This window comes from Nelumbo lutea, chromosome 7 (assembly GCF_056320005.1).
Source record: "Nelumbo lutea isolate HS-2025 chromosome 7, American lotus-T2T, whole genome shotgun sequence".
NCBI lineage: Eukaryota > Viridiplantae > Streptophyta > Magnoliopsida > Proteales > Nelumbonaceae > Nelumbo > Nelumbo lutea.
Genome location: NC_142690.1, coordinates 14,751,361 through 14,823,449, shown reverse-complemented (window position 1 = coordinate 14,823,449; position 72,089 = coordinate 14,751,361). Strand labels below are relative to the sequence as shown.

The 72,089-nt window shown below is 35.8% G+C and overlaps 4 protein-coding genes, 1 long non-coding RNA gene and 1 pseudogene across 8 annotated transcripts in view; 4 read left to right on the top strand and 2 right to left on the bottom strand.

Annotated features, from left to right (window-relative positions):
• LOC148845250 (zinc finger CCCH domain-containing protein 12-like) overlaps nt 1-1,463 on the top strand; it is an 8,221-nt gene extending 6,758 nt beyond the window's left edge. Inside the window, exon 3 of the mRNA XM_088954053.1 lies at nt 568-1,463. Coding sequence (XP_088810179.1) covers nt 568-1,069 — 502 coding nt within the window. The 3' untranslated portion in view covers nt 1,070-1,463. The remainder of the gene's footprint in view (nt 1-567) is intronic.
• Nucleotides 1,464-2,496: 1,033 nt separating this feature from the next.
• LOC148845249 (uncharacterized) lies at nt 2,497-6,417 on the top strand. The gene is made up of 2 exons (XR_016102100.1): nt 2,497-2,842; nt 6,040-6,417. It is a non-coding gene; the product is annotated as an uncharacterized LOC148845249 (long non-coding RNA).
• LOC148845248 (calcium-dependent protein kinase 17-like) lies at nt 3,478-9,321 on the bottom strand. The gene is made up of 8 exons (XM_088954052.1): nt 8,439-9,321; nt 6,517-6,660; nt 6,212-6,364; nt 5,425-5,540; nt 4,556-4,723; nt 4,309-4,436; nt 4,084-4,183; nt 3,478-3,894 (listed from the first exon to the last, which is right to left on the bottom strand). Exons 1-8 carry the CDS (start codon nt 9,100-9,102, stop codon nt 3,802-3,804), a joined length of 1,566 nt encoding a protein of 521 aa, XP_088810178.1. The 5' UTR covers nt 9,103-9,321; the 3' UTR covers nt 3,478-3,801.
• A 3,577-nt stretch (nt 9,322-12,898) lies between these two features.
• LOC148845247 (rhodanese-like domain-containing protein / PPIC-type PPIASE domain-containing protein) lies at nt 12,899-21,208 on the bottom strand. 4 transcript variants are annotated; one of them, XM_088952948.1, is made up of 9 exons: nt 21,030-21,208; nt 19,925-20,038; nt 19,325-19,416; nt 18,349-18,449; nt 18,129-18,239; nt 16,289-16,397; nt 15,597-15,647; nt 13,419-13,547; nt 12,899-13,343 (listed from the first exon to the last, which is right to left on the bottom strand). In XM_088952948.1, exons 1-8 carry the CDS (start codon nt 21,058-21,060, stop codon nt 13,467-13,469), a joined length of 690 nt encoding a protein of 229 aa, XP_088809074.1. In that variant the 5' UTR covers nt 21,061-21,208; the 3' UTR covers nt 12,899-13,343; nt 13,419-13,466. The 4 variants fall into 4 exon arrangements, with proteins under 4 accessions (XP_088809074.1, XP_088809073.1, XP_088809076.1 ...); XM_088952947.1 differs by having other exon boundaries at nt 12,899-13,316; XM_088952950.1 differs by having other exon boundaries at nt 19,925-20,011; nt 21,030-21,207.
• A 23,832-nt stretch (nt 21,209-45,040) lies between these two features.
• On the top strand, nt 45,041-45,881 carry LOC148845246 (sigma factor binding protein 1, chloroplastic-like). The gene has a single exon (XM_088955315.1). It carries the CDS (start codon nt 45,252-45,254, stop codon nt 45,678-45,680), a length of 429 nt encoding a protein of 142 aa, XP_088811441.1. The 5' UTR covers nt 45,041-45,251; the 3' UTR covers nt 45,681-45,881.
• An 8,554-nt stretch (nt 45,882-54,435) lies between these two features.
• Nucleotides 54,436-69,765, top strand: LOC148845245 (cytochrome b561 and DOMON domain-containing protein At5g47530 pseudogene; annotated as a pseudogene).
• Nucleotides 69,766-72,089: the final 2,324 nt, after the last annotated feature.

Genomic DNA, 72,089 nt, shown 5'->3' with positions numbered 1-72,089 from the left:
GCAGCAGTTTCACTCTCACATCAGCTTTCGATGGGTTGGAAGTGAAAAATTGCTGCAGCCAAGTCCTCAGGTACATCTTAAAGAGGAGGAACATGAATAGATGTTTCATCTGACCAGGATAGTTAATTTCTATGGATTTAAAGGGTTTATCTCTACTTCAGAAGAAATTAGTTTAAGATCAACCATATAAACCACAAAGCAATATATAGAAATCTCTATTACAATTGTCCTTTTCTTCTTTTCTTTCTTTTTTTTTTTTTTCTGATTGATAAATTTTCTTTTCCTTGTTTGGGCAGGGTTTATATTTCCATAGATAATACAAAGGTTACCCATCTGATAGATATCGAAGGTTGCCTTCCAAAGTAATGGACACATTGCACATGCATGTGTGGGGCCCCACCTTAGAATTCTCTATGCCCAAAAGGTTTACCACGTTGCATGATGGTGACCTAATAAGTTGCATTATTTTGCACTATAAGAAAATGCCACAATTGGTTGATTAAAGAGTTGTGACTTTCTTGCATGTTGGGTTTATTATATTTATTACTTCTTTCATCTCCTGGACAGTACTTCTGGTTGCCCATTTGGAGAATCATGCCACTTTCTGCACTATGTACCTGGAGGCCTCAGTTCCTTGGGTCTAGCTCCCGTGATGTCCCTTTCAGCTGCTTCGGCTGCTGTCTCTCAGAGGAAATCTGGTGGACCAGTGGGGGATCCAAGTGTCACTGTAAGTGGCTACAAGACAAAGCTTTGCAACAAGTTCAACACCCCAGAAGGTTGCCGTTTTGGTGATAAGTGCCATTTTGCTCATGGAGAGAGTGACCTGCGGCTACCAAACAATCAATCTCGGGGGAATGTCCGAAGAGCTCCAGTAGAAGGACCGCGGGGTTTGGGCCCTTCTGGATTTAGTAACAGTGGAACTGACTTCTCAAACCTAGCAGCATACGGAAATGCCTCGAACTTTAATTCTCAAGGATATGGTGAACCAAATCCACCTGGTGTTCCGGCTAATGATGGTTCTGCTACTTATGAAACTGGATCCATTGGTGAAAATGTACAAGTATATTAATAAAGGGATAGGATAAGGTGGTACTCTGAGTTGTTGGCAAATCTTGCATAGTAGTGATTCGAGCAGATGATGATTGGCCATACCAACATCTGGTGAAGCTCAAATGTCAAAGTTTGCTAAAATTTTCTCCTGATATGATTAAAATATGTCTACTTTAGCTACCCCAAGAGAAATTTGGAACAATATTACTTCGGCGGATGTAAGAACTTGGTCCTAGTCATTCCTGAACTAGGCCTAAGTCTGTATGTCCATTGATGATTTTTCTTAGTTCTGGTGATGAAATACATGTAGCAGAGATTAATTTCTATTTTTTCTTTATTAGTTCTGATACGTTTACTTTTAACTTTCAGATAATTGGAACTTAAGTTATCAAGATCAGCATTATTGGGTTTAATTGTTTATTTCGGAAGTTTAACTCGGACTGTCAGACTGTAAATCTGTAATGGCTCGGTTTCCTACAAAACTGTGTATGCAATCTGTGCTTGTTTCTTAATTGCTATCCTCTTTCCTGATTCAATTGTTATTGTCAATATAGATCGAGAATATGATTGGTGGCAAGGTTCAGGAGGGCCGGTTTAGGTCTCCTCTACCCCCTGAACCGGTCTGACTTGTAGGGGCATATCGGAGGGGTCCTGAAATGATACGTATCGGCCGATACGGGCTGATACTTTGAACTTGATTGGTGGTGTTGCTCAGTTTGATCTTACCATAAGTAATCATATTATATAATGCTGTGATTGATCAAGAATAAAAGATGGTTTATTCTTTTTTTTTTTCTAAAAAAAAAAAGAACAAAAAAATGGTTTAGAAATTTCATCTCTTTAGCTATGTTCTCTTGAGAGATCTATAGCCGGAAAATTCTGCGATGCTTCCAGTGAGCAGCATTACTAGCTGTCAATGGGTCAGGCCTACCCTATAGACCCGAACCGTCCAAACCTTATTTATCGGTTCTGGTTCTATGATTCATTCCTATGGGTTGGTTTTGGTTTTATTTTATATGTCATGATTAATATTGGTTTAGGACTGGTTTTGACCGTTCTGAACTGATTAGAGCTGAACTGATTATATATACCAAGGTTCAAAGTATCGACATAGGTTGATATGCCGGTGGGGTGTATTGGCTTGTATCTGTACTTTTTTTTAGGTTTTATTTATTTATTTTTTGAAACCGGTTCAGAAGGGTCGGTTTAAGGCCCGACTACCCTCTGAACCATGGCCTGACCCGATACAACTCCTGGAGGGATGTATCATGAAGCCATCAGCACGATACGTATTGACTAGTATCAGTCGATATGTATCGATACTTTGAAGTTTGGACCTTGATATATACATTTTTTAGAGTTATATGTATGCCTAAAATTGTAATTTTACTTTTAACACCTAAATCACTCGAGCTCAAAACCTTTTGGCCTTTACCCTTTTGCTTTGCTTTTGCCACTTGAGGCTTTAGCTTCTAAAGTTCTACTCGTCACTTTCTCTTTCTCTAAGAAAGTTTCTCATCACCGTCTCTGTGTCTCACCATTCTCAGACCTCACCTCACCAATTCTCAGTCATCACCATCTCTTACACACCAAGCTCTACCATGGACAAAGAAAAAGAGAAGATGGGTGAAAGAAAAAAAGATTATCACAGTTTAAATGTCACCCATGTGAACCTGGGACTGGGAGTACCAGATAAATGGACGGCTAGAAAATGGGCTCTAGCTTAATTTCTGGATATTTCAATTCTTGAATAAGGAGGCAGTCTGATTTCAAGATCATTCGATATATGCAGGTTTGCCTAATTTTTTCCCATTAGCTTCAATTTAATTGCTATTATTTCGTTTTTAGTAAGGTTAAATTGAAATTATATAGGATTGTAGGCTGTTTACAGATTGATTTTTAGCAAGATTATGCAAGTATAACAGGATTTTTTTGGACAAATATCCTACTGATACAGGTCTTACCATCTCAAGTATGGGTTTTTATTTAATTGGGTCCAATCGGGTTAGACCCGATTGTTTCAATTGGCCTGTCGATTTGGTACCGGTTGTGAAATAAAAGAACCGATCGGGTCTGGTTCAGTACCGGTACTGTCGGTTTTAGCAATCGGTTCAGAATAGTTCTACCCTGTCCCAAACCAGGCCCGGACCGTTGACAGCCCTAAGCATTACCAAGGCTTTGCCCAAAAGATTGGCTACAGAAGACACTCCTAAGCCGTCTTAATGGCAAGGAGTGTTGATCAGATGCTGTTGATTGATTTTTGAGCTAAATCCCTTGGGATCCATTAAATGTTTAACCTACTACTGTTTTATGGTTGCATCTCATGCTTGGATGCTAGCAAAAGAAGCTCATTATAGGAAGATTTTATTGAAGGATGCAGTTTCTTGTGTGCAAGTAAATGGAAGGACTGCATGTGAGGTTTACATCTGTTGTTAATAAGCAAGGTTTCCTAACCATTAGACAATATATTCTTTGGACTGGTTACAAAATACAATGTTAATAAAGGGATAGAATCCAACCCCACAACCCTACAAATAGTTCTTGTTAAATCATCTCTCTACACCTATCCCCTCCCATCATCTCACCTCAACAGATATTGTACATGTATATCCATGAAAATCTCATGGATACATCTTAATAAAGCATACCCTTCAGCTTCTCCACCATGACAAACACCAGGAGTATATATGAGAAATGTTACACTTTCAGAACACAGTTGGATTTTCCTTCTTGGCATTGGTCAATTACCAATCAAACAAATACATCACGTCGCTTCTTTGGGTTGGCTTCTGGGTTCCCTTTCCTCATCATTGTTACAAACTCGTCGTAGTTGATTCTTCCATCCTGTAATATTTGGATATGGTCATAAGCATTAGCAAATTCTGTGTGTTGTCATGGCCCTTGCTTTGTTTACAAACAAGTGAGCTTTATTTGTCTTTGATGCTTACGTCTAAATCTAATTAGCTTTTTTTTTTCCAATTTCTCAAAAAAACATATGTGCAGTATTTCATTTTCTTCTCTTTTTATACTTACATTATCACTGTCGACTTCTGAAAGTATTTCCTTTATGTCCCTTCCATCATGCATTCCGAACTCTCTTAGAGCCTGCTCTAGCTCTTCTGTTGTAATGTACCTGGTAGAAGTAAAAGAAATGCAATGGAATGGAAGTAAATGACATGGCAATGACACCAAAAGCCAGTTAATATTTCTTCCTGCTGATTTATAGATTTTGAGTATTGCCTCACTGTAGTTACATACCCGCTATTATCTTTATCAAAGTACTGGAATGCAGTATAAAGATGCTCTTCTCGGTCCATTCTGTTCATGTGCATTGTTGCAGTGATGAACTCATCATAGTCTATGGTTCCATTGCCATCTGCATCAGCCTATTTTGGAAATAAAAAAATAAGGCAGCAAGAAGAACCAATTTAATAATTTAGATGGTTTTGAATCAACCAATGTTGTGAGATTATGCAGTACATTTTTTATAAGTTTGGGAACTTACAGCTTCCATTAACTGTTTAACTTCGTACTCTGATAACTTTGTTCCTTGCTTGGAGAGTCCTTGTTTCAGCTCTTCAAGAGTTATGGTGCCACTGTTGTCAGTATCCATGCTCTTGAACATTTGCTTTAGTCCCATGATTTCTTCTTCTGATAGACAGCCTGCAATTATCTATCCACATGAAGGGAAAGAAAACAAGTCAGACAGCATTCAAGATTTAGGAATTTAACTTAAGAGTGACATATCAAAATAGTCAACGCTTTTAAGCTGCTAAATTTATTATAACATTCATTCCGGGGTGAATAGTGAGACAATGCCATGTTTCTCATTCTCAAGACACCATAGCATATTAATGCCTGTCTTAAAATACTAGGTGGCCTTGACAATCCAGTTGAGACTGGAGAGGGATAATTGTAGTTCTACCATTGCTTGGTGCAATGGTAAAACCTTTGGCAAGTGTGAGAAGACAGGTTCAAGTCTGTGAGCAGCCACTTCGTGCAAAGAATGTTGGAGGTTAGGTGTATCCTAACCACCTCTCCCAAGACTCCAGATAGTCGGGACCGACATTGCATAATCACCCTTTGACATCAGACAAGTATATATCATTCACTAGACTATTGCCTTAAATTTGATTGTCAAAATTGCATATTCATTAGGCACTTGGTTTATTTGATTGGCTAGTTTATTCAGAAAGATCTCATAGGTTAAACTCATATGGGGTTGTCCAATATATACATCCTACTTGCAAGGGCAGTTATAATTGAGTCCTGTCTTAAATCACAAAGATGTTATATGATTATGAAAATAATGAGAAAAGAATTCATTTTCCAGTCAGTTTTTGAAAGGTTACAGATTAGGGGCATAAAGAATACCCGAAGAGCAACTTTCTTAAACTTGTTCATTGCCCTGAATTGTTTGAGCCTGTTGAAGACAACATTGTCAAGAGGTACATCGGGTGCTTCTCCGTCTTCTTTGATCCACGGATGATCTGAAAACCAAAAAAATACTGTTAGCAAAGTTTAATTTCATATCCAATACATAATGTCCAAAGGCTCAGATTTTACTTATAATGCATCATGGGGCTTCGTCATTGGCACCATTAAGGCAATGAGAAGCCAACAGTGCAGATTATTTCAGAAAAGGGAGGAGCTTGACCTTTTTAAGATGGTGAAAAGTTGTAGCTTCCATGCCATTTGATAACAGCTGAAGTGGCTAAGCTAAATGACTTGCTGCTATTTCTGTTTGTGAGTGCCATTAAGTAGGTTGTGAGCTCCTTAATGGCTGACATGTTGAGTTGATTACTATTACCTCTAAATATTTTGTTATATGACAAGATAAAGAGACAAGGCATTCAGTTGAGCCACTTCAGCTGTTGTCAAATGGCTTCTGAGTATTTTGAAACTTGCAGTGTTTCTCCCAGCTTTGGTATAAAGTAGGGTCAAAGAGTAAAGTCAGGAAGTTTCTGAATGATAACCATTGTATTGAAGGCAACATATTAATCATAGTTCACAGGGTGTTTAAGCTTCAATGCCAGAATATGGAGTCAAGGTTACATGAAGTCTATTTATGGAAAGGATCAAGTGTAATTGGTCAAGTACACTTATAGAGAGAGGAATGCCAATCTGAGGCAAGAAGTATCGAAGAAAAAATCGTACTTACTGAGAACTTCAAATGCTGTCAACCTTTGCTTGGGGTCTGAATTGAGCATCTTTCTAACAAGATCCTTTGCTCCAGGCGAAATTGAGGGCCATGGGTCACTTGAGAAATCGATATGTCCGCGTAAGATGGAATTGAAAATTCCATGCTCTGATTCTGTAAGACCATTTTTTTGTTATATCTTGATCAGTTTGGACATTTATTTTCAATTTCATCTGTGTGTTCTTTTGAAGTGATGAATGTGGTTGTTACAATATGAGATGCAGAAGAGAAAATGAGCCAATAGTGTAAGCAAGAACAGGAAGTACCGGCCCAAAAAGGAGGAACTCCACAGAGAAGAATATACAACATGACTCCTATACTCCATATATCCACTTCTGGTCCATATCTTCTCTTCAAGACTTCAGGTGCAATATAATATGCGCTGCCAACTATATCCCTGAATATCTCACCTGTTACAGCAATTAGACATTGAAGTGCTTAGCTGAGCTGAGCAAGGCATAAGCAAAATCTTGATAGAAATGCTCCTGAACTAAACAAAGGAAAAATCATCCAAGACTAAATATAATTATAACTACTATTGATGACATGTCAATGGGATGAAGAATAAAAGCAGTGATTTTGCTGATATATATATATTTTTTTGGGGTTTAAGCTCAAGTTACAGGGCTAAGAACATCTGAAGCTATTAGAAACGCCTTTGGTTAAACAGGCTAGAACAATGATGAAAGCTTCTGTGGTTTAACAGCAAATTCTGAAGAGAAAAGTAGAGATCTATTTAGTAGTACTTTCTTACATTAAAAATAGAGGTTTCCTGCATCATCCTAGCCTTATCCCAAGTCCCAACCATATGGGGTCTGCTACATGAATCCTGTTTCGCCAGTCTGCCCTGTTTAATGCCTTCATATGGCTTACACCTCACTAACTCATCCATTTTGGATCTTCTTGTCTATTTCAATGTGGATTATGTTGACTAACCCAAAAACCACAAATCCACCTCTGGTTTTGCTATTTACCCGGGTCCAACACTAATCTCATGGTGCTCTAAGAAACAAAAGATGATAATGAGATCATCTACCGAATTAAAATGAGTAACGTTGGGCTGGCCAACATACTGCGGAGATCACCTGGTTGCAATCCTTTAGCTACCTAAGGTGATGTTTGGCATTGATGATGATTTTGATGATTTTCCAGAAATAGGTGCCACAGGATTCACATCAGAATTTAACGAATCAGTGATTTTTTTTTTCTTGTTTGGTTGGCCGATTATGCCGATTTATGGGAAATCAGCTAAAAATCGATTAATGAAATCAGCCATTTTCAGGGATCACCTTTTCTGGTGATTTCCTGATTTTTAACTGATTTTGATTTTTTGAGGATGGCATGACATCCGACGTGGCATTGAATAATAACTCTAATGCAGAATTAATGGGTCCTTGAAAATCAGTACCAAATAGACTCAAAGCCGATTTCTCAAAAATCAGCTTACATGGCATAAATGATATCAAACAGCAATTTTTTAATGATTTTTCAAAAATCAATGATTCCATAAATCAATGATTTCTGAATAATTGGCAAGGAGAAATCATCATGGATGCCAAACATCACCTAAGAGTCTTGTAACTTTGACTGATCAAATTTATTATTCTTGCATGAGGCATATAGAGATTGATTTCCATTTTGTGCATAAAAAGATTGCACAAGAGAATCTGCTTGTTGGAAGAAAACTCCTATATGAAGAATGGCTAGTAGTCTCATGTGTACAACTATTTGGAAGAAGAAATTAGGTAACACAAACCCAGTTCGACTATGTATGTATATATATGCATATATGTAGATACATATTGCATGTATACATGCGTATATACATCTATTTTTGGTAAATCATACTACATACATATAAATAATTTATATCAAATTTTAGCGTGGGATGATTGACTAAATCGAGCCCAGCCCAGGCCTGATCCCAACCCGAGTGTGTTGAATTTCAGTGTGGGCTGGGCCAAGATTGGACAATTTGGGCTTGACCTCAGAGTCGGGCCTTGCCCAATTCTTAGGATTGGGCCTAGGTTGAGTTTAAACCCGGCCCGGCCCACCTGATTTGCACCCCTAAATACAAGTGTACAGAATTCGATTCTATCTCTTATTCTCCAATGCAATTATTATTGGTTAGCTCTATACACAAATGAAGAACAATAGAAAATATAGATAATAAGGTGTAGTTTCTAACCTTGCTTGAAGAAGACAGAGAGACCAAAATCTGTAGCCTTCAGAGGAGCATTCTCATCCTTGTTTAATAGGAGGAAATTTTCTGGCTTTAAATCCCTGTGGACAACTCCCATAGAATGACAGGTATGAACAATCTGAACAATTGTCCTGAGCAATGAAGCAGCTGCACGTTCAGAGTAATGGCCCTTGGCTATGATCCTGTCAAAGAGCTCTCCTCCAGCGCACAGTTCCATGACCAAATGTACAGAGTGCTTATCCTCGTATGCTCCTTTCAATTCAACAATGTTGGGTTGGCCAGCCAAGTGATGCATGATCTGAACCTCCCTCCGAACATCCTCAATGTCCTCTTTGTTAACCAGCTTCCTCTTTGCTATTGTCTTACAAGCAAATTGCTCACCTGTAACTTTGTGGGTACATAGATGTGTGACTCCAAATTGTCCTCGGCCGAGCTCCTTTCCAATTGTGTACACCGTTTTAATATCTTCCATGGGCCGACCCAAGACGGTTCCAATCTGAGACCTGGAACACTTGGAAGCCGTGGTCACAGATGAAGCTCTGGGTGCATTATCTGTTGGGTTTTCTCCATTGGCATCCTGGTTGTCGGCGGGGCTTTCGCCTTTCGCGTCTTTCGCATTTTTGTTTCCATGGGAGAAGCAATTACCCATGGCAAGAGGGAAGGAATGAGGGGACGGTAGCCAGGGAGGGTTTGGGGGGTTGGAGAAGAGATTGTTTGGAGAAGGATAAGCATGTATAGAGAGAGAAAGAAAAGCTCAGGGAGAGAAGGATATGTGGAAAAGGAAAGAAAATAGGTTGGACAATTGAACAATATAGAAAGGGGATAGAATGGATGGTGAGGGATTGTAGGGGAGGGTAAGTTTGAATTGGGTTTGAAAGAGTCATTTGGGTTGGAGGTAAAGGGGCTTAGGTAGGGAGAAAGGTTGGGAGGAATTGGCGGGAACTAACCGTTTTTCTTTCCTTTTTGTCTTGTTGGGGCTGACATTAACGGTCATGGAATAAGGGTGTGTTTGAGTCAGGGACCTATTTTTGAGATGGGCTTTCTCTATATTTGTGGAGTGACTTAATTGCCCTTGACAATGTTGGAAAATTCCAACCAAACAAGTTGTTTGCAGAGTCGGTAGAGTTCAATGGTCATGGTGATCACAAATTCAACCCCCAATAAGAAAAATTTACAGGTTAAATGAGTTTCAATATGTGGGGTTCTGAGCATCTACCAGGTTGGTGGGTGACTCAGACTCACCCATCCAATAAGGCAATAACCATTGTATAAGATTTTAGTTGATTTAACGGTCTATACCTACTATGATTCCTCTTCTTGCTAATACGTCTTTAACCAGTAATTTGTTATTTAGTGTCAAGGACATGACTTGGGGGGTGTTTGTTAATGTGAATGATTTTACTTTCTAAAATAAAAATAACTGTCATGTCAGCAAAACAATACATTTTTGATTAATGATGTTTCACCATTTCCAACACATCCCAATATCCCATATCATCCATTTTTTGATCACTTTTAGCTGTGAGTAATACCTTCTCCAGGCCCATGAATCATATCTCTTACCAAGTAATATACTTTTGTTGCTAACATAGTTTTATTTCCTAACAACCTTTGTCCAGATATTATTCTTTTTCTTGGATGACTCTCCATCCCAGCTTAACTAATTAGCTGAAATTATCCATTCCATTTTTTTAGACCCACCAACACTAGGTCTCATTTTGCCAACTTCAAGGGTTTTTCTTTTGATATATTTTTTCCAAAGGAAGTCTTTTTTATTAATATTCTGTTTTTTTTTTTACCCCCAAAATTTATTCCAGGTGGAGGAGCAGCCACCTTAAAATAATCCATAAAAACAGGAGAGGACTTAGCCCACCTGTCAGACACAAGAGGTTATTCCCTTGTTCTCTTTGACCCCTCCCAACACAAATATATATATTAAAATAAGGTAGTGAAGAAATTTTCTCATTTTTTCTCATTTTTTTATTTTTTATTTCATGTCATTTTAGAAACAACTAATGAGATGCGCTTTCTCAGAACCTAAATAATCTCTTCTCCTAAAATATCTCCTAAACTACCTCCCCCACTAGCCCCCACTTTCTCTAAAATTATCTCTAATTCCTATTTATCTTCTAAATTATCTCTAATTCCTATTTATCTCCAAAATTATCTATAATTTAGTAGAGAGTTTTCTCTCCTAAACTATCTTTAATTCATATTTATCATCTCCCCTACTTTTTATGTATATCTATCTAAAGAAAGTTTGGATTAAAAAAATTAAGAATTATTTAAATATCCTAACAAAATTATATAATAACTTTAAAATATTTATTAAAAACACAAAAAATAATTTTATATTTTTACAAAATATATCACAAAATTATGTACTAACAATTTAAATTATGTTTTTCCGGATTATCAATTTCAATGTTTTTCAAATATTTAATAATATGTAATAGCTTAAATAAATAAACTTCAAATAACAAAAAAATTTTAAATATTTTATAGATTATTTAAATATTTATCATAACTAGATTTTAAATAGTTAAAATAATGGAATTATGTAATAAATTTAAAAAAATTCTTCAAAGTAGAAAAATTAATAATGAAATTATGTAATAATAGTATAAATTATGATTTTATGGATAATTAAATTCAATAAATACTTAATATTTTAAAATTTAAATATTTTACATATTATTTAAGTATTTAAATAACTAATTATTAAAAAAACAAAATATTTAACATAACTAGATTTTAAATAGTTAAAATAAAGAAATTATATAATAAAATTTAAAAAATTCTGAAAAGTAGAAAAATAATTATAACATGATATTGAAATTAATAATAATTTAATATTTTTACATAATATTGTAAATAACTAATTTCACTTATATCAAGTAATAATTCAAGAAAATAACTTTCAAAAAAATTAATATTTATTAATAATAAATTTAAACCCTTAATCTTTATTTATTATATAATTATATATACTAAAATTAATATTTATTGTATTTTAGTAATTATTTATTGTTTTTGTGATAAATGTATTTTCAATGATTATGTATAAATTTATTTATTTTTGTTATTTAACAAAAAATAACCCACTCAAGTTGTATTAGTTTGGGTTGATTTTCACAAAATGTCTATTGGTTCAAAAGATTTAAACTTAAAATTAAATTTAATTTTAAAAATTGCTGTGAAATTATTAAAAAAATTAGAAAATTAGATTTATGAAATAAAACATTTTAGACTAAGAAACATAGAAAATTTTTCACTTTTTCATATTAAAAATTATTTAAAATATTAAATATTAAATATATATCCACGGTTAGTTTGTTTGGTTTTGGTTAGTTTACATATGGTTAAAGTGACTCTGATCCAAATTGATCGAATTGGGAATTTTTTGAACCAAAGCCGACATAAAATACTAAAAAACCGACCAACTCAAGTCGAGTTAATTGGGTTGGTTGGTATGATAAGTTTGATGAATAAACTTAACTGAAATTAATTATTGTTATTTTGTATAATAAAAAATCTATTAAAAGTAGTACATAAAATATGAATAATTATTAATTATTTAAAAAGTTAAGAACATACAACAATTATATACTCTTATGTGTTTCTATTAGAGTCATTTACTAGAACACACCTTATAGTTTTATATATTTATTTAAACCTACCTTATATTTTTTATTTTTCTAAAACATCCCATATATTTTAATAACTTATTTACTTAATCAACATTTCATTAAAGAGTATTTGTTTTGCCATTAGGCCCATAATTTTTATTCCAAAAGTACCCTTAACACTTTTTCTTTGTACATAAAACAAAATTGATCAAATATAGCCAATAAAGTGGTTGCCCATGTCTTATTAAGGGCAAAAATGATATTTTATTTATTTTTAGTTAAATTTATTTAAATAAACATTAAGGTCAACGCTATCATTTTCCACCGTCATCTAATGAAAGATTGATTAAATCCATTGCAAATTATAAGTAGTGATTTAGTAAATTACTAACTATAGGATAGATTTTAATAAATGACCCTTTCTATTATTAAGCTTTCGCTTAATAAATCCTGTGTATCACACGGGTCCTCACTAGTTAATTAATTAATACGAAGTGTGGGAAGATTAAAATAGTCATGCATAAGAGTCGACAGACCCACAGAGAAAATGGATACAAACTTGAAAACCATGAAAGGGCCCTCGTTAGTTGCCTTTGTTTGCCGAGAAGTCAGCACAACGATTCCCTTCCCGCAAAGTGTGAGAGAGAAATATCCAGAGTTAAGGAAAATGTGTATTTTTTTCATCGTGTAAGACGCTGACCAGGGGAAAGGAGTCAAATCTTTTATAACATTGATGAGAAATGTGTAGTCAATCTGCACCTCTATGCTAAGAAAGCCATAGTCAAAACAGATTTGAAAGGGACAAGACTTCAACTTGAATTGAAGTAGCAAAATCATAGATGTAAAAGGAACCCATGGCGTTGAACCCATAGTTGAAGTCTTTTTTATAGGTATTCTATTGTTTTCAATAGGGATTCTAAGGTTACCAGTTAGGTGTTTCTAGAGTCTCAGTAAATTTTTGGTCACCAGAGTAAAATCAAGTTGGCAGCTCACTCAGTTCTGTCACCGCACGGCTGCTTTAGAAAGTGTATTCAAGTTGGCAGCCATAACACACTCTCTCTCTCTCTCTCTCTCAATGATGTAGCCAAACGAAGATCCCCAGGTTGGCTACACTACAGATAGAAAAAATTTACAAATGGCGGGGGTCCCAGCTAACTCAACCTTTTGACAGTCCTTACTGGAGTATAGCCTTTTGATCTGGTACAATTTGACATGAAACGACTGGTTCACCATCCTGGCCAAGATAAATAAATAACAGACCCTGAACATAGAAGCTCAACACAGAAAGAAAAACTAAAAGGTGAAGGCATTAACTCAAAAACAACTTGATACATACAATGTAATTCTCTTGTGGTCGGTTGTTGGACGGGGCAATTAATCCATCTTAGTAAGTAGGAATGGAGGCATCTGCCTTAACTGCATATGCATGAATTCCGCCAGACACATTGAATACCCTCTTGAAGCCCTGAACAAATGAAACAATATCAGTCAAAAGAGATTACACTTTATGCAAAGCCAGTGTAGATAACTTATATTTCGTTATCAAGTGCATGTGTACAACCTTGTAACCAAATAAAACTTTTTAACGTTATTCATTATCATAGGCAAAAATCAAAAAGCATCACAATTTCTTAGGTTGACAAGGAACTCCACCAAGTCTGTTATATAATGATTTTGAGAAGCTTAATAGCAATATATGTTGCACTGAAAAGAAGACGATACCAAATAAGATGGTAAAATTACATTGTTAAAAAATACTCATGAATGTTTCAGTTGCACCACTCTGCTACCATTTTTCAGTAACTGAAAAAATTTATTAATGATGCCATATGTACGGTGTATATTTATACATAATATGCATATACTCTGTGATGTACAACTCCATATGGAAGATGCCATATAGCTTCCCCTTTGCTCCTAGTAGAGCCCCTCAAGAACACCACCACCAGAAGTTTTTATTGCAAAAGGCATTCCAAGTACTGCCTGTCTGTTGACATAATCATGGGCTAGTGAGTAAGCAAGGGTTGCTAGCAGATTGAGGTACCTAGGGAAAGATGCATCCAGACCAACTGTCAAATGTCTTATTTCCCTAATTTGGTGTCTCAGGTTTCATGGGCCACCATGTCACCCTTCAGCCATGATAATAAGTCTTTGAGTCCCTCTCTATCACCACTTTGAAAACCATAAGTGGTTATAAATCCTTGAAGTGCAGCTTGTTGTTCTGCTTGTGTGGAGTTGCCCTGTCCTATATTATTGGTCCTGAAAAGGTCAATTGAAATTTCCTATTGGTGTCTCTAAAAGCACCCCTATGCCTGATTCTCCAAGATTTCCTAAGATTAAAACCATCAAAATCAACCTAGAGGGGTGCAACTTGGGCGGGCTTGGGTTGAGCATTTCTTAAAATTTGAATGGGCTCAGCTTGAGGGCCCATGCCTGATGTAGTGTAAATTCTTCAAATCAGTTACCTGACTTGCACCACTAATATTAGGTCTAGTGCTTTCAGTAGAAGTAGATGCCACTCCTATGATCATCTCATTAGTTTTGAGTTGACTAGTCTTCCTAGATGTACTAGTGCAGCATGGTTATCCAAGATTTCTTCAATACATTGTTTTTAAAATGTTTCAAAACAGTGCACCTGCTTAAAGGTCCAGCTACTTTGAATAGATGGGTAAAATAAAAAAATTACGCCCTCCTTTCTTGACTCTTTCAGCCACAAACACTACACCTAGACAGGGCATGTCAAAGCAACCAAAAGAAGGTCTAGGGCCATTATGGACCAGAAAATAATAAATACTCAACAAATAGGAATATATTTAGGAGATTTCTTTTCTTATTTTCATTTTTCAAAAAATTAGGGGGTTTCTTTTGTTTTTGTAGAAAATTTTGATATATACCCTCTATGTTTATCTATGTAAAGGCATATAGCTACTGTACAGTCAGAAACAAGCTGAGAATACACCTAAGCATAAAAGGAGTTACAAGCTCTATCTATGCAGCTACACTTTCATTGTTTGCCAGTTTGTTTTGTTTACGTGATGTGCTGCCATTTTGGCAGTTTTTGGATTTGATGGGCAATAATGCATGGCCCAAAATTTCCACTTTGTCTAGGTTCACATTTTCTGTAAAGCCATAAGTCCTCGCCCTCAAGCTTTTATTAAGTAATCAAATTGTTTCCAGCTTACCCTTTCCATTGAAAGATTTTTATGCTACACATGAGAGCACATGTAGAAAACATGAAAGCAGTAGGTGTCTCTATCAACACCAGCAGCCTGGTCTGACTTTAAAGCCATGATTGACTAGGCTAGGCCAGGCTATTTATTAAATCACAGTTTTTTCCAGACCCATTCTTTTTGTTGTATCAAATACTTAGAAAATTGCCTGACCCAGCTGATTGCTGCTTGAAGTGAACCATTATCTGTGTCAAAATAACAGATTCTAAGAAGAACAAATGGCCTTAGACATGCAATGAACACACTAAAAAAACAACATATACTGTTAAAGGATAGCAGTTTACCTGTGTCTGCAACCAATTAGCAACCTGTAATGACCGCACTCCATGGTGGCACTACAAATAAAACAAATAACAAGAGTCATGCTTAAGACAGTGATAATAAAGAACCATCTCCAAATCAGGGGTATATGTTATCTATCAGAAACCCAGATACAAAACTTGATAGGTTCCACTTTGGCTACCTATGCCAGAAAAAGAACCTTTACAGATGATCAGAAGTCATCTGCCAACTGACTTTGTTCAAAGCCTGATAAAATATTTTGCCATCTGATCAGATTGATTTTGGTGCATGGTACCTCTCATTAGGTGTCCATAGAATGGTGTCATAAGTTGCAAAATTCCCAATAGTTGACCAATCAATCCAGTAGTTCCCATCTAAAATATCAGATTACATATTACACATCTTAAATTCTTATTTTTTGCATTAGGAAGTACAATTTAATGTATGTAAGAAACAAACTTAACACTGAAAGGCCAATGGACACATCAAAACAATGGGTCCAATGTTTAAATGGAAATTAATAATTTAATGCACATGAATTCCTTAAATTTTGTATTAACTATAACATAAATCTAAATTCAGGAATATATCAATAAAAAAATCTAAAATCAGGAATAAAATCTCTTTCCACACATAAAAAGAAAAAAAAAAAAGAAACAGACCATTCTCTTTCTCTTGGGAAATGTTTACTTACTAAAACATATGTATCCTTGCTGGGATCAAACTTAGTTGTTATTTCTGGACTCCAACTTCCAAACTGCTGAAGGGGAAGAACCTGAAAACCTGGCAAGGAGGCTTGGGCACTGTTCTCACCAAACAACTAAAGAAGTAAATACACAGAAACAGAAAGCAGTAGCATGTGAAAAAAAAAACGGATAAATGCTCATAATTGGCCCAAATAATGAATTACCATTGTTGTTAAATCCCAGAAATTTCCAATTTATGAAGTGTGAAAATCTCTAGATTCTTTTCTTTTTGCTTTTGCCTTGAGTGGTGGTATCGAAAAATATTGGTTGCTATCTTATAATTCCCAATTTATTAAGATAATCAGTTTCAATCAAGTTAATAAGTTTAACAGTAATTGGAAGAGATCATTGACGCTCTTTTTTTTTTTTTAATTTTGAAAAGCATTTTTTTTGCATTAATTTGCCTGAGAATTGTCAGCAGTATATAGTACAATTTCAAGACCCATGTACAGTGAGCAACTATACAAGGGGTAGCTGAATCCCACCCCTAAGCCTTTACTAAAGCATTACAAGTCGTCTTTTCCCAAAAGGTGACCAATATGCAAATTGTTCCAAGCATCCTTCTATAAAGAATAGAGAAGGTAATGTCTAGAAGAAGGAAAGTGGATCTAGAAGAAGAAACTAATTTTGGAAAGATATGGATAGAAGTGCAAGAGAGTGGCAAAAGTTCTTGTGGGAGAGGAGACAGGAAAAAGTTAGCTATGTAGAGAACTTGGTAGTTGAATGCTGGAATTTAAAAGGCTATTAGAGAGATAGCTAGGCTGGAGGGTTGATCATACAGTGGTCCCCTGGTGTTTGAACCAATTCATTAGGGAGGAAAGAATCTGCATATCCATAATAAATATCTCATCCAGATAGATAGTGATGTTTGCCAACTTAATGTTTGACAGCAGACAGTCTTTCCAAGGGAGAGATTGGGAGGAGTGAGTTGTACTGGACAACTTCCTTATCAGGTTAATGCTATTATTCAGAGTGCTATTGTAATTTGTTTTGTCTGCCTTTGAGGCCTCCAGGCTCCAAATTCTTCTTGGTGTTATAGAGTAATTTATTTTTTGTGCCACCATTCTTTTCTTACTAGATTGTATGTTACTGGAAAAAAGTAAGTAGTGAAAAGAAACGTCTGAAAAACTATCAGGGAGTTACAAAATAAGAAATTTTTGACTGATATAAAAGTGACAAGAACATAAAAAAGAAAGCTGTAATCAAGGCCAAGGAAAACAATTTACAGATTTGTTTCGTTTCATAGGATAAATGGTTCTACATAGGGTTTTTTTGACCTGTGAGGAGACCACTGTTCCATGACTGACAGAATAAAGAAAACTATAAAAATTGCAGCATACATTTTCTTCTTAGAGTCAGAGTAGGAAGGTCTTATGTAACTTCTTGAAAGCTAGATTTATGCAGGGATGTCATATATTCTTAATGTTTCAAAATAAGTTGGAATCAAACAAGTCATATTGAGTGTACTATAAAGGGTATAAATGGGAACTAGTTAAATGACCAAGAACACTGAAAGACATCCACCCTGAATTCCTTAGATACCGACAACACGCAAGTTCCATTGATAATTACATCCTTCCCAAGTTCCACCAATATCATAAATTGCTACTTCTTCTATAAACCCTCTCCCCCCCCAAAAAAGACAGACGCAAAGAAATAAAAACTAAAAAGGATAAACATTTGGGAAATTCACTTTCACTTTTTTTAACTTAAAGACCAATTATCCCATATTGAAGATGTTCAGTACTCTTGCAATTTTTAGCAGAAAAGTAAAATTTGCATGCTTACACTTCTTCATGTTCTCGAACATCTATCAATTGAGCCTCTTTAAAGAAAATTGGATCTTGCATTTTCACATAAAGATCATTTGGATCAATGTCTTGAAGCAAAAGTTCCTCTCTAGAAGCAGTAATTGCCCCATGCAAACACACAGAGGATAAAAAGAATTAGCACTTGCATATTTATGAATATCAAGTAGAATATTACATTGATGGCTTCTCAGACATACTTCTCAGACAATACTTGAAACAAGTGATATCCAAATTTAGTCTTGCACTGTACAACTTTGTTTAAAGGTGCACTAAATGCAGCCTCTTCAAACTCAGGTACCTGGTTACAATTCACCAAGAAAAATCCATCATACAAGCATTGGTTATAATATGTTAAAGCGAGAAACCTGTGGAGACAAAAATGAAATATTGTACTGGGGTCCTTCCATATAATTTGCTTTTAGAAGATTGAGAAATTAAGGGATCAGGTGTGATGCTCCTTCCAGTTTTGTACTGGGTCTTCAGAGTGGAAGTGAGTAGGTCCTTCCATTCAAAGGACTTGTGCAAAAAATCACTGAATTATATGGTTACAGATATTGATCCATTGTCCAGGCATGGTGAATGGTCCGGGTGCAAAAGGTTAAGAGGTTATGTTAGATATCAACAGAGTTGTGTTGCCTCTCATAATGGTTGGCAAAATACCTCTTTTCTGCTATGCAGAAGCAGTTGGAATGGTAATTAAACAGTGTATTATAGGGTAGAATAGTTTTGGAAAGTTCCTGATAGTCTGAAGAGTGGTAAAGCAGCTTGAAGATACATCCTGCATTACCAAACAGGGTTCAATAGTCTTTCCTTATGACACCATCACATGTCTACATGCCAAATCTATATCAGATGAGAATTGATGCAGGAAGGTGTGGGTCTGAATAGACACATAAAAGCTAGTTGAGTCCACAATGATAATGCCCAACCAATCATGATCTCCACAGTCACACCGTCCACTACTGATTTACCTTCTTTCTTGAGTTTGGGAACTTTGCCCATATGATTTTGTACTGGACTTCTATACATTAATACAAAAGTAAAAGAATAAAAAAGAGAGAAAAGAAAAGAAAAAAAAAAAAAAGAAAAGCACAGAGAAATCTTGAAGGTTTCTGAGGTGCAGCATGACATTTTAATATAAAGAATTTTTAGAACTTCTAAATTTGAGCATACCATTTGTCCTTTCCGCACCCAACCAAGGATCCCTCCATTTTCTTTGGATGGACAAATTGAGTGTTCTACAGCCAACTCACTCAAATCCGTTCCTAAATGGAAAAATACAATAACATTTTACTCAGCAGCATCAAGGCAACTGGAGTTCTGTAAACTTCAATCTTATCATCGTGGAACTTCATCCATTAAGGCGCTTATAAATGTAGAGCAAATTTAATCTAAATATATCTCTATTTTCATCTCTTATGTATATACCATTAATAACTTTCTTTGTACAATAGCATACTCTTGCATACATCCTTTCTATATCGCAAACATACAAAAATCAACTATGTTAAAATGCTAGTTCATGATAATATGTAAAAGATAACTCTATTAACATGCACGTGTTAAAGGCTTCCAGAATTGCCATGCCAGAAGCCTCTTGCCAGCTTATCAACCCAAAATCATTTTGTTACCTTCTTAGAAAGGAAATAAGAAACATTTATTTCTAAAATCAATCAATCTGAGCATCTAACAATATTAATCTATAATTATCAGATAACAAAAAGGAAAAACAAAAAACCAGATGTATGATTATAGAGATTTTTAAGAGCTAACCTCCTGATATTCTTTCCTGAAACTCTGGAAGAAGCTTCTGGTTGTCTTCACTAACAAGCAAGTGCTGGACCAGTATTTCCCTAGCACCTAAATTGTTCACAGAACCGAATGTAGCTGAGCAAGACAGATAAAAAAGAGATAACAGACTATCAAATGAAAATAAGAAGAAAGAACAAGAATGAAAAAAAAAAAAAAAACTATACTTGCACAATTCACTCAGGAACATAAAAAGAAAATTTCTTCAATTTAAATACACGAAAATCTCCAAATTAAAAAAGATTGCAATACACAAAAACAGGTTACTAAGGTTAGCATCTGGTGAAGTTCTGAAAAATCCAAAATACTAGTCACTCTAAACCCTACCACTATAACTGAGCAATTCAGTAAAGTCGAAAGAAAGCTCATCAATGAAAGTAGGCAAAAATGGCTGCAGTTAGTGAAGAAAAAAAGGCGAAAATCCTCAATATTCCGTCCATGTTAATGGGAGGAAAATATATCCAAAAAGATAGAAAAAGCAGTAAGGTTCTCCTTTAAGAGACAGAGCTTCAACGCAAAATAACAATTGAGCAGCAAAATAAAGTTAAAAAAACCTGGACATGGTGGGCTTTACTCAAATAGCTAACCATTTATTGCAAAACGAGAGAAACCCATCTGAAAATTCTCACACAAAATTAACGTGAGAAGGACAGAATATTAATCATTAAAAATAAAGGGAAAATCGATAAAACGAAACTGCTTCATACTCAAGTAGTCCATGGAAGAGAAAACAATAAAACAAATGGACTTCACTTTTAAACCGTCACCATTCTTTAAAAAGTTAGAATTTTCTCTTGGAATATTACAATTTAAAAGAAAAAAAAAAAAAAAGAACACAAGGTCTCAAACTTCCAACTGAAATACAACAGAAGAATGGGAACGATAATCAGAACATATTCAACACAAAACAACTGAATGAGAAAACAAATATAGTAGAAAAGAGTATTTCAAACCAGAACACTAAACCATTCAATTGCAAAGGAAAAACATCAATTAAGACCGACTTCATCTCACCAAGTAACCAACCAATGTACAAGAAAAGGATTGTGTTTGAACAGACTTTACCGACCTCTTCGTTCTAATCTTGAACTGGGCACCATTGGAAAGAGAAAGTGATGTGGGTAATAAAAACTCTGGGAGGAAATGCCAGCAATGAAGCAAATGAGAGAAGCCTGTGAAGGTTCAAACTTCAAAGCCGATGAAACAAAGGTTGAGAGAGGAAATTAAAGAGAGTCACGATTGCAGATAACCGGAGGCGTTGGGAAATAAGAAGCTCTTAACGTCTTGATGACGGCGGATTTGACCGTCTAGTGATATTGTTACACATGTCACCTTAGGACAAGTAGATGACACCCGGAATTATTTATGCAACAATTTGCCTTAGCCAAGTTGATGGTGTCTCATCTGGCGGTCTGGCCTAGGTGCCAACCTGGCAGCCTGACACAGGCGTCAACCTGGCGGCCTACAATACGCGTTTGTCGACAAATTCAGCATGCATATCCAAACACTCCCATGATCCTTGGAAGTTGGCCCACGTGCCGAATGATCCGGAGGGTGGTCAACGTGCATGGCGGTTACCTTAGGGAATCTTGGACCATTTAACCGACTTCTCGGAAATCTCGAATGTGGTGCGTGAAACCCACGCCAAACTATGCCTATATAAAGGCACCAACTCCAATGGCATAGGAGGGGGGGGGGCAACTAAGCATATTCTAGCTCTCATACTTTGTGATTTTTAGCTCGCAGTGTACTATGAGAGTATTGACTTAAGCATCGGAGCGACCTCGCCGGGTTAGCCACCCCAGGTCCTCTGACATTGATTCTTTGCAGGTCTCTAAAGAACAACGAAGCTCAACAATCAATCCAGCTCGCCACTAGGTAGCTCGACAGCTAATAGGCAGCTAGGACCGACCGGATCGTGCATCATCACGTCTCATTAAGCCCGACGATCCGTACTTCTGGCCCGACGTGTGCTACTACTGAATGCTGAGGGGTCTCCTGCCTCCATGAGTAAAGACTCCGTCCTGGCTCATGAAAGCTTAGTAGTTAGCAACTTAACACCTTTCACGCCATTATTTGGCAACGGATGAGCTGCAAGCCTACAAGGCTACAACCAACCGGTATGAAAATTTTCTGTCCCCTCCAATTGAAAATCACCACCCCACCTTTTATACCTAAAAGGCTAAAACTTAAATTAAACAGAGTTTCATATTTACAAGGGGTATGTCTGGAATCATGGTCGTTTTTAGAAAAAAATGGTGCCACATCGGATCCACATAGGCATTTCAACAAATGGAAAAATCTATGATGGAAAAGATAAGGTAAAGAAAGAGTTTGATCAATCAAAGCCCATCCATGAATTTTGATAAATAACACCTAGTTCACTACCACGTTTATAATTCCAATTGATTGGTCAAATGCTTTTTAGGATATCATATCTTTTCCATATCATAGTCCAACTCTTCAACAAACGCCCATGTATCTCATTGTTTGGTTCAACCAACTAATTTGGTGTTTCATGCATCAGTGGGGTCCCAATTTTCGAGACATGCCCGATTTTTTAATAATCGGTTGAACCAAACAATGAGATACATGGGTGTTTGTTGAAACGCCTATGTGAATCCGACGTGGCTCCATTTAAAAAAAAAAAACGGCCACGGTTCTAAACATCCCCTTGACGACTGTCTGGACTCCAAATATCATTTTAATTTTAGGCTCCGTTTGGTTTATGGGGTGGGGATGAAAAAATGAAATATTTTAAAAATATTCCTCTTTCTCTCATTTGTTTTAAGGGAAAGAGAGGGATGAGATGAGAAAATTTTGGGATGTTAGATCCCAAAATCGTGGACTTGGGGTCGCACTAAAATTGTGCGACCCGTGGAAAAAATTGAGAAAGAGGAGGGAGTAAGGAACGACTTGTATGGAGAATACAGAAGCAGGAGCTAGTTTGGTGATAGAGACATTCAAACCCAGAAGCAGGAGTTGGAGGGGTCGCAACCAAAACCATCAGCAATCTGCTACCTCCGCTCCCCTGTTCGAACCCAGAAGCAAGAGCTGGTTTAGTGAGATTTCACCAACGGCTCTGGTACTCTGGTGTACTTCTTCCCTCATTGACGATAGAGACATTCGACAAAGGACTAACGAACAAAGAAGAGGATGGAGGTAGGGGATGGGGGTTCGGTCTGCTGCTACCTGTTAGTCCGAAGGTAGGGGATGATGAACAATCACTCCACTTCCTCCTTTTTCTTCTTCTTCCGAATAGGCAAATTAGGTTTCTCTTTAGTCCAAATAGTTTGCCGCTACCTGTTAGTCTGAACTACTATTTCTGGCGGCATTGTCCGAAGGTAGGAGATGATGAACAATGCTTTTTCCATTATTTTCCCAAATATAAAACCAAACAATGGAAGCGTAAATTTTTACACTTTCCCATTCCACCCAAATCTTCCCACAAACCAAACAGAACCTTATGAACCCGCCCAACCCCCCTCTCTCTTACCCACTTACTTCTTTCTCCTCCTCCTCCCCTCTCTCCCTTTCTCTCTCTCTCCCAGTCTACCATTTTACACTCCCACTTCTCTACAGGTGAACCCGCCCAACCCCTCTCTCTCTAATCCATAAAAAAATAATGAAAAGTTAACATAAATTAAAAAATAGATAAAAATTGAAAAGATGTTAACATTTTGCTTTATATGAATTTTGATGTATAAAATTGTTTATATATGCAATAATAAAATGAAATAATATAATAAAATTATATATTATTTAATTATTATATATAATATACAGCCTAAGCATGTGCGGGCCCGTGCTGTGTTGCGGGCAAAGTCTTAGGACACGCTAGGTCACAAACCAAAGCCATGTTTTTTTAAAAATTTTGAAAAAAATAATGAAAATTTTAACATAAATTAAAATAAATAGAACAAAAAATAAAAAAAAAAAGATCTTAAAATTTTAGTTTATATGAATTTTGATGTATACAATTGAAAATGAAATTATATATATTATATAAATATTATCAGGTCACGAATCAGGCGAAGCCATGTTTTTATAAATTAAAAAATAGATAAAAATTTAAAAAAGATCTAAAAATTTTATTGTATATGAATTTTGATGTGTACAATTGTTTATATATGCAATAATAAAATGAAATAATATAATAAAATTGAAAATAAAATTATATATATTAATATATTATATAATTATTGTATATAATATATAACCCAAGCCTGTATGGGCCTGTGTTGTGCACGGGCCGGGCTGGATCACTGACCAAGTCTTAGGCTTGCCTGGGCCATGAACCAAGCTAAGCCATGTTTTTTTAAAAGTTTTGAAGATCTTAAAATTAAACAAAAAAAGATAAAAAAATTAAAGATCTTAAAATTTTATTTTAGCCCGAGCCCACATGGGCCTGGCTAGTCCACAAGCCAAGTCTTTGGCCAAGTTGGGACACAAACTAGGCTATGCTCTTCATGGGCTCGATAGCCTAGTAGTTCAGCCCGAACCATTAACAATGCTAAATTAATTAATTAAATAATTTGAGATAGCCTTTACCAATATTGTGTTGATAATACACAAAGTTTTATTTATTTATTTACTTATTTTACTAAATTATTTAATTAGTTAATAATTTAATAATTTATTAAATTATTATTGCTAGCAAACTAACACATAGAGTCGTTTATATATTTATGTATATTTACTCTCTCACTTGATTGTCTATTTATCTCATTTATTTTATAAATTTATTTATTTATTAAATTAAACTATTTATTATTTAACTATTTACAATTATTCCACTATATAAAACAAAAATACAATGACAAAAGTCATCTCTCCCTCTTTCACTCTATTGCCCGATGGCTGTGATTTTTTATTTATTGTTTTATTTTATTAAATCAAATATATATTTATCCATAAATTTTTATTTATTTTAAATATATATTTTTTCCAATAAACTTTTAACTACAAAATTTACCTTTCGTAATTTTTTGATATGATAATTTACCTTTGAGAAGCCACTTACCATCATGTTGCATTGTAGCCCTCCTAATTGACATATTTAATAAAAGAAAAACCAAAATCATATGTTCTAATAAAAATCATGAGTGGTTTTTGATTGATCAAAACTCTTTCCATACTATATCTTTCCTGCATCATAGATTTTCTCTAAATTAAATACTTATTCTTACCTTTAAAAAAAAATAACACAAAATAGTTAACATAGGGCTAGTATTAAAAGTACAACATCATGTCTTGTCGCTAGCATCAGCAATCTGTTATTTCAGTAGGGTAGTAAATGGAAGTTTTGTCATTGGGGGTGCAAGTGAAAAACCAAATTAGAAGAATTGACACATCATTGGACCTAGGTTTCCGAACAAGGCCCTTTGAAATTTTAACAATTTCCCGATCTAAGGCGGCCCAAGGGTGAAGCCTTAAAAGTTAAAATTCTAAGATTTTGCCATTGGCAGCATCCAGCCGGTTGGACTGCTTCCTCCATTATAATTTGACATTTAAGAGATTTTGAGAGAATTTTTAAATGTATATATTTGGGTTTTCTTTTATACCCTTATGCCCTTTTTTACTTTTAAATTAGTTGTCATTTTCAAATTGGATGGGACGATATCTCTCCATTGTTCCTAGTCAATAATTACTATTAGCTAATTGGTTAATGATGACATCAAAATAATTCTAAAATTGACAACTAGAAATTTATATATATATATATATATATTCAATATCACTTGGACCTCACCATGCCATAAAAGAAAAAACGAAAACATTTTATAAATAAAGAATGAAAAGGATATTACCTCTGTAAATGGGGCCATTGCTTTAGTATAATAGTTAAATCTCGACTTGATACGTGGGTTTGAGTTTGACAACAGTCACTTTGTGCAATAAATAAATGAATAAGAGTTGAGTTTGCATCCAATCTGTCTTTTGAAAGATCATATGGTTGAGACGTTTTTTTTTCTTTGCCTCTAAGGGGCATCCCCCTGACCCACCTACACCCAGGTAGGCATCCCCCTAACTCATTTTAGAGTAGAATCGTTTTTTGGCCAAAAACTGTTGATTTGGTCAATGAATCATTGATATGGGCGGTTGAATTATTGACCTATTGATTTGGACAGTGGTTTTTGGCATTTTTTATTTTTTATTATTATTTATGTCAAAATAGGTTGTTCGTTCGATTCAAGCAATCAGACTATTCAACTCGAGAACTGGATTCATAAAGGTTCCCTGTCTGATTTGGTTTTAAAAATCTTGTATGATGTAGCCCACCTTGCCCCAAAACCAGAAATAACCAACCCAACCCGGCCAAAGATATACGTGCATTGATTATTGATGATTAAAGACACATTTTTCAAAATTGATACTACAAAATGCACCTCAAGTTGCTAAAAAAATGTGTAAATATTTCAACATGAACTCTATAATATATATGTGTTTGCAAAACCAACGCTGTAATGTTTGTGTTGGATTTTAATCTCATAAGAGATTAAATTCAATGGGTTTGATTGGTCAATTACATTAGAAATTGCACTTGCACACTTGATTGGAAAATCAGTTTTTCTCTTACAAAACCCAGTTTTGAACTTGTTCCACATTGGAAAATTATAAGGTTTTTTTTTTTTTTTTTCAGTATTTCAATAGGATTTGATTTACAATCCTTAGAATTAGTAGAGGAGAGTATGGGGATTTGATACCGCGCAACGTGTGCGCACGCGTATGTGCGGCGCAATGAGGCGCACTTTGCTCGCACTCGCGATGGGTGACTTTGGTTTTGGTGCGTTGCTGACCGTTGATCATCATTGATGAGATCAACGGTCATGATTTGATCGGGTGTGATCAAGAGGCACAATTCAAAGTTAATGACTGTTAACTACTTTTTAAATAGTCACAATGTTTGAAATTGTGATTGTTCAAGGTGCATTCTCTAAACCAGCACCTATCTTTTCTTCAGAAGGTTTCTTTGGAGACCCTTTAACTTTGCTGGTTGCAGATTCTCGCCCAAGGCTCTGTTGTATCCTGGGAACGAATTTGCTTGTAACCCAACAGCAAACTCAGTAAAGCTGAGTGGGGGCAAATAACATTCTAAAGACAGTATTTTCAGACGCGCCTCAGAGCTTCTCCTCCAAAGTTACAGTAACCCCATTTTCTCCAACAGTTTGCACTTATGATTTACACTCTTGATGCACAATTTGCACAACCTTTTATCTTCTTTAAGGCTGCATTTAGAATTAGTGTAAATAAAAAACGATGTAAAAATTTACATCGGTTCGGTTTTGTTAGCGTTTGGAAGGAGTGTAAATGAAGATCGATGTAAAACTCCACTGCGATTTAGATTTGTTGATGTTTGGATGGAGTGGAGTTTTACATCACGAATCGATGTAAAACCTCATCGAGCATAAAGTTTTACATCGATTATCGATGTAAATACTACATCGATTTTATCGATATAAAACTTTCAACTTTTTTTATCATGGTTTTCAAATTGTAACGGTCACCTATTATATGGTTCAGTGTAAAACATATTCAGTGTACTTTTACACTGATAACGTTTTACACCGGATCCAAACGAAGCCTAATTCTCTCATATAAAGCAGAAACCACATCATTTTGCTTCATACCTTCTTCCCTCCCAAACAAATAACACCATTCATTCTCTTTCATTGAAAGTGGGGGCTACATCATTTTACTTATCGGCAAACAAAACAAAGATAAATCTGAAGCAAAAATAAACCAGGATTAATTACACTAAGCCTATTTACGGAACTCCTATTACATTAGTACAAATGAAATTCACATAGCAAACAAAAGAAGCCTTATAATGCTTTCACGATACCAGTACCAACGGCAAACCAATCACTCAGGTTTTTGGACATCGATCTCCATGGAAGAAGTTATTTCACAGCACTCCAGATTATAACTTCCTGAAGGTGTTTTCCATATTTGAGGCCCTATAACTCCCCTTAACATCACACCACAACCTTCTCCCCTTCACCCTATATCTGATCCATTGCCTCCAATTCTGAATCGACTTTAGAATTGGCTGATCACCACACCAATGCCAATATCCCAACCTCCCCTCCCTCCACCTCTACTACTGTCCCTCTTAACTCTACCCATGTTGATCCCCCCCCAACCAATACTCACCCTATGACCACTCAGTCAAAGAGTAGTATTTTCAAAACCAAAATCTACCTTGCACCCAAATACCCTACTATTGAACCCTCTACTGTTAAGCAAGCTCTCTTGAACAAGAATTGGTACAATGCCATAAAAGATGAATTTGTTGCACTCACTCGTAACAATATTTGGGTCCTTGTACCTCGCCCAATTGATCAAAATGCCATTAGCTCTAAGTGGGTTTTCCGCCTTAAGTGTGGTCCAAATGGTTGCATTTTATTCAACAAGGGGGTGTGGACTATCACGAGACATTTAGCTCAATTGTTAAACCTGTGACCATCAGGTTATTACTTTCTATTGCCGTCTCTAAAAGTTGGCCCATTCATCTGATGTTCAAAATGCATTTCTTCATGTGGATTTGGAAGAAATAAATTTTTTTTTTTGAACAACCGCTGGGTTTCAAAGATGCTACTCATCCTAACCATGTTTGTTTGCTAAATCACTCTCTCTACGGCGTGAAACAAGCTCTACGTGCTTGGTAGAACAAACTTGCCATGTTCTTACAAAATCATGGCTTCACCTACTCCAAAGAGGATCATTCTCTCTTTTATAAACATGATCATCATGGCTTCACCTACTCCACTTTGTTAGAGATTTCGTCGCCAAGAAGAAGCTTCATGTTCAGCATGTCAACTTTGTAGAACAGTTGGCCGATGGTTTCACTATAGGGCTCCCCTTCAACAAATTTGCATCTGCCCACGTACAACTTGAGGGGGGATAATAGAACACGCCTCTGATTTCAGATCTTAGTTGAGCTCTCTATTTCCATATCGTAGCTGGCTCTTATCCCTTTTGTTTTATCCATTAATTATAGTTATCTTTATTATTTATTAGAGTTCTACTTGGACTCCACTTTATTGTATCTAAATACCTATGAATCGAATAAGGCCAGAATTTATAATGTGTCAGGTTTGGTCTTTGGGCCTGGCCCATTTAAATTTTGACCAAAGTCAAGCCTGAACCCAACTCATGAATAGGTTTAGATGTAGCAGTTATGAAGCAGAAGCCATGGCGTCCTATGAAGTTCTCTAGCTATCAAAATGCAGCTCTAAGATGTAAGGTCTTTCATTTTTTTTTATACAATGGAAATTTAAAATCCATGAAGAAGAGCCTAGCCCACCACATTGAGAAAAACTAAGGTTTCGTTTGGTTCACAGGAATAGGAGTCCAGAATTAGAATCGAAATAGGCTATTCCAATTTCAACTGTTTGGTAGGGCAGAATTGGAATCCTATTCCAATTTCTGCTAGAATGGTATTCCCTCCTTTGAGGGAATGGCCATTCCCTGCCCCTCCCTTGAAAATGAAATCTCATTCCCGAACAGACTATGGGAATAGACCTTTTATTCCAATTCCAATTACAAACCAAACGTGGCCTAAGAATTTTAAATCCCACAGGCCAGATTGAGAAAAGGATTCCTCCCCCCTCAAGGCCTTTGCTACCCAACCAGTCAGTCGTACTATTGTGTCCATTTTAGCTTTTAGCATTTCCGTTCTATGGTTCCTAATTATACAACCACAAGTGCAGCCCCTATTTTATTTGGCTGTCGCATCAAAATTGATTTTAATAAAATTTGGGTCAGGGCCGGGAATCCAATGCATCCCTTTCAATAAATTAGGAATATCCTTTTGCTCCTTATTAACTGGTTGATAGACCTTGAGGTATTCTTTTGCAAAATTGGGATATATTCCTTATAGAGCGCTCCTCACAGCCCATCCCACCATGTATCGGGAACATCTCCCCATAAATATTAAATACATATATGAGAGATGTTCTCAATGTACGGTCAAGACATATTATGAAGTCAGTGTGAGGAGCGCTCTGTGAGAGCCATTGTTTTAAAAGGCTATTGAGGCGAGGCTAAGAAAAACAGGCTTGACCTCAATAGCCTCATACCCCACTAACAAGGCTTAGGCCTTGAGTTGTTTGAAGTGTATGCCTTTGGGCCTTCGGCCTCAAAATGTTCAAGGCTTGGGCCTCAATTGTTTGTCGTGCTAATGCTAAATATGAAGGTTTATATGGGGGTAAAATAGAAATTTAAGAAAAAAAAAGAATGCTTTATTTTGTATAAATTGTTGTATTAAACAAATAAATAAACATACAAACAACAAATAAATACATATAAAAGTGTAAAAAAAATAGCTTGCTTTATTGTTCATGCTTTTATTCTTACACACTTGCCCACTTACCCTGTACTCAATGATCTATTTTGCATCACATAGGTGGGCATTCTTCACTAATGCATACAGGTGCAAGAAATGAAACGTGAATGCTTTACTCTTAAAACAGTTCTAATTGGTTCATATCCCTAAACTGAAAGATTTGACTATATTGTTTTATTCTAGTGTTTAGATTTTAGGGAAAAAACTACTATATTAGGATTCTAACTATGCAAGGTTCAAAGTATCGATACGATATGCCATTATAACTTGGGGTACCAATGCCCATTTTTAAGGTATTTAAAAAATTCTTTTTTAATAATTAAATAGCATAAAACTAACTATGCTATTGATGCAAAATTTTGAAAAAAAAAAAAAAACAAAATGTACATGGTTCAAAGTGTCCATATTTGATACACCCCTTTCAGCATATTGGGGTACATTAATACTAATTTTGTGTTTAATGAATCAAATCTTAAGTTTATGTTTTTCATATTTCTATTGTTTATGAATTATATCCTTTCTTTTTTACACGAGGCTTACGCCTCAAAATGCCTTGAGGCTTAACACCTTATCTCCGTCCTTTTTAAAACCTTGTGAATAACATCTGGACTCTCTACTGCATAGTTTTTAACTTCACGCACCATTTCCTGGGGGACCTAATTGTCATCCATCTTTTCATCTAGAAAACTTATCCACCAGGTCTCTACATCCCAATTTGGAACTGTCATTTGGTGGTGAAATTCTTGATCCATCAGGCGCCAACTTTGAACAGCAATCGGGCAGTTCGCTATAAGGTTTTTCTTAGTTGGCAATTTATTTAAAAGCATTAGGCAGAGGAAGAGTTTAATTTTTTTCTAAACAACTCTTAGAGTATTTTATTAATTTCAGCTTCTCTTGGCGCAGGCTCTAATTTATGTCTGGGCCCCATACTAATTCATCTTCTTTGTCATTCAGAGGAATGTGGATTGCCGTAATTTTTGGAATGAATTCAAGAGGAACATTTTCTTCTGGTTTCCTTTGGTCCCACCTGACTATTACTTAGATCATTGACTTTGAGATTAATATTTATTTGGTTATTAGGGTTTGAGCACACTACCTCTTTTTAGAGGTTCTTTATTTGGTTATTTGGTTACTTACCTTAAGGCTTAAGCATAACATTAATTACTTGGACGGTTGGACCACTGTTCCTAATGCTGAGTTTGGTTACAGTGCAATCTTATTTGCACTAGTACGAGTGCATGAGAGTGTAAATGAAAAAAAGAATGTAAATTCTAATTTAATTTTGTTTTGGATTTCTCCTTTTAGGTTTTATTTTATTTAATTTGTATTACAATTAAACAAAATAAGATAAATTTTAAAATAAAAATAAATCATAATTTGCACAAAAAACATTTATGCTATCATAGTTTTGCATCAGTGTAAATAAGTTTGCGTTCCAATCAAACACAGCCTAAGCTTTTGTATTTGATACAACCGATCCTAGTTGGATGGAATCGTTTGTGGACTTCTTTCAAAATAAAGAATAAATTATAAAGACCCGCTGTACAATGGGGTTAGTGACAAATAACGCCCTTTACTTTCATTTGCCACAAATTAAGAACACATGAACTTTTACATTGCAATAAAGACACCCCCCTCCTCCCCTTCCATTAGTGTTCAATCTAGGATGGGAATTTTTACCCTACCCAGTAGATACCCACCCTGACAGGGTGGATTTTTTTTGCTTGAAGGATGGATTTTGGAGCAGGCATGGGTTTTGGGATTCTAACACCCTATGGGTATGGGTGGGGTAAGGTATTAGGCTGAACTCAACCCTTCCCGACCTGCATATTGTTGGAAATCATATGAATTTTATGTATAGAGATTGAATTTAATAATATTTTGAATTTTGTGTGAAAGATAATTGATAGTTTATGTGTTTTTTAGATGTCTTAATTAAATAATTTTAAATCTTGTTGTTTGTTCATGTTAATTTACTTATTTATTACTTATATATAACAAGAAATAATAGGAAATTAGATGCAGGTTCTAAACCTATCCACCCTACCCTTGCATGCGAAGAGGGTAGGGTCGAGGAAGGTTTTGCATTCCATGTATGGGGAGGGTTTGTATATGTAGAGTGCAAAATCTTGTATTTACACTATACATATTTGTATTTGTACTCTTTTTAAATTTAGCCTTAATTTTGAAAAAGATGAGGCTATGCTTCAAGTGCATATTTTAAAAATTCAAATTATTATTAAGGACATTGTTGTCCTTCAATTTTTTTTTTTCCATTAACCTTTAATGGTTAAATATTTTAAGAATGTATATTTAAGTAGTTTTGAAAATTACTAGATATATTAAATAATTAACATTTTTTAATATATACATTTAGGCTATGTTTGGTTTGAAGGAAAATGTAAAGAAATGAAGGGAAAGATAGAGAAACCTTTACAAACTTGTATAGGTTCCCCTGTCTTTTCCTACCTTTTCCTTCAAACCAAACATAACCATAGGGAAAATCTATGCTCCCAGAAGGATATGATACCAAAAGTGCTTTTATCAATCAAAACTACTCATGTGAATTTTGATAAATACCACCTGATCGGTTATTACTTTTATGATATATACAAGTTTTTCCGATATCATAGTCGAATCCATACTAAATTATTAATCTTTGAAACTCTAGAAGAACAAAGTGGAGTTCAAGATCTTAAAACAATTGATATTCCCATAATCAGCACATAAAAAAATAAAAAAACTCAACGACTGAATAATTAAATCATCTACATGCATGCTTCATGCTGACTAGTGTCTACATCAGCCAAGGGGGGACCAAATTAAAGAAAGAGATAAAACCCAATCGGGTTCAATACGCATTTATTCACCACCAAACTTCTAGGTCGTTGCTTTGGTTCATAAAGCCCTATCTAAGTGATGCATGAACAAATTAAAATATTGTCAAGTCATTGTACCTTAACTTTCTTTTTTATGTAGAAAGGTGAAGGCAGTTTTTCAAAATAAAGGGGTCCCAATTAATATTTTACATTATTTTAGGTTCGAACTTTCGGGTTAAGTCCATTCAAATTTTGATAAAAGCCTAATTCAAACCTGCTCAAGTTGTACCCCTAAAAGCTATGAAACAATCAATCCAAAACACATAAATATGGGCTTGGCCCATGGTGTCCTTAGGTACTAGGAAGTCCCTTTCCCTGTGGTCCATAGAAGGGATTGGGTCTTCATGTCATTTGTCAATCCATTCAATAGTTGAGTTGGTCTTAAGGCATGCCTTGTAAAAACCGGGTTAATATGCTTTTCATGTCATTTGTCAATCCATTCGTAGATTTTAGTAAAGAAAAATCTATGATACCAGAAAGATATGATAATAGAAAGGCTTTGACCAATCACAACCCCCATAAATTTTAGGTTAATACTTTTATGATGACAATTGATTGGTTTGTAAGTTTTACTTATATTATGTCTTCTCGACATCATAGTCGAATCCTTTTTAGCCTAATAGATGCATTCATTCATTTGCAAATTAAATGCTCAGATTAGAGTTACGCAATAGGAATTGATAATTCCTAATCTAATTCAATTATCCGCCTTGATCAAATGAAACCTAATTTTCCTCTTCCCATCCTTTTGTTTATGTGATAGATTTCATCCCAAACAAGTTGGTGCATATATGAAATGATAGCTTAAGCTGCATTTGGCATTCTTTATTTTAATGACTTATTTCTTTTTTGCTGTTAAAAGGTCAATGTGCATAAGGGCATTTTAACTGCAAAAGAAGATAAATTTTTAAAATAAAGAATGCCAAATGCAGCCTTAATATATAATTGAAATTTTATTAAAAACCTTGATTGCTTTCCGTGGATATTTCCCTTTAAAGGGGCTCTACCTTCCTATAGACATCATTAATGGAGATGAATTCTTCCACAGGGTAGAAATAGGTTTGATTGCCTAAGGAGGTGATGTAGCTAAGTCAGACTGTGCATCGGATATAGAATCTCTTGGTGGTCAAGTCTTCACCACCCAGCCTTTGCCAGCCATGGGGGCCATTTGGTAATGGCTGACGTGTTAAATTGAATGGTTTATTGTTTTTTCTCTTTTTAACAAATAAAATGGTGATACATAAAATATGTAGGGTTTTTACATAAACATACCATTCAGCCATTAATGAGTTAACTTATGCACTAGCTAACATACAAAGTGACGAACCATTCACTTCAGCCTTAAAAAATAGTATATGAAACAGATAGCTTGATCAGGCCAAATAAGCTGCTTCTCTTGACCACCCCACCTATTTATTATCACCATGGTAAGTCATATCGCCAATCAAGAACTATATTTAATAATTGAGGGGTGGTCCACTTTGTATGTTAGCTGATTTAGGCCATGCTTGAGAGTGCTTATGTTAAAGATAAATCGATAAGCACTTATTTGTATTTGGTACTGAACTTTTTCAAGTGCTTATTTAAAAAAAAAAAAGGCATTTAATTTATATTGGGTGTTTGATGGTTTTTTTCTCTAATAAATACTTAAATAAGCAATTGTGACTCTTTTGTCCTTCATTTTCTTTCAAGATTTCAAAACATCCAACTCAAAGTAAATGAATAATTTATTTTAAAAAATAAGTACTTATTTTATATTGGGTGTTTGGTGGTCTTTTTCTCCAATAAGCACTTAAATAAGCAATTATGACTCTTTTGTCCTTCATTTTCTTTCAAATTTTCAAAACATCCAATCCAAAGTAAATGAATAAAAGTACTTTGATAAAGTGTTTTTATGGAAGTGCTTTTTACAAAAGTGCTTTTTATAAAAGTACTTTGATAAAAGCACTTCCGTAAAATACTGTTATAAAAGTGTTTGTAAAACGTGCTTTTATAAAATCACTTCCATAAAAGTGCTTTCATAAAAGTGCTTTTGTAAAAGTACTTTCATAAAAGTACTAAAGTACTTTGATCAAAATGTTTTCATAAAAGTGCTTTTATAAAAGTACTTTCATAAAGTTCGTAAAAATACTTTTATAAAAGTAAATTCATATAAAAGTATTTTTACAAAAGTGCTTTCATAAAAATACTTTTATAAAAGTACTTTCATAAAAATACTTTACTTTCGTAAAGTAATTTTCTACAAACGTACCTTTGTAAAATTGTTTTTGTAAAAGGGTTATAATGGGTTTTCTAAAAATTCAGTGGGGACAATTATGGGAGAAAAAAAATTGAATAAGTGCTGGAAATTTGAGATTAAAAAATAAGCCCTTATTTTTAAAATAAGCACTTAGTTAAGGCTTATTTCCCAAACACTTTAAAAGTGCTTAATTATGTAGTCCCTGCTTTTTAAGCACTCCCAAACATGGCCAGAAGAGACACGAATTCAATTTCTGCAACCACTGACTTTGAGGAGGGGGTTATTAGTGTGATGCTGCACTATTCAAATGGCTCTTATGGGAGATTTGGACATATCACCGGCCAAAAACTAAATGTGAAAAACTATATTTGACGGCTGCATCAGCCTCTGAGAACTCCATACCCCACCCTCTAGTGAGACTCTCCAAATGATATATTCTTCTTCTTATTTATGCTGAAAATATCTCTGAACAAATATGGTGAAAAAAAAATGGACGGTTCATAATAATTGTCTAATTACTATATATTTCAAGGAGCAGACCCAATATTAAAATGGGTAAAAGATATGCATAACAGGTAACTTTTTATCATCTGGTCTGACTCAGAGGCATCAGCCTCTGAGAACTCCATACCCCACCCTCTAGTGAGACTCTCCAAATGATATATTCTTCTTCTTATTTATGCTGAAAATATCTCTGAACAAATATGGTGAAAAAAAAATGGACGGTTCATAATAATTGTCTAATTACTATATATTTCAAGGAGCAGACCCAATATTAAAATGGGTAAAAGATATGCATAACAGGTAACTTTTTATCATCTGGTCTGACTCATCCCAGATCCATTTATCAAAACCCTATAGGATTTGGGGTTTTAGATTAAAATCTTATAGGGTTTGGGATGAGATTGGGTTTTGACGTTAGGGTATTTAATACCCGATACGTGGGATGCATAAATATGAACCTATTATATTATATATTATGCACAAATTTATAAATTTTAAGTAGTAAGATAAATATTATGTTATTAATATTTTATTTGTGTAAATATTTTGGGATTAAAATCATCATTTGATGTAAATTTGGATTTGATAGATTATTTATTTTATTTAGTTATAAAATGATAATTTTAAATATTATTTCTTTTATTTTTTAGTTGAAATTGTTAATCATATATATATATATATATATATATATATATATATATATATATATATATATATATATATATTATATGTATGTATGTATGTATGTATTGATTGTTTTGATGAACACAAAAATTAATAAAATCTATTTTATTTCATTAAATAACACAAAAGGTGAGGTGACTTGGTGGCTTAAAGTAGGGCTAAGAGATTTGGCTCTATCATTAATTGATCTAACTTCAAGTCACATTATAAGCATTAAGAAACTTTTTTTAGCAGAAAACATTTTTATAATATAATTGATGAGAGGTAAATTGGTCTTTCAGTGATATCACGTCACGTGGTACTTTTGAACCGTTGCATAACATCTTGGCGCCACGTATGCAATGACTTGCCTTTGCCAAGATGATAGACAAGCTACCTTGGATGCACCTCGAGAACACCTCGTACACATCAGCACCACCTCAGCAGGGCCGACCTGTGGGCACCTCGATAGGATCAGGCCAGCAATCTCATCTAGACCAGAGACCTCGACATAAGGGGCGATCTTCAGCGAGATCGCACTGACTTGATTGAGGTCCAGTTGGCAACTTGTGATTTGGCTCTATCATTAATTGATCTAACTTCAAGTCACATTATAAGCATTAAGAAACTTTTTTTAGCAGAAAACATTTTTATAATATAATTGATGAGAGGTAAATTGGTCTTTCAGTGATATCACGTCACGTGGTACTTTTGAACCGTTGCATAACATCTTGGCGCCACGTATGCAATGACTTGCCTTTGCCAAGATGATAGACAAGCTACCTTGGATGCACCTCGAGAACACCTCGTACACATCAGCACCACCTCAGCAGGGCCGACCTGTGGGCACCTCGATAGGATCAGGCCAGCAATCTCATCTAGACCAGAGACCTCGACATAAGGGGCGATCTTCAGCGAGATCGCACTGACTTGATTGAGGTCCAGTTGGCAACTTGTGTGACATGGTGACCGAACTCCTCTATGTGCGACTTATCGTCTTCGAATCCTCTGGGACATTGCCTCACCAATGGAGCTAGCTCTCGAGCCACCCACTTTAGAGGTAATTGGATAAGCTCTATCACTTTACATGGAAACCATCTCCGAGCGTGAAACCACCTCCAAGCGCAGTAGGCCGAGAAGCCACGTCCCCCCGGCAATCTCGCATGAAGCCCATGACTACTTGTGCCTATATAAAGGCATCTCTTCAACCAGAAGAGGTATGCACGATTTAGTTCTCAAAACTCTCTTGCTCTCTTGCTTTCTACATCTCTTAATCACTTTTAGCTCTTAGAATCATGACTACTCTGATTGTCTTCTTGCTGTTTGGCTAGTCGATCTTGTTCGACAAACGTCTGAATTGTCCTCTAGCAGGGAACACCAAATCGCACAACATCAATAATCTTTATAAAAATGATAACAAAATAGTAAGTTGTTTATATGCTAATAAAGTAAGTGTTTTTAAAAAGTGTTTATATGAAATTTACCCTTTTAATTTACACATAAAAAGAATAAAAATTTTCTCATGGGCTATATTCAATAGTTGGTAGTTGAGAAATCACGTGCAAGAGACTGAGAGAGATAAAAGAGAAATGAATGGGACTCAGAATCAATGTTGTAAGATTCGAACCAGCTGACTTAAATACTTTAATGCTTCTCAAGTCCTGGTTTTGCCGGTTATTGGGTGGTTAACCCGTTCTGCCCATAAAAACCATCATTTAACTGAAACCGAAAAAGACACCCGTTCTTGGTTTTCACGGTCCGACCGTATGGCCCAAGCCAAATCTTAGAGATAAGAGTTAGTTTGTCCTTTTTTTCCTTCTTTCTCTTCTCTTTAAATGAAATTTTCTTTATTGAAAAAAAAAACAAAATACAAAGCAAGGTTTTTAAAACCAACCCAGACAATGAATTGATCAGAGGTCTGGTTCCGACCATTTGAATTGAACAGAGCCCGTTCTGACAAAAAAATAAAAAATAAAAATAAATAAAAAAAATGATCAAAACCATTAAATGGTTCGAATGGTTAAACCGCCTAAATCAGTGGTTTACTGACCAAATCAACGTTTTTGACAAAAATCCAATTTTAAGGAAAACCAAAACTAATCACCTAACCGGTTCCCAATTTTTCTGGTCCAACCGTTCGGTCCGGTCCAATTTTAAAAATCATGGTAGAAAGGGTAAAGAAAGAGAGCTTTATGAATGCGTTTATCTTTTCGCCCTAATTCTTTTCTTCACGCAACAATAGAGAAGCTTGAGCTACTTTAGACTTCCAATCTCAAACTAGGAAAGAAATATTATTGATATTTCAATTTAATTCAAAAAATAAAAAATAAAAGGAAGAATGCACAAAGAAAAGTTTTGTTTTGTAGGAAATTGAAAGCAACTTGCTAACGGCAAAGACAAAATAGAAACCACTTTTGCCTTTTACTTTTCAGTCCACTCACGGTTTATCCATGGCGAGAAGCTGAACCAAAGTCACATGTTTGAATAGAAAAATGCAGAAATAAAAAACAGATGGGCTTTTTGTTTAGCAAATAAAATAATAGTCTTCCAAGAGAAATATCAAAATAGGAGCTGTAGCCTGTAAGATAAGAATAGCTGAAAATCAATATGATGTGCCCGGTTTTGGATAGGGTTCTTTCCGTGGTGGCTCTTTTGGCTTAGCAAGGCAGGCCCCACTTGAACAGCTATCCTATAAATCACTGACCTTCCTACCAGTGGCCGGATTAGTAACCTTTTCATTGAGTAACTAGACGATTAATGCAGTGTTTGGGAGTGCTTGTTGCTTCTATCTATAACAGTCCTTTTCAAATAAGTGTTCAAAAAATAAGCAGGTTGTAAGTGCTTGGTGTGATGTTTTAAGGGGGGGTTTTCTTTATAAAAGTGTTTTTTCAATAGGGATGGCAATTTTTTCTCATTTTCTTGATTTTCGTGAGGATCTGTTCTGAATGGGGCGAGGATGGAGATGATTTTTCTCCCGTAGGAATGGGGATGGGGAAATTTTCGTCCCCATTAGCGGGGACAGGGAGAACACTCTCTGCCCTTTGGGATCCCCAATAATATATATATGTATATATATGCATACATTATACATCTATATATTAATATTTTAAAAAATATAGTTGAATATATTTGAATCTTTTCTAATAGGATTGTAAATTTTAATTATTTTAATTTTATTTTTTTAGATAAAATAAAAAATAAAAATAAATTAGTTAATATTATAAAAATTCACGGGGATGGAGATAACCTTGTCCCTGTTAGCCGGGATGGGGATGAGGAGAGGCTCCTGTCCCCGCCCCCGTCCCGTTCCTATTCTCCAATACATAACAAGCAATAGAGTCCAAAATTCCCGGATTTTTCTAAATGGGGTTTTTGGATGAAAAAAAAAAAAAAAAACTTTTTTAGGCTTTTTTATCAAACACCCACTTGGGCTATTTTGAGTGCTTTTAGAATCTAATAAGCAATATACTCAAATAAGTGCTTAAAATCAGCACTCCCAAAACGGCCTAAAAAGCCGAGAACTACTTGTAATATTTTAGAGACAATGAGTGAGTGGATAAGACAAAGAAGGGTACGTTCTCACCACTTATCTGCATTGACCATCACTCATTTCCATATCCGAAATGCTTGTTCCCTTACTATACATTTACCTCTTGAGTTTTCAGACAAACTTCATTGATTGAATCGTCTCATAATTTCATTTCATGTCTTGGTTAGCTGGGAGGTCTCAAACAGAAGTCTCTATCAAACAGAGCCTAATGCAGGAGGACAGCCTGTGTTTTTGCCCCTTCTGAAAGGCACTACTCTTTGGATCTATCCATCTCTTAGTCTCTCCCTTGTTTTCTAAAAATACAAAATGGCAAGAGAAATAAAGCTTGTTGGTTTAGAATGAACCATTGAATTATCAACATTTGAGAACTGTTGAAAGCCAGACAAAAGATGTTGTTGCGCTTTCTAAATCATTGTGTCATCAAAATGCTGCCTACATGCTGTGGGAAACAAGTGGGCCTAAGAATCCGGAATATCTGGCTGAGGAACACCTTTTTATTGGTAGAATAAAGAAGCAAAACTTTTCTTCTCTTGAATTCCAGTATTTTTTTTAAAGAAAAATAAGGTTCCGTTTGGTTTCTAATTAAAATTCGAATTCGAATAAAAATCCTTCAGAATCTAAATCAGAATGATCTGTTCCCATAGTCTATTAGATCATTTAGACAGAAATTGAATTCATTTGGAATGAGTTTTCTTTCTCAAGAGAGAGGGAAGGGAATGACCATTCCCTCAAATGAAGAACGCTATTACAGCAAGAATGAAATTGAGATATTTAATTCCGTCCAATCAAACAGTTAGAACCAGAATGGCCTATTCTGAATCCGATTCTAGCCTATTCCTGAAATCCAAACAGAACCCAATTGTATTAAGAAAGAGAGTCTCAAGTATCAACTACAATCTTGGAGGAATATCAAACCAATCATATAGATTATAGAGCAAAAAAAAGGATTTGGCTCTCTGGCTATCAGATTTATACCCATGATTAATTAATATAAACAAAAGAAATACCATGAGAGGTAGAATCAAATATCTCATCTAGTAAAACGCATGACATCTCTCATTCAAAATATTTGGCCGACCATAAAGATCTGTAATCACTAGCATCCGATTCCAAAATAACATCATGCTTTACCAAACTTTTTGGCAGAGTAATCCCTTCCTTCTGTAGCCATCAACTGTTTTACTTGAAGATACAAGATATGAGATGATACTAATTAGCCAGGAATCCTCGAGCTGCCACAGAGAAACACCATTATCACCTTTACCCACAACTTCATAAGTACTATGATCAGGATTCGGAAAAGTTCTTCCACATAATTGAATTTAAACATTTAGGATTTGAAGGCTTTACCCAATAATCAAATGGAAGTAATTCAAAGAAGAACGAACAAAAGTTTTCATCCTCAGTATTCTTCTTGAGAGTTTTCTTTAGACATGGATACTGTTTAGAATTATGTTCTTTTGTATGGTTTCTTGTTGAAATGTTAGGTTTTATGTCTCCCCCATCCCCTCTTAGGTTCCTCTTATGATTATTAATAAAATTTTTCATTTTCCTTTAAAAAATTAGGATTTGAACTTCACAATTTCTAGTGGGCGATAATTTAATGAATTTTCTTTCATTGTATATATGGTTCATTAGTCTTAAATATATATAATCCAACCCATTATACAGAATTCTCGTAACAATTTAAGCTTTTAGGTTGAATGACTCTTGAAAAAATCACAACTGATTAACAGGTATATGGAGGAAATTAAAGCGTATCCTTTAAAGCATCATATGCCATCTCCTCCAACTCTTTGACTTAAACTTATTGAGTGAAGAAATGCAAAGTTTTATCTTTTACATCTTAATTTCAAGGTTCAAAATATCTACACGTATTGGACCGTATCGGCTGATACGTATCGTTTTGGGACTTCCCTGATAATATGCCCTTACAGTGGGTGTATCGGGGGTGGATGAGCTCTAAATCGGTTTTGAAAAAATTAAAAAAAATAAATAAAAAAAAGGTAACGATTAGCCCGGTATGCCTTACTAGCATATCAGGCATATCGATATTTTGAACTTTGCATCTTTAGATGGATCACTAACTAGTTGGTGTCCCTGTTGGTAGGATCTCGGCTTCGTTTTTCAACTTCATTGTGATGAAGACCCAAGATCAAATCCCATTGCCACCTGGGTTGGGGAGGGGTTAGGGGAAGGGGAATGGACTAGCCACTGATGTGTAACCCCCTTAAAATGGGTCAAAGATAAAGGTGTAAAGTAGGTCATGCTATGCAAGCGGCCCGTGCAAAGTGCGGGCCGTTATGTGCCGTGCCGCCCTCCCCGGTGAAAAAATTGAGGATCGGTCCGACATGGCTCATGGCCTAGGCCTGTGTCGTGCCGCGGGCCGAGCTGGCCTGTGGGTTTAGTCTTGGGCCAAGTCGGGCCGTGCATCGGGCTAAAGCTATTTATTTAAAAAAATTGACAAAAAACTTAAAATTTTAATTTTATATGAATTTTGTGTATACAATTGCTTATATATACAATAGTTAAATAAATTAGTATAATAAAATTAAAAAAAACTATTTATTTTATCAATATATTATATACTATATATAATTATATAATTATAATATATATATATATATATATATTATATAAATATGTATAAAATATATATATAAATAATATATATGGGTCGTGTAGGGCCGTAGAGTCGTACTAGCTCACGGGCCATAGGTGGTACGGCCCGCTCGGTCGTGCCATGCCACGCCGGCCCATGAACCTAAAACCCCAAGCCAAGTACAACCCGCATATCATTCCAGACCATGCAGGGCCTACGAATTGTCATGCCAGGCCGGTCCAAATTCGTGCCCGATTTACACCTCTAATAAAAGAGGTGTAAAGTCTTCCTCAAGTCAAGAATCTCAGATTCATATGACTTAATTTGATAGAATGGTTTAGAATGAAGCCCGGGCTGAGGATACTAAAGTCTTCCTCAAGTCAATGATTGAGTAGGACGGAAATGCAATTCGTGGCCAGAATTGAGAGACCCAGTTCTAGAAGTTATTAAATATAGCCACCATATGACCATGAATTTATTAATAATTGCCTCACCTATTGAATTCATTGGCACTCCATATGGATCAATACCTACTGTGTTTTAATATCTAGGGTGGCATGGGACCCCTAGAATTTAAACAAAGGGTAAATTATAAAGATCCTCTCATATATACTATGGGGCCAGTGATAAATACTTCTCTAAATTTTCACTTTGCAACAAATACCCTCTGTGTTGGGGTTCTATCAGTTAATTTTTAAAGAAATTTTCATTCAGTTGTTTATTTTTTTTATTAACTCTCCAAATTACCTTTTTCTTATTTACTTGAACAATTTATATATGATTCAATTAGTTTTCTAAATATAACATTGAAGTCCTCTCAATTGCTCTAATGGATCCAGATTTCTGGCTAGGTTCAATATTCAAATAAAATGGTAGAGGCTTCCTTCTTCTAGATATAAATGTATGGTTTGGTTTATTTTTTCTTGATTTATTGGAGAAAGGAGTGGATAATTTTTATATTTTAAGATGAAGATAGACATTCATGCTAGTGAAATGAATCAAGAAATGAAGAAAATAACTTTTTAAAAAACTTTTTTCTATGGCAATGAAATGATTCTTTTTATTTTTAGCTAGTTTTGTTTGGAGAAATGGAGATATTTTTGGTCAATTAGGGTTTAAGAGAAAAGAGCAAGGAAAAGAAAATAGAGAAAATCTATACGAGCATTTTGGTAATTTAACGCATTCCGTCATCTAACTCAATGGTCAGAGAGTATTTGTCACGAAGTGAAAGTTCAGGGGGTATTTATTACAAATGAAATTTCATAGTGTATTTGTCACTAACCCCATAGTGCAAAGGGGCCTTTGTAATTTACCCTTTAAACAGTTATAGTACTACTCTCCCCGAGGTATTTGTTGCAAATGAAAGCTTTTAAGGGAGTATTTTTCACAGACTCAATAATACAAGGGGTCTTTGTAATTTACCCTTTAAACAATTATAGTACTACTCCCCCCTTGGAACACGTCTACTAAGTACTAACTATAGAATTTATGCGGTTAGTTAGGGAGCAGCTATTCAAGCAATAGTACATAGATTTTTTGAATTCGAATTCAAATTTGTTCCTCCAATTAAGGGTGACCAAAATTTGATCCATTTCTAATGGATCTATTGATCGATCCACTCCTATCTAATCAAAGTCATTTTCAGTTCATTTGTTTTAATAGTGTATAGAAAAAATCTATGATGGTGGAAAGACATGATACCATAAACGCTTTAACCAATCAAAACCCATGCATTGTGATGAAAATCCACCCCTAATTGATTATCACTTTTATGGTGCTAGTTAATTGGCATCATAGTCCAACCCTAATATATAATATTAAGATCATTTTTAATTTAATACTAGTTAAATACCCTACTTCAATCTAAATTGATTTAAACCCACGATAAATTCAATGGATAAGATTGGATTGGAATCCGAATATAAATGAATAAAATTTGCAGGTGTAACAGGCTAACACCCCCATAAACTTGGAGGTGATCCTGATGGATTCCATTTCCGTGGGCATGATGAATTCCATTGAAAAAGAATTCCACTTCCCATCAACACTTGATCATTTCTCGGAGCCGATAATGGACACCCTTTTGAAGTTGAGCCGAGCGAATCCAGCCAATAATAAGACAAACTGAATCCAATGAGGCGACGACCATGTCAGTTTTCTGAAGTCAGCCCAAGAAAAAGGGAGACGTCAGCACATCCAAGTGAGGGATTCCTGGAAGGCCACGTGGCATGCATTATTGAAGTATTGATAACTCTGGTAGAACACTTCAAATCGAAGCTTCTCTCTCTCTCTCTCATTTCTCCCCGGCTCCCACTTACTCCATCCAAACAACCCGCTCCTTCTCTCTCTCTTCTCTTTTCTTTCCCAGAAACCACCGAAACCACCTCAGAAACTACCTCCGTACTGCTTTAAATCCGCCCACCTTTCTCCCCATCTAGTTTTCCTTTATGTAGATTGTAGAACACAGACCCATCAGCAGTCGCCAGTTCCTTCATCTGTAGAAATGGATAAGCTGAGTGTTCAGCAGAAGAAGGCCGCTAAACAGGCCAAATCAAAGAAGAAACCAATCAAAGTTGTGTACATCTCAAACCCCATGAAGGTCAGGACCAGTGCATCAGAGTTTAGGGCTCTAGTGCAAGAGCTCACCGGCCGAGACTCCGACCTGACTGACACCGTCGCTAGATTCTCCGACACCGGCAGTGTTCAGAGGGTACCAGATCAACCCATTAAGATTACCAATGAAGGTGTAGCGGAAGTCCCCAGGGTTGACGCCTATCAAGAGTCCCCGGCGGCGAGCTCCGATTCTTTGCTGGAGCCTTTTGATGATGTTTTCACCCCTCAGATGCTAGAGAATTTTGTGGGGTTCCTGCCTCCTTGTTTGTTCACTGAATTCCCTCAGGTAGATGTCTTCAGAAGCCTTGATGCAATGTAAATATTTTCAGCGTCCTTCAGTTGGGGAGTTCTATATTTCTCTTTGTTAATCAACTCAAGAGTATATGTACTTAACCATTTTCCTTTCTGATCTTATATATACTTGTTATAGTCCATGAATACTTGAAGGGTTGAGCTAAGTTGGTTTTCCACCAACAGAAAAGGGAAAAAAAATAAGATTCTAGTCTATTCCCAGTTGCAGAACATACAAAGCACATGGTGGTTGTTGGTCTTCAATTTCATCCCAATTAATGATTTAAGATCTAAGGTTAAATGGGTTTTTGCTAACAGTATTAGATAGTACAAAATGAGGTTATTTCATCCCATTTGATGATTTAAGATCTAAGGTTAAATGGGTTTTTTCTAACAATATTAGATAGTACAAAATGAGGTTATTTCAGTAAGTTAATGCTAGTATAAGGACCTAATAACATTCTGGGAATAGGCAAAAGACACAGAAGGCTGCACTACTTTTTGTTCAGAAAGGTAAGTGCAGAACTATTGGTTATTAGCCTGCTTGGATTTTACCACAGTTGATGTGGCATCTGAGCAATCTTGGTTCCACATAAGCGGGAATCTTGATGCTTATGAATGGCACCCGTCTGGTTAATTTGTTGATAATAAATTCTCATATAAAGATCTACTTGTGGTAAGTGTTACTGTCAACTAGGCCTTCATGTTTGAGCTTTGAAGTGTTTTAGTGCTCACAGTCTCTCTCTCTCTCTCTCTGGTACAGTGGAGGGAAGTTAATGTTAAGTGTTAACCATGCACCAAAGTGAAATAAAAAACCAGTGAGCATTTACATTAGGAGCAGGATGCCTTGTATGGCCAGGGATGGCAATGGATAGGATTGCGAGAAGGACCAACTTGAGCAGACCAGATAATAAACTGGGTTGAGAACAGCTGCTCTAACATAGACAGTAGGATTAATTAGTTGGGTCCTTTTGTAATAACAAGGACAGACAATAGACAGAAACAATGATGATCGATGATGATAACATCACTAGATGGGGTGCTCGTGGGGCTTGAAGCTGATCAACCAGAAAACAACCAGCTTAAACTGGCCAATCTATGTTTTAGCCATCTCAGGCCCAAGAATTTGTATTACTCTTGTCACTTCCAAAAAGGGTATTAGATTATTTTCTTAGAAAAGAAAAAGCTAGGAGAGTGAAGCTAGGCAAATCCTCAACTCTCCCTGGTAGTGTATACCCAGTTCATCTAAGATTAGGAACCAACTTGGAAATAGGCTTGTTCTCAGGGCCTATCGCTATCATCCCTGAGGGACAGACTTTACCTCCTACGTACCCATACCCATCCCTCCAAGATGACCCCTAGCTATAAAGCTTTCTAAGCATTATTACAATCTTATCATTTGCCTTTGGAAAGCTGACAGCCACTGTAGTGCGTTGCACTACAGCTCAGTAGAATAATGGAGATGGGCAACTGGACATAACCTATCATAAGAAAACAAGACAAAAGACAAAAAGTGGTTTTTCTTAAATGACAAGTGAAGGGCATCTAAACGACGACACAGGAATCTTAATTAGATTTTAATTTCTTATATTGTCACTCCATATATATCTTCCTTCTGCTCAAAACATCCTTCTGATGTAGCTCAAAAAAAAACAAAAAAGCTTTGCACTTTCAGTGGTTAGTTCTTGCTGTGGAAAGCTCCAAAGTAGACGAAAGGTTGATGTGGGGACTGGGAATTGAACAAATGGCCAGTCTAGGGAGGAGCCTCAATTAAGTGGATGGTGTGAATTGGCCATATCATCTCTCGTTGCAGGGGAACTGTAAACAATCCTTCTGGGTGACCAACTTGGAAAAACTAAACTTTTTCCATTCTTCCTGGACTGTGATGGCGGGAAAACATCACATCGGCTATCTTCTTCGATCCATAGACCATTTGTCGTTTCTTCTTTCTGTGATTTCGACACAGTATCTGTCGTTCATGGTGGATTCATTCTTGGGGGGTTCATTGTTTATACGCATGCATATTAGTGTAACCACTTGGCTTAGAATATCTGCAACTTTGAGTTTGGATATGTTCTAACTTTGCCACTTTATAGCGCTTGGCTTGTCGATTCGATTTGCAGGGATCGAAAGTTTTAAACAGCATTCGAATCTTCCACGCACCTGCATAGTGATTGAGGCTCAGTTTGGAAAGACTACAAATGCAAATACGTATTGCGTAAATGCATACAAAATATTACAAAATATAAGGTTTTGCACTCTATATATTTGCATTTATACTCCTTCCAAACTCAGCCTGAGGTTCAAAATTAGGGGTGATCATATTTCAGGCCGGCTCAAAAATTTCAGGCTCAGACCTAAGTTTTATATTCAAACCCAGTCCTGTATATGCATACATACATATATACATAATATTTTATGTTTGTATCAAATATATCATATATTTTATACATATATTATATCACATAAATATTATATAAATTAAATCCAAATCAGGACTCAGACTATATCCCTTATCATAGGTGTTAAGCCCAGCTCAGCCTACAATAACACCTATTCAAAATGCTTTATGGGACAAATCATAAGTTAAATTGTGTTTGCCATTTGTCAACTTTAAGCTAGGGGTGTTCATGGTTCGGTCGAACAATGGACAATTTTTACAAACAGAACCGGTTCTACTGGTTTTTCAATTTCTCCAAACTGGTACCTTTGGTTAATCGGTCCATTACTTTTGGTTTTTGACCAATTCAGTTCTTCGTTTTTTCGGTTTTTATAATTATAATATATATTATAAATAATAAATGATATATACAATATTTATAAGTATATTGTTATAAATATAATATATGTATATATTTATATATAATGCATATATATTTATATATAATATATAGAAAATATGTAACATATATTTAAAATATACTATAAATATCATACCGGTTGGTTCGGTTAACTGTTAGTTTTTTTTCTAGGGTAACCAAAAACTGAACTGATCCTTCAGTTTTCAAAAATACCAAACCGAAACCGAACAGATTGGTTCAATTAACTGCATTTTCTGGTTTGATTTTCTCGGTTCGGTTCGGTTTTTTAGTTTTTCATGGACACCCCTACTTTAAACCCTCTTCAAGGCATATTTGAATCGAAGTTAAAGATTTGAACATCACTTGGGAGAACTGAGAAGATATAGTAAAAGGGTGGGGATTGAGGTTGAGAATTGAGATGGACCGAGTGAATGTATTATTTTATTTATTAATGGGCTACAAATTAATTCAATTGCACTTGTAAGTATGTATCTATATATAATTTCTAAGGGCAGAGATCAATAGATCATGTTAGTTTCAAACTTTTCATTTACTAAAGGCATTAAAACTAAATATGTATTTCTCAAGCAATTAAATATTATCTAGTAATCTATTATTATACTATTATATTTCTATATGTAGAGCTATGTGTAAATTAATGAAATACAATAGGCTTCCATAAAACAATTGTTTTTTTATAAATGAATAACTCACATAATCTAATAAAATTTTGAGTAATTGACTTAGCTCCTTAGTTTATAATTAATATTTTATAATATATACAAACACATAACTTTTTCTTGAAAATTTCTGTAAATTATTAGGTATTAGGATGTATTTTGCATAAAATTGTATATTGTTCAATATCAACTATTATAGCATGTACAAATAAATACTTGTTAAAGACCATTGTAATCAATATTTATGTGAAAGACCATTTTACAATATATTTTCTCTAAATGGAGACTATAGAAGTTGGAAAAAAAAAACCTGAAAGATGCAACCCATATTTCTTACATGCTCTCTCTATATTCATAAAAATTAGAAAAGAGAAACCAATGTTGTTTTTCTTTTTCTTTTTTTTTTTTTGCTTCTCATTAGTGGTGAATTTGAGCCGAGCCAAGTGGAATACTTGACTATTCAAGCTTGGCTCACAGAAATAGTGTTAGGCTTGAGCTCAAGCTCGGTTCAAGCTTGCAAGTTTGAACTTGACTACAAGCCAAGCTTTTTCTAAAAACAAAAATTATATATATATATATATATATATATATATATATATATATATATATATAAATATATTTTTTATTTTACATACAAAAAATAAAGAATTATAAAAATTATTTTTATTTTACATACAAAAAATAAGAATTATAAAAAATATTTAATATTATACATACAAAATAAAAATATTATATATGAAAATATTTTTGTATAATAAGTTTTTTTATTGTATATAAATATTTGTATTTATATTCATATGTATATGTATGTGTGTGTGTGTGTATGTATGTATGTATGTATATAATAAAAATTATTTATTTATTATACTAGGCTTGATTAGGCTCGCGAGCTTCACTAGGCTTGAGCTCGGCTAGATTAGCAAACAAGTATATATATTGAGCTTGAGCTCGATTTAAACCAAATTGAGTTCAAATAGCTTGTGAGAAGCTCTGCTCGTGACCACCCCTACTTCTCATATTCCAATTAACTACTTTAATACCATCCAATATTCATTATTTTCCTACTTTGGTTTGGGATGCCATTAAATACACATATATTGTTCCCTTTTTATTTTAGAAGAAATCATATTCCGTTATTTCAATGCCCAAGTTGAATTTTCTTTTTCCTTTACATTTGGTGCATTTCACATTTTGAGCTCAAGATTATTATTATTATTATTATTATTATTATTATTATTATTTTAGGAATTCAAATGGTCTATTTTTAGTATGAGTTTTACATATGTATACCTAAGATGTAAATTATAAATGAAATTGTTATGTTTTCTCAAAAACTACAAAACAAGTTGTTGATAAGTGTAGGAAACTGTGGACCCCACATTAGTATTCATGTGACACCCTAGGACGCACTTAGATTTAATCAACTTTCTTAGTAGGATTAGTTTTTTTTTTTTCTATCTTGTTTAGGATTAGTTTTATTTTTAATTTTATCTTATCTTGCCATGTAAGCATTGAGTTATTTTACAATTAGAAAACTATGTATATAAATTAAGGGGTGGGGCGGCTATTTCAACAACACCAACCACTCTCTTCTTTCTAAAACCTCTCCATGAGTTCTCCCTCTTCATCTCTCTTCTTTTACTTCTCCTCTTCTCTCTTCCTTTCTTTATTTTCTGTTCAAAACCTAAGAGATATTTGTAGTCTTGTACGACTACTTGGTATCAGAGCAAGATCTAGAGTTTCTCATGTGAGTTTGATCCAGCCGACCACATGGGAATTGCCTAGGGCTGGAAGAATAGAAAGATCAATTATTCGGCTGATTCTTGAAGGTTATCTACAGAAGCAGTCCAAAGATTGGATCAGTCCTTGATAACCAAGAAGAATCAGTGAAAGATAAGAGGATCAAGATTAGTTCTTGATCAAGACTGGAGGGGGCTATTAGAATTTCAGAGGAATTTTGGTTCGAGATCAGCCTTTCAAGACTAGAAGAAATTATCAAAATTTCAGAAGTTCTTTGATAAAAAAAATAGAGTGTTTCAAAATTCCTTGGTGAGATTTCAATCTTTCCTAAGATTGGCAGCAAGAATAACTTGATCCAAGAGGTACGGTTAGAAAATTTTCTCCTTTCAATATTTCTTTTGGGGTTTAAGAGAAAACCCTTGAGATATAGGACTGTTATTATTTCAAAGAGGTAATCAGATTTGTCTCCCTCGATTTAAAGTTATTCTTTACTCTCTAGAAGACCCAGTAGAGTTGTTTCAATAGGACTGTTACAGCTGAATCAGTTTTTTTGACTATTATCAGTTTCAAGACCCAGTAGGTCAACTGTCATAGTAATTAGAGAGGTTTCTTTAACTGAATCATAATTCTTCATCTAGTCCGACTACTAGTTACAGACCTAGTAGGCCGACTAGTACAGTAATTAGGAAGTGCCCTTTAATTAACTTCTAAGAATGGAGTTTAAGAGCCACGAAGAGGGTGTTTTTGGGACTAGTTCAGGTGGCATGACTGAAAACACCTTCCAGATTACAGCTGTAAAGTTTGATGGTTCCAACTACTTAGAGTGGGCCCAATCAGCCATGCTGGCCATTGGGAGAAGAGGAAAGCTGAACTATTTGTTCGGAGATGTGAAAAAACCAACTAAGGAGGATCCCACTTATGCTAAGTGGATTCAGGAAAATTATTTGGTGATGACATGGTTGTGCAACTCCATGCAGTCACACATTAGCCGAAATTATTTATGGGCAAAAATAGCTAAAGAAATATGGGATGTTGTGAAAGAAACCTACTATCAGCCCTTTAATGTTGCTAGGGCTTATGAGTTGAAATGTGTGGTTAAAAATCTTAGACAATAAAAGAAATAGGTCTATGTTTATTTTTCAACCCTAAAATCTCTGTGGCATGATATTGACCACCTTGAGACAATTGAATGGGAAAGTCAGAAAGATGCACAGACTTACAGAAAGCAAGTTGAAACTAACAGAGTATTTGAGTTCTTGACTGACCTAAATTCTGAGTATGATATTGTAAGACAGTAGCTATTGACAAGAGAAAGTGTGACTCTGTCTCAAGCCTATTCCCTAGTGCATATTGAAGAAACTAGGAGAAAGGTTATGTTACGGCAGCAACCTTTTGAATCTGCCCTAGCAGCAGTTAAACCCAAGCCTGAGAGAGAAAATAAAAGGGATATAAAGAAAAAGGCTAAAAAGGACCCAGTTTGTGAACATTATAAGAAACCTAAACACAATAAAGACACTTTGAAAGCTGCATCCATATCTAGTTCCAGCAAAACTCAAAAACAAAAAGGTGAATGCCAATATGGTTGTCAACACTAATAGTGCAGCCTCAATGACCTTAAGATACACTCATCTAGACACCCTAGCTATTGTCTGAGCTGCTCTGACACAACTAGAAAGTGAAGTCAGTAACTCAGTATCATCTCCTTAGCTATCATCAACTCCTTCAACCTCATCCTTTTCTCAATCAGGTAATCGGGCCTCAGTTTATCATGCTTCAGCTCCAGGTATTACAAAACATTATTGGATAATAGATTCAGAAGCATCTAACCATATGATTGGCTTGCCATCATTTTTCTCTACCTATCATTTATCTTTTGGTAAAGACAAAGTATTCATTGCTGATGGATCCCTTGTTCCTATTTCTGGCAAAAGAGACATCAAGTTGTCTGATGCAATATCCCTATCCTCTGTCCTGCATGTTCCTAAGCTTAATATTAACTTGCTCTCAGTTGGTAGCATTACAAAAAAAAAAGAATTGTTCAGTAACCTTTTTTCTTGATCAATGTGTTTTTCAGTATCTAGAAACAATAAAGGTGATTGGGACTGACCGCGAGACAAATGGAATCTACCTACTTGGAGGAAGTGCTCATCAGGAGGATAGTGAAACTAAGAATTCTTTGTTTCTTAGTCTGTTGATCAAGTGATGCTTTGGCATAATAGGATGGGCCATTTATCCTTTCAGGCTTTGAAAATTTTGTTTCCTAGTATATTTGAATATGTTCAAATGACATGTTTGAAATGTGAAAGTTGTGAGCTTACAAAATATTGCAGGACTACCTATTCATTAAGTAATAATAGAAGCAATATTCCTTTTGAAAATTGTGCATACTGATGTTTGGGGACCCTATCATACCACTACCATGGGGGGGTATAGATATTTTCTATTATTTGTTGATGATTATATTCGGTTTTCTTAGGTTTACCTTATGCGTTCTTGAGATGAGGTTCCAACGTTAGCCCAAATATTTCATCAAATGATTTTAACGCAATTTGGGGTCAAGATTAGCCTCCTACATGCTTGATCATGGGATTATCTATCAGAGTACCTTCTCACATACACCACAGCAGAATGGGGTTGCTGAAAGAAAGAATAGACACATATTGGAGGTAGCCAAAGGCATTATGTTTACCTCAAATGTGCCTCTATGTTTCTAGGGGGATTCTATTCTTATAGTAGTTTATCTTATCAATCGGATTCCCTCACGGGTTCTTGACATGAAAACTCCATTCACCCTTTTATACCCTGATAAAGAATTGTCTACCATTCCCCTTAAAACCTTTGGGTGCACTTGCTTCATTCAAATCCTTGGCCCTCATTGTTCCAAATTTGATCCTAAGGCCTTCAAATGCATTTTCCTTGAATATGCCCAAACTCAAAAGGGATATTGTTGTTACGAACCCACTTTTGGAAAAAAAATTGTCTCAATGTATGTCACCTTCTTTGAGGATAAACCCTATTATCCAAGAGTTTCTCCTTAGGGGGAGAATAGTGAAACTAGGATTAGCTCATCAGAAGTTCCTTTACCAATCCCAATAAGTGAAGAATGATGTAATGAGGAAGGATGTCAAAGGTGTAGGGATGTAAGAGTCTATTACAGGCATTGGAGACAAGTTGATTTTGAACATCAGCAATACTAGCCAGTCCCAGTCCCCTTTGCAGATCCAGATCCAAGTACCACAGTAGCCCCAATTCCTTTGCAGATCCAAATCTAGGTACCATAGTAGCCCCAGTTCCTCTTACAGATCCAGATCCAGATACCACAGATGAGAGACATCCAACCATGGAGCCTTCACCTTCATTTGGTGACCTTGATCTCCCCATAGCAGTCTGAAAAGGCAAACGTCGTTGCACCACATCTCACTACATTTCTTAGTTCTTATCCTATGATCATTTGTCTCCCTTCTACAAGTATTTTCTCGCATTCATTGTTGATATTCTCATTCCCAAAACAATAAAGGAAGCATTGGAGATACCAAAATGGAAAGATGCAATAAAAGTAGAAATGGATGCCCTTATTAGAAACAATACCTGGGAGATAGTTGATCAGCCTAAAGGAAACAAACCAGTTGGATGTAGATGGGTATTCACTGTGAAACATAATGCGGATGGTTTTATTGAAAGGTATAAGGCTCGATTAGTTGCAAAATGATTCACTCAAACATATGGTATTGAGTATTTAGAGACTTTTGCACCAGTAGCAAAGATGACCACTATCAGAGTCCTATTATCTCTTGCATCCAGTTACTCTTGGCCATTGTATCAGATGGATGTTAAAAATGCATTTCTCAATGGAGACTTGTAGGAAGAAGTTTACATGCAGTTGCCTCTAGGATTTTATGGTACAGAGACAAGAAAGGTTTGTCGATTGACCAAAGCTTTATATGGACTAAAACAGTCCCCCAGAGCTTGATTTGATAAATTCAAGCGAGTCCTTGATAGGTTCGGATATGTGCAGGCCCAGTTAGACCACACCTTGTTTATTAAGAGAATGGATTCTTTCGTAACCTTGTTTGTTGTGTATGTGGATGATATTGTAGTAATAGGGAGCGATACTAGTGAAATTGAGTCTCTTAAGCAACTCCATCAAGAATTTGAGGTAAAAGATCTGGGGAAACTACGATACATCTTGGGCATTGAGGTAGCTAGATCCAAGCATGGGATTTTTGTCTCTCAACAAAAGTATGTCCTTAATCTGCTAGATGAAATAGGAAAGTTGGGAGTTAAGCCTACAGACACACCTATTGAACAAAATCATAGGATTAGTACAGAAGGTGGAGAGCCTATTGAAGATAAAGCTATGTTCCAAACATTAGTTGGAAAACTTCTCTATTTTTGCCTCACACAACCTGACATTAGTTATGCAGTTAGTGTAGTTAGTCAGTATATGTACTCTCCTAGAATTACTCACCTCCTTGCAGTTGAAAGGATATTAGCATATTTGAAGAGGTCCCCAGGCAAAGGCATTTTGTTCAAGAAAAATAACCACATGAAGATAGAAGTCTACACATATGCTGGTCTCCTAGAAGAGTAAGAAACAAAGTGTTGTTTCTCATTCCATGGCAAATGGTGTGGCTGAGATTCTATGGTTGAGATCATTATTTGAAGAATTGGGTATTGTTTATGAGAAACCCCTAATGTTGTACTGTGATAATCAGACTGCCATCAATATAGCTCATAATTCAGTACAACACGACAGAACTAAAAATATTGAAGTGTCGGCATCAGAGAAAGGGATACATCTCAAGAAGTATGCCTTCCCTACATCGCCTCCGACATGCAGCTTGCAGACCTTCTCACCAAAGTTATATCAAGAAAGAAGTTAGAAGAAGACATATGCAAGTTGGGAATGACAAATATCTACTCCCAACTTGAGGGGGAGTGTAGAAAACTGTGGACCCCACATTAGTATTCGTGTGACACCCTGGGACATACTTAGATTTAATCAGCTTTACTAGTAGGATGTTTTTTTTTTATCTTATCTAGGATTAGTTTTAATTTTAATCTTATCTTATCTTGCCATGTAAGCATTGAGTTATTTTACAATTAGGAAACTATGTATATAAATTAAGGGGTGGGGTGGCTGTTTCAACAACACCAACCACTCTCTTCTTTCTAAAACCTCTCCACGAGTTCTCCCTCTTCATCTCTCTTCTTTTTCTTTTCCTCTTCTCTCTTCCTTTCTTTATTTTCTATTCAAAACCTAAGAGATATTTGTAGTCTTGTATGATTACTATAAGTGATTTATAACTAATGAAATGCTTTTTCTACCATAATTATTGTTAATGTTAGAAGGCCTACCAATATATAGAAAATTTTAATTCCATATATAACACTCCAAAAGGTTTAAATAATGTTACCAAGAAATTTTCACAATACATTACAAGGCCAACAATATTTTATAGTGTGTTGAAACTTAATTAAGAGATAGTATGTGGTCCAAAAATGAATATGGTAGAAATGTACTTTTTGAGATGGATGAAAGGGAAAGCTAGAAATTATAGGATAAAAAATGAACTTATTCAACGCACCTAATAATGTATTCAACTAGTGATAATTGAAGAAAAAGTAGACTAAGGTTAATAAATCTGAAGTCATCATCATGGTCGCACAAGCCTTATCCCTACATGAATCATGTTTCGCCAATCCATAATATATATATGTATTTGTAAATTCATATCCACTATTAAATTATTAGTACGTGAATCATTTTTTACTACTTTTACCCATGTCTTTTTTGGTCTACCTCAAGTTCTTCTAGCCCCTTCAATGTGTAAATCACTTAATCTAATCGATGGTCTTGCACGAATATACTTAAACCATCTTAGTTTCCGCTCTCTCTCTCTCTCTCTCTCTCTCTCTCTCTCTCTATCTATCTATCTATCTATCTATCTATCTGCCTATCTATCTATCTATCATTTTATCACCTATTGGAACTACTCCTAGGTCCTTATGGATAACTTCATTCCTAATCTTATCCTTTTAGTTTTTCCAATCATCCATTTTAGCAGTTGCATTTCTGCCACATTCATTGTTTAGACATGTTTTTTCTTGACTGACCAACACTTTTTAATTTCCATACAACATAATTGGTCTTACAATTGTTTTATAGAATTTTCTTTTTAATCTAAGTGATATTTGCCTATCACAAAAAAAAAAAGTTTAGATGCACCCTCAATTTTGCCCGTCCCACTTTAATCCTTTAGGTGACATCCTCCTCAATCTCTCCCTTGTTATGAAATATTAAACCAAGGTACTGGAAATGGTCACATCGACTTATTTCTTGGTATCAAATCCTAAGCATATCTTTATATACACTCCTATTATTATTAAATTCTCATGTCATATATACTATGTTTTAGTCCTGTTTGTTTTAAAATCTCTTGTTTCTAAAGCATTTGCCCATAAGCTTAATTTTGCATTTAATCCTTCATTAGTTTTATCAATTAAAACGTTGTCATCAACAAACAACATGCACCATGAAACTTCTCCTTGAATATGTTCAGTCAATTCATCTATAACCAATGAAAATAAATAAGGGCTAAGTGTCGAACCTTGGTAAAGACCTATAGTAACTATAAAATCTGAAGTCACTCCCACTAGTGTTTTAACCCTTTCTTTTCCAAGACAGCAAGACACCATATTATCTCTCTAGCAATTCTATCATATGTCTTTCTAAATCAATGAGCACCATATGAAAGTTATTCTTCTTCTCTCTAAAGTCTGATGTCTAAAAAGTCAAAAACCTATTATTTAGGTCTAGAATTTGAAAAGTACATACTATTTTCTACTTTTTAGATGCTTTGAAAAGATAAAATTGTCCAAGTTGGAGCAACTCTCCAACTTCTAAAACTATTAAATTTACTATTTTACCCCTAGAAATAAACAATTTAATAATATTAAAATAAAAAAAGAATATTAACTAAAAACATTATTTTTAAATATTACTATTAAATAATAATGATTATTGTTAACAAACATTAAATAAATATATTTATTCATTTAAATAATATTTAATAATATTATTTAAATAAATAATAAAAATATCATTGCAATAATAATAATAAATGATGTTATTATTTATTATTAGATAAATATTATTATTTATTATTATGAAATGAGTGTTGTTAATGGGGGCATAAACATCCTTTTCATCACCTCTAAAATGTGTCTGAAATCAATTAGACATGAAACCAGTTGTGGTGCTAGGAATTTTCTTTTGGGGACCAACTTAGACATAAAACTATGTTTAATCGCATTCAGACATTTTTCCTCTAATCAAATGTCAGATGTGATATCATGTCAAACGCCTCCACCATCAAATAAGATGATTTGGTCACATTTAAAAAAAAAAAAAAAAAGACTTGTTAAATACGCGAGTGTTCCGTACAAATGAGGCCCACCCCTCATGAATTATAGACAGTGAATATTGGTTTTTAATGGGTTCTACAGTCTAATTGCACATGTCTTTGTTGTAGTTACTAAATAGAACAGAATGGTAAAATAGGATTCACGTAAGCGACCCCATATAATATAATTGGAACCAAGCTTAGATGACAATGAGGACGATTTATAAAGAGGGCCTTCACTCATTCAAAAATGGTGTTAGAGTTCCTTTCACTGGCCTCATTCCAAGTCTTATTCATATGAAACATACTTAACCTTGGTCAAGTCATCATCGCAACCATTCTGTAAGTTATTTATGCATGCCAAAGGACAAAAATAATCTAATTTAGTCTAATCTTGATGGACCAATGCCAGTCAATTGATGTGACAATATTGTTTTGATCATACTTATTCATATGAAACATACTTAACCTTGGTCAAGTCATCATCGCAACCATTTTGTAAGCTATTTATGCATGCCAAAGGACAAAAATAAACATCAGTCAAATTAATTAAAGTTTGTTATTGTCAAGGATAAAAATAAAATGCCAACCAGATTAATTATACATCTAGAAATGAGCGATGAATGAGTTGTTGCTTGTTGGTTTTTGTTTTGGTTTTCAGATCAATATCGTTGAAAGATTGGATCCTCAATTTGATTCACAACTGTAGCTACATGATGCACACCAAGAAGGGACCCACATGGAACCACAAAATATTCATGATGTGCGGTACATAATGGCTTTGTAAAACCAAAGGAGCTGAGGAGATCTGTTCATCGTACGTCTTTAGGTTTTAATATTTAGATTTTAGGGTTTAAGTTAAATTTCGGGATTTAGATATACAAATCAAGAGGTGGTCACATGCTTTTGTCTAATCAGTAGGGGTGGGTTCGAGCCGAACCGAATAGTATGAGGCTCGAACTCAGCTCGCCAAGGTAGGACAAGGTTCGAGCTCAAGTTTGATTTGAAAAAAAAAATATTTTATAAAAATAAAAATTTATATATAGATATAAAATATTTTATATTTGATATTTAAAAAAAAATAAGAATTATAATATTTTTATATTCGATCTTGGCTCGTTTATTAATTGAGCCTGTAATTTGGACTCGAGTTTGGCTCGAAGCTCGATTGGAACCGAATCGAGCCGAACTCGAATAATTCATGAAAAACTCAGCTCATAGCCACCCCTACTAATTAGGATAGGTTACAAGTATTTTCCCTATTCATTAGGATGCACTTTGAGATGTCAGAAGACTCAGAGCTGCAACCTAAGAGGCTTACAAGCTAAGGTCCATATATGCTCCACCATCAGATCTCCATGGGAGGTTAAACAAGTGTGGGAACTCCATTAAATTTTTCTATATCATAAGATATAATTTATTTTTCAAACCACTTATTCATCAAATACTGGCTCAGTCAAAACTACACCGTATATCTCATATATATGAGAGTTACGAGTCCATATCACCTGCCAACACCTTTCAATCCTCTACCAATATAATCCCACACCTTATATCTCATATATGATGTGTCTCACTTTTATGGTGGGTTCCAGTCTCATACTAAGATGTACAGTGTTAGATCAAGTTGAAACGTATTTTATTGGCAGAAGATCCTAACTCACTTTAGTTCGATTAGACTTTAACTCACTAAGGAGAAACATCAATTTAACATTTCTACTAACAAGCTCTGGCACATTCATTTTTAGGGTACCCTTGTTACAAGTATAAATAGTCTTAAATAACAGTTATATTTGTATTAATCAACCGAAAATGTTTTAGGTACGTAGAATAACAATGATGCTAAACACAACCTTAGCATTCAGCTAAACTCGAAATTCCTTTTGTTCTCTTATCTCCAATTGCCTCCATCTTGTTCAGTGCCTCCTATGACTACCCATTTATAGCTACATCAGTTCCTGTATTCTCTATTTCTCATTGTTGTCAGCCACATGGTTCAAAGTACTGATACCCGCAGAAGCGTATCGGTGCTTAGACACACGGAAATGGTATTTCTTTTAGTTTTTTTTTTTCTTTTAATTTAGTTTTTGGGGAGTTAAAAAAGAGTATTTTTCATTAAAAAAGAGTGGGATCCCAAAACATCCATAAACAGACGTATTGAAACCCAGAATATATGATACAATATGCTTAATATGGGGCATATCGTATGGAAATTATGAACCTTGGTCAGCCATATCCTGGGTCAAAATGATTTCACCTTCCTGCTTACGAACTAAACAAACGACAGCCAAAGAGTAATCAATAACACCAAAAGATATACATTCAAAAGAAAGCAATTCACTTCACAATATTTTCTTCATTGTTGTTAATTAAGGCACGGTTTGTATAAGGTTTTGCTTTTGAGATTGGGGTTGTGAAAAGTAAAATTGAACCACAAAGTGTTCTTCAGTATTAGGTAAGAGTCGCTTTCAAAATTAGGGTTCAATTATGATGACGGAAAGATATGACACCAATCTAGAAAACTTACAATCAATCAACCGGCATCATAAAAGTAGTTACCAATCAGGTGAATTTTCATCAAAATTCATGGGGTTGTGATTGGAGAAAGTATTACGTCTTTCCAGCATCATATATTTTCCCTTAAAAATATTATAATATGAAGCCAAAACACTTTTAAGCCCCAAAGTATACTAGTCTAAAAACTGGACTTTGTACTTTCGTGCTATAAAAGCACAAATTATGAAGCTTATCCACATCAGGGGGTACCCCATGACTCCAGATTGACTCCCCACAGAGCACGCCTCACAGCACATCTCAACCATGCATTGAGAACATCTCCCTATGACAAGTATAGGGATCAGGAGATTTTCCCAATGCACACTAGGGATGTTCTGTGGAGCACTCTGTGAATAACCAATGTGCTCTATTAGCCCATACACACACCATAATCCCCTCAACCCTGGTGACAGCATGATTTGATCCTAAGTCTCTGCTAGAACCAGCAAAATCACAACATAAGCTTGGAACTTGGAACACTTAATCATTCATTTTTCTTCCAATTTTAAAATCTCAAGTTTGATCAGCCAAAATGGGGATGTAAATAATGGGTCTATCAAAAGTTAGCCTGGCCCAGTCACTAATTGGGCTTAAGTTTTTTAGCTTCGTTCAACAAATCAAAGTGGGATGTCAATTGGGTGTCCAAAACAAACCTGACCAGGCCCAACCAGATTTTCTAATTGATTGGGCTTCCACTTTCGGGTTTTGATCTGGGCCTTGGCCTGAACTGTCAGCCTGACACTGGGTCAGGTTGGGCTCGGGTTTGAAACCTCGAGTAGCCCAAGGCGACCAACCTAACCATAGTGAAATCCTCCTTAACTACGTATACAAATTGACATACAACCATTATTCAAGGATGTTTACAACTGAAACAGGCATACCTTAAAACGTACATGTTTGGGAGGCTGTGGGTGATGTCTAATAATGTTAGCAACGCCCAAAACATTTTAAGTATAAACAGCAATGATACCAAACACAACCTAAATCAGCTGATTGACAAATTTTCTAATACTATAATTAAAGAGAAAAACTATGCTTTCAGTGAAAAAAAAAAAACAAAAAGAAAAAATCTATACTTCCAAAAAAGACATGACACCAGAAAGGAAGGGTTTTGACCAATCAAAACCAACCCGTTCGATAAATACCACGTAATGGTTATCACTATCGCTTTTATGATATGGATGTTTTTCTGGTATCATAGTCAAATTCATAATTAAATAATGATATACTATGGGTTCGACTATCGCTTTTTATGCCCAATTAATGGTGTTATAAAAAGTTGACGGGCCATAAATGGTAACGCGGTATTCATTAAAATTCATGGGATTTTTTTGATAATCCATGGTGTTTTTTGATTGGTCAAAGGTTCTTCCATTATCATACCTTTCTGGCATCATAATTTACCAAAATACCATACCCCAACTTGTGATGAGCATTGGGACCAGGCAGATCTCATACATGTTCGGCTGGCCCAAACTGTATATAAACATATGAACCACCCACAAGGTAAGCAAATACTACCCTACCACCTATATTATAAATCCATAATGGGTTTATAGACTGAATTCAACCCAAACTCAACTTTAGGTCTGTATTTGGGCTCAGTCCTGGCTCTATCTTACCTCGAGCTCGGCATGTCAAGGCTTGGGCTGGGCTGAGCCATCCCGTTCTAATGCTCAACCCAAACAAGTAAAATACAAACCAATTAAAAAAGACAGGAAAAACTTTAGAGGCCATGTTAGAGCCTAAGCGAGTCAGCCCCTCATGTAACACCTGTTGGGAAATGGGGTTATTAAAATTTGGAAGAGAAGCTTTGAGGTGCGTCTGAAGACACTGTCTTTAGAACGTTGTTTGCACCCACTCAATTTCTCTGAGTTTGTTGTTGGGTTACAGGAAAATCTGTTCTCAGGATACAACAGAGCCTTGGGCCAGAAGAGTCTCTGCAACCAACAAAGTTGAAGAATCTCCGGAGAAACCTTCTGTGAGATAGTAACAGACCAGACTAAGAGAGAAAGAGAGAAAGTGATTTTTGAATATCGTTTTGTGTGTGTGAAAAAGCTTCATTTATGCTCATTAAATAATCTTTGAAGAATCATGAAGGTGTTGGTTCAAAAAAGGCTTTTTGAATGGTCAGCCTCGCACCAAAATCAAAGCCTCCATTCGTGAGCCATGTGGGTGCTCGCAAAGTGCGAGCAAAGTGTGACTTTAAAGTGCCTCATTGCATTGCACACATCAATGTGCACGCGTTGCGTGGTAGCAAGCCTTCGTACTCTCCTCTCTTTATCTTAGGCATCCATGAACATGTTTTGATCCCATAAATTAGGCCAAAGATCACTAATTATATCCAATCCTCTAGTTTATGTTAGCCTATAACTTGATTTTCATTAGGTGCCTCTGTTTCATCTTAAAGTCCATGAAAGAAAAAAAAAAAAAGAAAGTTTGTGTAAATTTCCATATGTATATGTATTTTTGCCTCTTTTATAGCCAAAACTTTGTTTTCTGCTCCTTTTACATGAGGGGGGAGGGGACTTGGGCTTGTAAATTGGATTGTTGGTAAAATGAGGTCACAGAAACTTGAAGGAGAAGCGCTTTGAGGCATGTGAGCATGTTTGAAGACACTGTATTTAGAACGTTATTTGCCCCCACTCAATTTTACTGAGTTTGTAATTGGATTATAGGAAAATTCATTCCTAGGATACAACAGAGCCTTGGGCAAGAATCTACAACCAGCAAAGTTGAAGAGCCTCTGAAGAAACCTTCTGTGAGACAGTAGAAGATCGTACTAAGAGAGACAAAAGTGATTTTCCAAAAACTTGTATTCGATTGCTTGATTCACATTCTTTAAATAGTTTCTAAAGAGTCATGGAGAAGAGGAAGGTGCTTGTTCAGAAAAGACTTTGAATAGTCACAATTTCAAACATTGTGACTGTTAAAAGGTAGTTAACATTTAATGATTGTTAACTTTGAATAGTGCCTCATGATCACACCTGATCGGATCGTGACCGTTGAAATCATTAGCAGTCAGCCTCGCACCAAAAGTCAAAGTTGTCTCACGTGGATGTACGCGAAGTGCAAGCAAATGCGCCTCTAAAGCACCTCATTGCAGCACGCATGCACATGCGCATGTGTTGTGCGGTAGCAAGCCTCCATACTCTACTCTTTATATTTTTAAGAAATGTGAATAAATTCCTATTTAAAAACTTAAAACAAGTTTAGTAATTTTTTGATGTGGGACAAGTTGAAAACTGATTTTAATAAGAAAAAACATTATTTTCTGAGATATGTGTACAGGTTTGTTTCTTCATGTAATTGATCAATCAAACCCCCAATTGGATTTAATCTCTAATGAGATTAAAATGCAACATTGGGCCATCCCCTAATCGCTTTTTGATGGTTGGGTTGTGTTAAGGATCAAACCTTGGGCTGAGTATAGACTTCAGATCCATCTAGGAACAAGAACAAGAACAACCCAATACTCATCCCTATGTGGAGGTCAAATTGAGTATGTCTCTCTAAAGCATCATATAGCTTGTACGTTTTAGTGGATTTATTCAAGCCTAACCTTCCCTTTTTGCCTTGCCTATGGTTGCGTTTGGTTGCAATGCAAATTTGTTTGCACTAGTACAAATGCATAGGAGTGCAAATGAATAAAATGCAAATTCTGGTTTAATTTTATTCTGTTTTAGGTCTTATATTACTCATTTGTATTGCAATCAAACAAAATAAGGTAAAATTTGAAGAAAAAATAAATCCGAATTTGCATCTAAATCATTTGCACTACCATAATTTTGAATCAATGCAAATAAATTTGCATTGCTTACGGGATTTGCAGACAAACCAACTGAAATATTGAATTCAATCAAGCCTAACTTGCTCTCTAGTTATCTGATACATTGGTTCAATTAAAGGGAAGTGAATAATCTAAGGAGGCTTTCTAAAGTATCAAGAGAGCAGTTTTCTACAACACATTCCTGATGTGGCAAAGGCCACCGATATCATAGTTTGGATCTCCCACCCACAAGAACCCTACACACACATCAATACAATTGCACATTGAAAACATTACATGTATTTGCATGTTACCATTCATGGGGAGATGTTCCCAATGTACAGCTGTAGTGTCTTGTGGATAGGTATGGGTAGGATTCTTGTGGGCAGAAGATCTAAACTGCCAATATTAGGGGTCTTAACCCCTTGGGTGCTGTTTTTTTGTGAAATTGCAAATAAACCGAGCTAGGTTCATTGAATAGCTCAATCCAACTTGAGCAGAATTCGGATGAATTCAGATTGCTTATTAGATGCTAGAGTCCATGTCTATAGGGTTAGTCTTGGGTTGGTTCTTAATTCAATCCAAGCTATCTAATTTTTACCCCTGCTTTATTAATAGAGTGGAAAAGAGAGATTTAAAGAGGAAAGAATGACACATTTAATAGGAAGAGGAGATGTTTTAAACATTGACTACGGAGAGGGGAGAGAGAGAGTATGTGGTGGTGCATTTTACTATAGAAAATTAAGACCTAAGAGGGTTGTTATTGTGACTTATTTTAATTTTAATAATTTAACTTAGAAATAGATAACCACATATGTGAAAAATGAGAGGAGAAAGGAATCCATGTGAGCTCTATGGTGAGAGGACCCTTTATTTCGCTTTTTACCTCTTTGTAATATAGATATAGATGAGGCTGACTGAATTGGGCAAACCTTGGCTGATTTGTGCCCCGATAAAATAATGGCAGATCTGGACCTATTGACTTGTTTGGCTAGACCAATGGGCTATAGACTTGGGTTAACCCCAAACCATACTAAAGGTAGGATTCAATCACAAAATCTCCTCTACAAGTATAAATGTACAACCAACCAAAGTCTTCATCGACAAGCCAGCCAATTACACACATATAACTTGAAACCCAATACGTCTAAGGATCCATTTGGTTTACAATTGGAATCAAAATCAGAATCAGAATCAAAATCTTTTGGAATTGGAATTAGAATGTTCTATTTCCATAGTCTTGTTTGTTTGGTTCTATTTCCATAATCAAAATGTTCTATTTCCATAGTCTTGCAAACTAAAATTTAAAAAACCTTGAGGAAAAGATTGGGCTTGATGGGCTATCCAATCAGCTGCCTGATTTGCCTCAAGATAGACATGCCGGTACTTCAAACCAATCTCAAACTGGGTCTTCAAGGCAATGCAGTCTTCAATGATGTTCCACGAAGGTTTAGATTTATTGTGCAGACACTTCATCAGGGCTTTCGGTCTGTTGAACATGAACAGTTTTTTTCTCCTCCCAACCCTGTGGGATGTGGCTAGGGGTGTCAGACCGGTTTTGGGTTAGAACCATCCAAATCAAAATCAATTTGGAAGGATTGGATGAACCAATAAGACGCCGAATTGGGCCAATCCAAATTTAATGGCCCATAGTATTTTTTTTGGATTGGATTGGACCAGTCTATTTATATTGAATTGGATGCAGATTGAACAAATATTCATCCATTGATAGAATATAAAAATACAAGTGTCAATGGATCAGGTTTGGGTTGGCAGCAATTTGAACAGAATGAATGGTCCAGACATTTAATTGGAGTGGTCCAAAATGTCTAGAATATTCATCAGACTGGATTGGACTTCGTCCATATGCAATGAACTCATATTCGACTAGTTGGATTGGATCAAATCCTGTTCAATAGGCACCCCTACGCTGTGGCAAGATTCAATCCCAAATCTCTGGTACAACCAGCCTAGTCTTTTGCCGACAAGCCAGCAAATTACTGGCGTACAACTTCAAACCCATATGTCTAATATTTTTTTCATGTCGGTATGAATATGATTGGTCCCACCTAAATATCAATTTAATGAGACCAAATCAGCCCCCCACAAATCCCACAGCACATCCCCGCCATGTATTGGAAACATCTCCGGATGATAATTCCAAAAATGATTATGTCATCATTGGGAGATATTCCTAATACACAGCGGAAATGTATTGTGGGATGATGTGGGGGGCAATCTTGTGGGGGGCTGATTTGAACTCCAATTTTATTTATTAGTGTAAGGGAACATGTTATACACATGTTCAAGTAAGGATAGGATAAACATTGTACGATATGATATTTTTATTTAACTTTTACTACTTGTGGTTTTACATCAAAACCAAAGTCAAGTATCTGCTTTATATAGTATAGATTAGAAATGGTAATTTTTTTCCGTTCTTGTGGAGTATCCGGCTTCCCAATATATGTATTTAGAATATTTTTATATTTTTAAAAGTTCCCTTATTTTAAGTAAATCTATTTTCTAAAATAATATAAATCTAAAAAATTAGGGATTCAAGTCTTCAACAAGGAACTCATCTCCGTCAAGGATCATAGATGGAGGGTCATTTTATCCCCAATGGGGATTGGATTTGGGGACATGAATTTGTTTCAAAGTTAGGATTGTGGACAGGGAGTATGCCCTTGCCACAAATCAGTTATGTTGCCATTAGACCTGTTCATGGGCTGAGTTGGGTCATGTTCAGGTTGGCTTTGTCTATGTATCAATAGAATGCATTCAAGCTTGAGCCCGTCCCAACCATCATTACTAGGTCTTGATCCCCTTGTCCGACCCTCATACAAAGCCCAGGCCCGGGTTTGGCCAAAATTTTGAAAACAGAATTTTTTTTTCTTTTTTTATTCAATAAAAAGTTTTTATTTATATTAAAAACCTTCAAAACTCAAAAATAATAAACATCTCACCATTACTTAAAAAAAAAGACAAGAAGAACAAAGAACAAATATTGTATATATTTTTTATTAAATAAAATATATTTTTATTATTTAATATATAATATCATGTCAAACTCAGGCTGGGCTTTTTTGAGAAAGATCGACCCCTGAACAAAAAATTCAGGCCCGATGCTTTAGGCCTGAGATCAAACCCACAGGCCTAAAATTATGATCAAGCCCGACTTATAACAGGTCGGGCTGGGTTATTAGACTACTCGGTCCATGAATAGTTCTACTTGCCATTTTTAACATAGACAAATAAAACAAAAAATGAAAGAAAAAATAAAAAAGAAAGGAAAGACTCCTCTTATTTTGTCTAATCAACCTTCTCTTTATCATTTGCTTATCAAAAGTTAATTTTGTTCTCTTTTATTTTTCTTTATAAGCTGAATTAATTTACTCTCTTTTAAGCTTCCATTTTTTTTGGCAATCAAATACAACATAGAAAGATATCAAAATGTATAAATTCTTTCTCTTCACAAATCCATCCTATATCAGCCACACGGAACATTGTACGGAGGACTCTTCCATACTGACAACTTAAAACTAAAAAAAAAAAATATTCCACAATTGTGGTGGATAAATGCAGTTGTAAAGCAGTAAGAAAGCAAATTTGTATGCTTAGCAATGGATTTTGTGCTTCTGATTTTCTGAATATGAACCTGTAAAGATATTAATGTTGTTGATTTTTCTATCTTTAGCCACCTCTTGAGTGGGATTCATCCAATGATAGGTCTCTATCTTCTGAATCCTTTATTCAGCAACTATGTCAGTGGGTGCCCCCTAAGCCCTAACCAAGCAAATAATCAAATATGAAGTAGAAATATCCAAGTAGAGATGGATGAATGTTGAGTCAGATCCGATAGCACAGTCGTACTTAAATGCCACTGATCTGGTACATCATGTGAGACCCAGCTTACTGATTTTGATCACTTTGTGCATTTACAAACGTGATACAGGCATGCAGCAAATAAAGCACAAGGATGTTCATGCCAGCTGTATGATAAAAGGTCTGATCCAATCCAGGTGACTAGCATTTCTCAGCAGAAAAGACAATAGATAACATGGAAGCAAACACTCTGACGAGTGGTTTCTGCATCAGAGTTCCAACCAGTTCCAGTGGGTGCCATAGAATGTTAGCCAAATTATTGAAATCTTCCATTTCCGGACCCAGTTAAAAAATATGTTTACTTTGGCCACTCCTAAGTTTAGCAAGGCTCCAACTTCACTTTCCCTTCTATAAAAACCCATTTCCCTTTCTTTTCCTTCACATCCCTCCCTAGCCAGAATCAGAAGGAGTAGATCATCTTTGAATTTTCATATAGTTTCTAGTTTTAGTTTCTTGATCCAAAGGGAGGAAAGAAAAAAAGTTAGAACCCAGATGAAATGAGTCAAATGACTGAGTAATCAGTTTCAGGATCATTGGAGACATATCAAGATTCTTAGAACTAGATTTCAGCTCTTTATCATATTTGGGTACCTCAAAGTTCTGTTTCTGAGTCTTATAGATTAGAAAGGAATTTGGGTTTCATCATTTTGATCAAAATCTTTGATATCTTTTTCCTTTTCTGCTACGTATTTCAGAATAATCTGTTTTACAGAAGAGATCATTCATCATGTCTAGAATTTCCAGTCCTATCCTGTTTTTAATCTTCTTCTTTTCATCCTCTGCTACGTCCTGTCAATATACTTTTCCTAAAGGCCGAGTCTTCAGATCATGCATTGCTCTTCCTGTTCTGAATTCTTTTCTTCACTGGACTTACAACCCATCTGGAACAGTCAACATTGCCTACAGACACACAAGCATTGGTTCCTCTAGATGGGTTGCTTGGGCTATCAATCCTAGAGACAGAGGCATGGTTGGATCACAGGCTTTTGTTGCTTACCAGCTTCCAAATGGAGCCATGCGTGTCTACACAGCACCTGTGACTAGTTATACTACACAGTTGAATTCGGGTGTTCTAAGCTTTGCAGTCTCAGATCTATCAGCCACCTATGCAAATAAGGAGATGATCATCTATGCTACTCTGAGACTACCCGGGAACATGACTGTTGTCAATCAGGTCTGGCAAGAAGGCCCCCTTTGGAGGAACACCCCAATCATGCATCCAACCTCTGGAGAAAACCTTGATTCTATGGGAATTGTGAATTTCCATTCTAGGTAGATTGCCATTACCAGTGTAGAGAAATCAAGAATTAGAAGATGGAATAAAAGCAAGTAAAGAAACCATTATAGGGCTTTCTTTTACATGTAGTCACTTTTGTTCTTCTTTTTTCCATTGTAGTTGATTGGCTCTTTTTATTGTTCCTTTGTGTTTCTTTCAGATGTAATAACAAGATTGAGCCATCTTTGTAAGACTAAAAATAGACAAGAGACATTCTAGAATAACACCTCTCTCTCTCTCTATGTTTTGGAATGAATCACTTTCCTAATTTTCCTAATCCTTTACTCTTGGAAATCTCATGAAAAAAACTTAGAATAGATTACCAAATAGTGAAGGGCCAGAGATAGTTGTAAGTGTAATAACAAGATGTGAATGCAGAGGATTAACCCTTTTTGGGAAAATGACCTACAGAAGAAGACCAATAATCTTCCTACAAATACCACTCAATCAATTTGTCTTCTGCAACTTAGAATCAAAAAATAGCATTTCCCCCATGGAAATGGTTAAATGATGTTCTCTAAAAGGAAGAAAATACGGAAGAAAACAGAAACATTTCTAAGGAACCATATCCAATGCAACCTGAGTCTCTGATATCCACCAAAAAAAAAAAATAGTATGGTGTCTTGGCCTCCTGGGTTGGGATCTTTAGTTATGATCAGAACCATGTTAGACATAGGGCTAACTTAAGGTATGATTAAAAAGAGAGAACTTGTATTCTTGGTCCAAATTAAACAATTTCGTTGCTCTCAACAGAGAACTTTTGAAGGCTGCATCTTCAAAAGCATGCCCAGAGGCCATAATTTAATGGGTACCGAGGCTTGGGCCATGTCTGATAACAGCTGAAGTAAACTGTACGATTTATTATTTTGTTATTTAGTGAATAATAAAAATATATTATAGTTAAAGTAAGCTACCCAACTTGAGCTTCAGCCATTAAAGAGCCAATAACATGCTTAAAATAATCTTACTCGGAAAAAAAAACAAAACAATAAGCTTTTCAGTTCAACTACTTCAGCCATTATCAAACAACCCCTTGTTTTTCCCTCAACTACTTATTCTTTGCTATACGGTTTTGGTTTTGATGAGGGCAGATTTGGCCCTCTAGTGGAATTGTGACACGTGGCACCTCGTGACAACTAGGTAAACACCCAGCCAACAAACTTACGAAGTTGGTGACCCACCTGGGCACCAGTCTGGCTGGCCTGGCGCGACCTAACGCGCGCCTGTGCGACCTGCGCACGGCCTGCGCGACCTGGCCGACCTGGACCAGCCTAGCACACGATCCGACCAAGCCGCTCATAAGACGCCCACCGACAAACTCGATGGCATACATACCCCCGAGCTTGGTAGCTCACCAGGGAGCTCGCCAAAGAGCCAGGCAGCTCGGCAAAGCTCGCCACAAATAGTTCGACAGAGCTCACCATAGGCAGCTTGCCACAGGGAGTTCACCCCTAGGGAGTTTGCCCCCAGATAGCTCGCCACTTGTAGAGAAGTTTGGTACAGGAGTAGTTTGGCGTATCGCAGGAAGATCTCCTGCTTGACGACCTGGCCTAGACACTGACCCGCCGACTGACACAGGCGCCTACCTGACGACCTAGCCCAGACACCGACCCGTCAACTGATGCAGGCGCCGCCTTGACAACCTGGCCCAGGCGCCGACCTAGCTGCCTGACACAAGCGCCAGCCTGACGACTTCGAGGAGTTCACCACCGTACCCCGGTTCTGACAGGATGTGACGAGTCTTACCGTTTGGAGGATTTTCACCAACCTAAACCGCGAGGACTCCGGTATATAAAGACCTCACCCCCCAAAGGGGAGGGGGATGAAAAAAGGGAAGTAACCCCTGCTCTCTGGCTCTCTCGTTTCTCCAATATTATCTTCAAAGCTCTCTACAATCAGAGTGCTAACTTAAGCGTTGGAGAGCCCCTGCTGGGAAAATACCCCTGGGACCTTTGATTTAGTTCTTGCAGGTCCCTCAGCTCCCACCGCCTACAAAGAGGAGGAAAAGATGGAGTTCTCGCAGGTCCCTCAGTTCCCGCCACCTACAAAGAGAAGGAAAAGATGGAGTTCTCGCAAGTCCCTCAGTTCCCACTGCCTACAAAGGAAAGAAGACCACCTCATGCTGAGGACAGTTGGATTGTGCCGCACCAAGGAGCTCCACCATTCTCTAAGTCACCGGCCGCCTAGTAAGCAGTTCGCCACCAGGCAGTTCGCCACCGGGCAATTCGCCATCAGGTAGTTCACCACCGGGAAATTCGCCACCAGGCAGTTCGCCACCGGAAAGTTCGCCACCAGGCAATTCACCACCGGGCAGTTCACCACCA

Bases quoted from the DNA above. Each gene is read 5' to 3' on its own strand.
- LOC148845248 (XM_088954052.1), bottom strand. From the start codon at position 9,102: ATGGGTAATTGCTTCTCCCATGGAAACAAAAATGCGAAAGACGCGAAA. The intron at 4,724-5,424 runs GTATTCTTTATG...TCATGTGGATAG, and splicing joins TTAAGAAAGTTGCTCTTCGG to ATAATTGCAGGCTGTCTATC. The intron at 3,895-4,083 runs GTAAGTATAAAA...CAAATATTACAG, and splicing joins CAGAAGTCGACAGTGATAAT to GATGGAAGAATCAACTACGA.
- LOC148845247 (XM_088952948.1), bottom strand. From the start codon at position 21,060: ATGGTGCCCAGTTCAAGATTAGAACGAAGAG. The intron at 20,039-21,029 runs GTCGGTAAAGTC...TGTCTTGCTCAG, and splicing joins TTCAAGATTAGAACGAAGAG to CTACATTCGGTTCTGTGAAC. The intron at 16,398-18,128 runs GTAAGCATGCAA...TGGTGAGAACAG, and splicing joins GTTCGAGAACATGAAGAAGT to TGCCCAAGCCTCCTTGCCAG.
- LOC148845246 (XM_088955315.1), top strand. From the start codon at position 45,252: ATGGATAAGCTGAGTGTTCAGCAGAAGAAGGCCGCTAAACAGGCCAAA.